This window comes from Gymnoscopelus braueri, assembly GCF_963280865.1.
Source record: "Gymnoscopelus braueri genome assembly, chromosome: 8".
NCBI lineage: Eukaryota > Metazoa > Chordata > Actinopteri > Myctophiformes > Myctophidae > Gymnoscopelus > Gymnoscopelus braueri.
The window spans coordinates 2,662,533-2,734,621 of record NC_137609.1 but is presented as its reverse complement, the minus strand read 5'-3'; the positions used below and the strand labels follow the sequence as shown (position 1 = coordinate 2,734,621).

General features: G+C 40.1%; 4 protein-coding genes across 7 annotated transcripts in view; 2 read left to right on the top strand and 2 right to left on the bottom strand.

Moving 5' to 3' along the window:
• LOC308089961 (trafficking protein particle complex subunit 14-like) overlaps window positions 1–883 on the bottom strand; it is a 36,588-nt gene extending 35,705 nt beyond the window's left edge. The window contains exon 1 of the mRNA XM_080434953.1: window positions 601–883. Within this exon, the coding sequence (XP_080291079.1) occupies window positions 601–853 (253 nt within the window). The 5' untranslated portion in view covers window positions 854–883. The remainder of the gene's footprint in view (window positions 1–600) is intronic.
• A 6,079-nt stretch (window positions 884–6,962) lies between these two features.
• Window positions 6,963–15,392, bottom strand: LOC308090417 (uncharacterized protein). Of its 2 annotated transcripts, none has more exons than XM_080435588.1 (12): window positions 15,273–15,392; window positions 12,078–12,207; window positions 11,915–11,983; window positions 11,234–11,388; window positions 10,619–11,101; window positions 10,449–10,525; window positions 10,172–10,358; window positions 9,789–10,037; window positions 9,477–9,659; window positions 8,919–9,067; window positions 8,648–8,827; window positions 6,963–7,498 (listed from the first exon to the last, which is right to left on the bottom strand). In XM_080435588.1, exons 5-10 carry the CDS (start codon window positions 10,791–10,793, stop codon window positions 8,937–8,939), a joined length of 1,002 nt encoding a protein of 333 aa, XP_080291714.1. In that variant the 5' UTR covers window positions 10,794–11,101; window positions 11,234–11,388; window positions 11,915–11,983; window positions 12,078–12,207; window positions 15,273–15,392; the 3' UTR covers window positions 6,963–7,498; window positions 8,648–8,827; window positions 8,919–8,936. The 2 variants fall into 2 exon arrangements, with proteins under 2 accessions (XP_080291714.1, XP_080291715.1); XM_080435589.1 differs by having other exon boundaries at window positions 10,619–10,796.
• Window positions 15,393–16,656: 1,264 nt separating this feature from the next.
• LOC308090027 (chromosome-associated kinesin KIF4-like) lies at window positions 16,657–43,276 on the top strand (the record flags this gene model as incomplete). The annotated part of the gene is given in 31 exon segments (XM_080435053.1): window positions 16,657–16,734; window positions 19,597–19,673; window positions 19,676–19,734; window positions 20,311–20,425; window positions 21,736–21,920; window positions 22,749–22,838; window positions 23,407–23,573; window positions 24,066–24,160; window positions 24,597–24,716; window positions 25,573–25,748; window positions 26,312–26,373; window positions 26,995–27,127; window positions 27,489–27,547; window positions 27,796–27,901; window positions 28,240–28,374; window positions 28,824–28,973; window positions 29,457–29,551; window positions 29,778–29,925; window positions 31,543–31,653; window positions 31,802–31,885; window positions 33,384–33,497; window positions 34,300–34,455; window positions 34,762–34,856; window positions 36,020–36,149; window positions 37,052–37,222; window positions 37,763–37,804; window positions 38,216–38,293; window positions 39,000–39,098; window positions 39,267–39,419; window positions 41,384–41,487; window positions 43,177–43,276. Coding segments are annotated over 30 exon segments (3,387 nt in total). The 5' UTR covers window positions 16,657–16,734; window positions 19,597–19,618.
• Window positions 43,277–54,271: 10,995 nt separating this feature from the next.
• Window positions 54,272–72,089, top strand: part of LOC308090414 (V-set domain-containing T-cell activation inhibitor 1-like) — a 183,593-nt gene continuing 165,775 nt past the window's right edge. For all 3 annotated transcript variants that reach the window (XR_013933619.1, XM_080435583.1, XM_080435584.1), the window contains exons 1-5: window positions 54,272–54,404; window positions 66,121–66,241; window positions 66,767–67,002; window positions 67,680–67,979; window positions 69,500–69,631. Coding sequence is in view for 2 of the 3 variants with exons in the window: in XM_080435583.1 (XP_080291709.1) it covers window positions 54,314–54,404; window positions 66,121–66,241; window positions 66,767–67,002; window positions 67,680–67,979; window positions 69,500–69,631 (880 nt within the window). In the remaining variant the exon portion in view is untranslated. The remainder of the gene's footprint in view (window positions 54,405–66,120; window positions 66,242–66,766; window positions 67,003–67,679; window positions 67,980–69,499; window positions 69,632–72,089) is intronic.

The window sequence follows — 72,089 nt, the reverse complement described above, 5'->3', positions numbered from 1 at the left end:
TACAAATACCCTACAGTAGGCTAGATGTGTGTGAATGTTATTAGACATGTTTATTCTCCACTTAAAATAAGCAATAATAATTTCACATAAGTCCCTCTATAGCATAATAATAATAATTATCATCATCATCATTTTGACGATAACTTTAGATTAAAACTTTAGTTTCTAGTTTGATTATTATTACAAAACATACATTACCCACTTCAGCAGTATAGGCTACATTTTGCCCATTTGTAAAATAGCCGATCTATAAGCTTACAATGCATCACATTGTGAGCTTGTAGATCTGCTATTTTCAAAACATTCTCATACATTTTTTTCATTTGAAAACTTGTGAAATGGGACATTCTGCATAATGAGTACTTTTACTTTTGCACTTTAAGTATATTTTGATACCAATACTTTTGTACCTTTACTCAAGTACATTTTGATTACCAGACTTTTAACTTGTAACAGAGCATTTCTACGTTGCAATATTGATCACTGATATGTAAAATAAAATGTATTACTTTTTCCACCATGGGTGGTCTGTCATACCTCGGTTCGGGTCAGTACCGGTAGCGGACGACGGTGATGGGGTCCCACCGGTGCTGCTAGTACTTGCCCCCCCTCCAGCCCCCCCTCCAGCCCCAGCTCCAGCTCCAGCTCCAGCCCCAGACCCCCCTCCAGCCCCAGCTCCGGGCGGCTCTCTGCAGCGGAGCACCAGCAGGAACCGGACGGTCTCGCCCAGGTAGAGGTGGCTCCGGCGGGGCAGACTGCGGTAGCGGGCCGGGTCCGACAGGTCCTGGATGGGCACCGCCGGGAAGTACATCAGGTACTCGCACTGGGCCTCCATCATGTGTCCCACCACCATCCTAGCTGGTAACTCTTCCTTAAAAAAAAAAAAAAAAAGTACAATCAAATGGTGTTTAAATGGGTTGATCGTTCATGTTGTGCTGGTTTCTCTCTCCCATCTGGTCTGTCTATTGTAGGTTATTTATTATTATAATACATGTCGTTTCTTTAGCCTGTTATTGATCATCACCGCATCTCTCTATCGCTCTCCTCCTGGGCGCCTCTGATTGGCCGCCGCAGAGAGAGAGAGAGAGAGAGAGAGAGAGAGAGAGAGAGAGAGATCTCTGACAGAGAACAGTGTTGCCAGATTTTGTGAGAGAAATAAGCAACCAGGTCTATGAAGACAAGCCCAGAAGAAGCAACTTGGCCACATACTTTAAAATGTACAAATGGTGCATTTATATAGCGCTTTTATCCAAAGCGCTTTACATTGATTGTGCCATTCACCCATTCATACACCGAATGGCGGCCGAAGGCAGAGGAAACCATGCAAGGCTACTCATCGGGAGCAATTAGGGGTTCAGCGTCTTGCTCAAGGACACTTCGACAGTCGACACTAACTCTGGGGGAGCACCCCAGCTCGGGATCGAACTGGGAACCTTTCGTTTTCCAATTCACTCTACCCGGCCACTCTACCCCTGAGCCAATGCCGCCCGACAAGCTCTACAAGCTCTACAAGTAGATCTGCTATTTTCAAAAGAATCTCCCTGGCACAAAATATTCTCAGTCCACAGACAAATACATATACATTTGGGGGTCCTTCACATGAACATGGTTGTTTTAGGAAGAAGCCCCAAAAAGTGCAACCCGCAACCGCAACTACCAATATTTACAAGCAACTTTACAGATAAATAAGCCCAAAGTCGCTTACGCTTATAGTAAAGCAGACTTGGCAACACTGAGATAGCGAGAGAGAGAGAGAGAGAGAGAGAGAGAGAGAGAGAGAGAGAGAGAGAGAGAGAGAGAGAGAGAGAGAGAGAGAGAGCACCAGGCAGGCAGGTCACGTGATTAGCTACGCAGCAGAATCCAAACGTGTTAAATGCTGGTTTATTTATCTATGAGATGCGGGATTTGATGAATGTTATGGAAGCCCATTCATTGTTCCAGAAATGTAACAACAGCCTAAATACCACAGTTAAATATAAATGAATACATAAAAGACAGACAGACAGACAGACAGACAGACAGACAGACAGACAGACAGACAGCATTATTTTCAGATGGGGGTCTTATGTAAATACATATGAATTTATATAAACATATGATTTTATATAAGAACATAGGAATTTATATAAATACATATGATGTTATATAAAAACATATGCATTTATATAAATACATTATGATTTTATATAAAAACATAAATGTTGAGGGCCCTTGTTTGTCAAGCACTGGTCTAAACTGTGTAATAGGCTACCTCTGCTATCACTAGATGAAGCTCTTCCCTCACATTCAACGTGTGTTGAGTTCAGCGAAAGCGAAACCATCTGAAGTGTGTGTGTTTGTTTGTTTGTTTGTTTCACTCCAAGATGGCGAGAGGAACCAGAGGAGTGTCTCATCTGGCATTTTCTAATTACTTTTTTGTCGTTCAACACAGAGCATAAGCTACCTGGCATTAGTAAATACATGATTTAGTTTGCACAGCACTGACGTTTTATTATTTTGTTTTGAGTGTTAGAAACGGAGTCTTTCTATTCACTCCAAGATGGCGTAGCCTCGATCTCCAGGCTTTTATTGTTTAGTTCAGCTAAAAAATAAAAAAATATAGGTCTAACTTTAGCTTTGGCTGACATGTCTGTGTGGGGTCATGCAAGGCATTGGTATTGGCTGTTCTTTTTTTAACTTATACTATTCCCCTAAAATTGTACATATATTTTGACAATTACATGACAAAGCAATATGGGATTTGTTGTTTTTTCATCTCTATAATGAAGCGTGTGTGTGTGTGTGTGTGTGTGTGTGTGTGTGTGTGTGTGTGTGTGTGTGTGTGTGTGTGTGTGTGTGTGTGTGTGTGTGTGTGTGTGTGTGTGTGGGTGGGGTGGGGGGGGGAATGTCCTCAGGGGGATTATAACATAAATATCAGTGGTAAGAAGATTATTCTAGGAGCAGCAGATGCTGAAAGTAGGTGACTGTCTTCTACACATTTCAAATTTAGTGTTGCTGTATATTGGTGGCAGGCACCCTATGGAGTTAATAATAACTCCATAGGGTATAGGGTAACAAGCATGTTGTAACTGTGACATCTGAATTATGTCTATGTCTATTATGTCTATTACAATGTTTTTGTTAATAAAGTTTTTCACAAAATGAAACTTGTTTTGCAGACCACTGGACCACCATATACAGATGATCATAAATTGTGTTATCAAAACCTCAATTGTTATTGTTAGATTTAGATTATCCAAATGTAATAATTTGCATCTGGTTTTGCAGGCCTGAAAACCAGGAAAACAGAAGTTTGATTTTCCCTTTGGGGTAACTCCAAATATAGATGTGTGCTCTGCCGTTCACTCTCAATGTTGAAGTGAGCAGTTAATTGCAGAGATTAGAGCATTTGTTACAAAACCAGTGTGCCATACCTCTGTTTCATTCTCCCTTTCCAAGAAAAAAACATGGCATTCACAACATTTTAATTGGATTTTAATTGGATATTTCTGGATAAAATTGTCATTTTCACACTCCAGGGGAATGGCAGCAATCTGTCATGTTGTTATTAAACCCTGCAGTGGTGAAATTTGCCTAGTCACAGCAGCACTGAAATGCAACATGCCTCTCCTTAGAATACTCCAAACTGAATATAAGATTTGAAAGACAGTGCCCTATACTGATGACATCAAACTGACATAACATGTTAAATATACCAGAATGCAAAAAAAAATAAGTTCTTAAGAACTATTTGGAAAAGTGACAAACAAAATAAATAAATATACATTTTACGGGACATTAAAGTCATTTAGAAACCACATTCTGTCAGATGTTTGTAGACAAGATCAACAGCATTTGCTTGTTTCCTGTAGATCCTGCGTTATTGCATATTAGTTTATTGAATTAGCAGAGTGATTATGAAAGAGTATAGAGCATAGGCCTAGCAAAGGGGAGAATAGAACAGAGAATGTTGTACATTTAAATACTATCCTATGTAGTGAAAAACCTTGAGAAGCATTAAAACAAGCATCAAGAGTCAAATTGGCATATAGCAGTTTCGGCCGGGTACAGAAAAAAAAGGTTCTTTCCTTGCTTTCATTGCTATGATTAAAAACATGATGTCCGTGTATTTAGTCTATGACTCTTGTTGCTTGAATAGAATTTAACATAAGGTGGGGAAAAGGTATAGGAAACAAAATAGTGTTTTTCCAAAATATTTGATTCAAGTCTGTCCACTATCCTGTAGATGGTAGCAAAGAGCCTCATACACATCTAAACTGACATCCTTCTCTTACTAGAAAATCCTATCCCACTATACAAATACAAATAAATATGGGTTGAGGTTGACATATCTGAAATTGCACAAGGCCATTGACCAAGGAAGCCTTTTCACTTTGTTCACTGGCTTCAAGGTAGGTATATACATGTGAACTGTGGGCACTGAAACAAAGTTTTAGGTATGTTTGTTGTCTCGATTTGACTGCAGTTGTGTGTGTGTGTATATATATATACATACTAGTTTGCTTTTTCTTTTCCCCCTCTATAATATCATTAGGAATATTGTTATCATGTTAGCCTACATGCCGCTGCAATGTCCGATGAGCCAAACAAAAGCAAATTTGCACTCTTTATGTACTTGGTGTGTACTCAAGATGTTAAACAATAAAGAACCGTGAACCCTGTGGAGTGGAGTGAGTGCCATTATTCAGTGTGGTGTGAAAGATTGAGGTTGATTTTGCTTGAGATTGGGAAATAATTTAGTGTTAATACAATTCTGAATAAGAAGAAAATAAATATGAAAGAGTAGAATAAAAATGTATACGAAATATCTAATATGATCAAGAGGTTTCCCACATAGTTTTAAAAACACAAACATTAGAATGTAGCCTACACCAGGGGTCTTCCACAGGGAGTCCGGGACCCCGGGTCCTCAGAGTTACTACAGGGGGGCCGCCAAATCTTTGTGTGATAGGAACATTCTTTTTTACATTAACCATTTGAGCCCTAGCATGAGCATCCCTATTCTGAGGAGATTTAGCCAAAAATAGCAGATCTACAAGCTCACAACGCTAGATCGGCTATTTTTGGAAAAGAGGTTTGGTGTAGAAGAGGGAAAAAAGAGCAGACAGAGTGAAAGGTCAGGTTTACTATTGTTTTGACGGTTTAAGTGGTTAAATGTCTGAAAATACACATTAACATGAATCCAACACTGATGATAGTGCTGTCAAACAAGTCTATGAAGCTATCTATGAACTGAACTCCATGAAAACGTTTAATCTACAACACAATTTGATACAATATGTAGTGGGGGTCCCTGCTTCACCTCTCTCTCAGCTAAGGGGTCCTTGGCCTGAAAAATGTTGAAGACTCATACTTTAGTTTTTCTTATTTTTCAATTTGTACTGTTTATATGATGTTCTGCATAGTAGTGTATCTGTCTGTCATTTAATGTCACTATGAATTGAGTCCTTGGGGACCCCATTTGAAACAAGCCGATTCTCCGTTGTTGGGTGGGAGGGGCGGAGTGGAGCTACGTGCATATCATTATATTCTGAATCGAGCCTCAGAAAAGCTGACCGCACCGAAAATGCGACTGGTCGAGGTTTGACTTTGCGATGAAAATATAAGAAAGAGGAAAACATTTGAAAATAGCTAATCTACAAGCTCACAATGCCTTGCGAGGTGTTGTGAGCTTGTAGATCTGCTAATTTCATTATCTGTTGAGACATCTAAATCGAATGCCTCAACCCCTACAATTCCAAGTGCTTGTCAGGGTGGGGGGTGCCATATTCAGATATGAAAGGAAAAAAAATGGGGGGGTGGGGGGGTCACAGGCTGAAAAGGTTGAGAACCGCTGCCCTAAAGCATCACATAATTATGCCCAGCCAGCTATACCCCCATGACCTGAATACTGTACTGTCAACATAATCCATATATGTTTGGAGTATAATAGGCCAACTCATTTTGTATCATAATAAGTAATTGAAATGTAGAATATTATCAATGACCAAAAACATGTCTTTCCAAATACAGGTCATGTACAGATGCGATCAGGTTGGGGGGGTACAGTGTATGACAGTCCACCCAGGGTTTGAGGCTGTAACCCTGAACCCATTCGTGCTGCAGGCTGTATATGGCACCTACCTGCATCATCATGGAGAGATGGAGGACCCCGTTTTAAACAAGTTAGTACATATTGTGTGCCTGTCAAAGAGCAATACATATATTCAGTGTAATATCGTAGGCAAATAGCCACTAAACCACTTTCTCGCTTTTCTGCAGCTGTTACAGGCACCTGGGATACAGGAACTTTGTCCGTTGGTGTTGGGGTTACCTGGGCGACAAAGTCAGAGTTGTCCTCCCCTCCTGTGTGGTGACCCGTATCAGACAAGAATTCCCTAAATCACCCGATTCACAGTATCGAGGTTTTCTGCCCCCTCTTGGATTTCAATAAATGATTGGTAAATTACTCTTCAGCATTGTTTACTGTTAATTCATTACCAAAAAAATATTGGTATAACACGTTCCCACACTAGTGATGTCTGTAAAGAAACCATAGCTAGTATATTTCATATTTCATTTAAAACCTTTATGCTCGAGACGCACTGAGGTTACCATCATTTACAGTGACTTCCGAGCAAGAGACAGCTACATTACTAAAAGGTATGAAAGTGAAATAATAAGTAATTTAAAACATGCTATGAAAGAGTGATAACCCACATTTTTTTAATATTACTATAAGAAATGTAGTAAGTGTTTCAATAAATCGTGGTCATATAACATTTCAGTTAGTCAAGTTTTGATGTCCTTATGTTCAAAATAAAACCACATAATGGCAGAAATGTGCTGCTTTCTATTCAGTAACACATTAGTCTTCAACAGGGGGTCCTCTTTGTCTGATAGCAACTTCTTTTTTATTACCACTTGAACCCTAGCATTCCTATTCTGGAGGGAACATTAGCAGAAAATATCAGATGTACAAGCTCACAATAAGTCACGCTGCAATGTAAGCTATTTTTGGTGAAGAGATTTGGTGTAGAGAGGAAAAAGAACAGACCAAGTACAGAGCCAAAGTTCAAGTTTACTCAGTAATGAGGTAATGTCTGCAAATGCACATCCAAGATACAGACGAAAAACATTAATTTACACAGCACGGATGATAGTGCTGTCAAAAAAGGCTGAATGAGTATGAATCTATGAAAAGTTCAATCTGTAACACAATTGTATGCAATATGTAGTAGGGGGTCCCCTGCTTCATCTCTTTCTCAGCTAAGGGGTCGAAAAACATTGAAAACCCCTGCAGTAACAGACTAACACAAAACTATAGTAAGGGTCCCTGTCAATTCCATGATGACCTCAGACATGTAGACCTCTGTGGGGGCCTCTGGTGGGTCTCAGACAGCTTCAGAGAGAGAGATGAGGCTGACCGTGCCCTATGTCAGGCACCTGGAACTGATGGCGAGTTCACCAATATGGGTGGCGTGACAGCGGAGCCAGCAACACCGTAGAGCTCTGGACCCTAATGCAGGACAGTAAAATAAGTAAATAGTAAATAGCTCTATATTGTGAGTAGTCATTGCTATAGAGCAGTGGTTTTCAAAGTGAGGTCCGGTTCCAGGGGGTCCCCAGCCAAATTAATAGTTAGGAACCAAAATGACCCTTATGTGTCTGTAAGTGAGAGTGTAACGGGTCCATTTGGTTCCATTTGTACACTCAGAGTTAAATTAACACTGATGATGATACTGCAATGTAGATTGGGGGTCCCTGAGATCAAAATGGTATCAAATGGGGGTCCATGGCCTAATGCATATCAAACTTCAAGGGGTCCTTGAAAGTAAAATGGTTGAGTCCCCGGCATATCTTTTCAACTGGGGGTCCGTGGGCTATTTGTCAATTTGAGGGTACTTGACGCAAAAAAGTTTGAGAACCACTGCTATAGTGTGTTCAGAATCAGAGCAGGGTCTCCTTATCACCTTATCTCCAGGTCTAATTTGTTTTAGGTCTAATTTTTCTAAGGTTAATTTTCAGGTCGGGATAACTATTTCATCCAATCTGAAAGAACTACACTACAAAATTGAATCTGATAAATGGGGTTTCTCCTGATGAAATTTGTATCTCACCTGTTGTATCTCACCTGTTGAACAAACACTATAACAATGATTTCTTTTTTTTTTTCTTAAATTTTTATCCCACGATTTTGTAACCCTATTTTTTACACCCAGTGCCAATTGTCTATGTAATCCTGGGCACTACCTTCCCTCTGCCAACCTAGGGAGGCCAGGGCCGAGCTCATGCCTCCTTCAATGCATGAGAGCCAACTGACCTTCTTGTCACCTGACAGGGGAGAGTTTCCCTGGTTGGACGTAGCGCGTGGAAGGAACATGTTATTCCAACCTTACTGCATGTTTTTGTGAGGGTACCTACCCTAGGAGACATGCAAACTCCACACAGAAAGGCCCTTTCGCCAACCCCACCTAGGGTATGGGCACTGATGACGCGGAGGAGAGAACACACCCCCAGCGCCCACAGCGTCCCCTGCGGGAATCGAACCCAGGACCTTCTAGCTGTGAGGCGACAGCACTACCGACTGTGCCACCGTGCCCCTAATATATAACAATGATTTCTATCACAATATAGAGCTTTAAACTAAAACATTTATCATTTGCACCTTAGCCATTTGAAAGAAAGAAGCGTGATGAGTGTCGAGCCACAGCCTCTTGTTTGTCTGGTTGGTAGAACTGGGTACAAAGGTAATCAGGAACCGGTATCTGCCTGAGGAGGTCCTGGTAGGTCTCAGGCTGGTCCAGCAGATCATTGAAAACCAGATCCTGCAGCTTGTCAATGTATTCTGCAGTAGGAGAAAGATAATGTGAAAATGTGCAATATCTAATATAATGAGGGGTTGCTAGTTTTGCCAATATGAAAACACAAAAACTTACTAAATGTGGGATTTGTCTTCATGGGTCGTACTGTGTAGTCCCCCTGCTTGTACTTTGGGTACAGGATGTGCCATCTGAGCTCACCATCACTGGTTGTTGCTTGAAGCCGCTTGCCGTTCTCGTTGTAGTGAATGGCTGCCAACTGAGTTCTAAAATAGGACAAGACACATGTACACATGTGAAGACACATGTGCGATGTAAGAAACATTTTCACCCGTCTTGCATATCAAAAATGTTATTAACCAAATCTCTTCGCCGAAAATAGCTGAGCTACACAACAAGTGTTGCGATGTGTTGTGAGCTAGTAGCTTACAATGCTGTTGTAATCTATAACTCATTAGAAAACAATGTTGTCTTGTGTTGTACAATATGTACAAATGGGGATGCTATGTAATGTAACGGGATAGGGACGCTAGGGTTCATGTGGTTTAAAAGTTATTGAGAGGGGCCATATGGAGGCTATTCACAAAAAACAAGAATTAATAAAACCTGTAAAATCATCACTAAAGTAGTGCATACAATTCCAAATTTAAAAACAAACAAATACATAGACCATACCTGCCATACAACCATACAACATCCCGATGAAGGAAAAAGCAACACTTTTTGGGGCAAACTTCAGGATCATGCTGTGAAAGGACTCTATGGAAGAGGTCTGAAAGTCACAGCTCATCTTCTCCATGTCCTTCAACAGCCTGGGCGCCTTGATGATATCAGCCAACTTTTCACATGCAGCAGTACCTGTCACACATAAGGATAACTTGGTTCAGTAATAGTTGTAACACAGAAAAACGAAGTAAATTTTAATTTATGTTACCATCATTTTGTGCAAATAAAGTAAAATAAATTGCCAATGAATTTTGTACATACTTGGTTTGAGCCACTGTCTGGCCTGGTCACCCACAAGAGGCAAATGGAGGCATTCAGGAAAGTCTTCATCATCGTGCGAGTGAACGTCCTGCACATGATTTGCCACCGACTTCCATTTGGCTACAATTTCCCTCCCAGATGACGATGAGAAGCCACACCAATAGAAATGGTTGACCACACTTTTCTTCCAGTGGCCAAGTTCTTTGCAATCCCTCGTTTTTGCAAGAGCATCAATTTTCTTGCCAACTCCTACACATAAAATACAGAGTCATCCTAAATCTTTGGAACAAAGACTCACTGTTGTGGAAGCACAGGTTGAGCATGGTAAATTAGACTAATATGTTTACTGCACATTGCACACTATTCAAGCAAATTATGGATACCTTTTCCCATGTGCCATGGATCGAAGCGGTGGTCAATCTCGGGCTTCGATTTCAGGAACTTCATCACCCCTGAATGCCTGTCAGTAACTATTGATTTAATAGTACTGAGCCCATTCGCTTTCAGGTGGTCAAGACTCTTTATAAGCCCCTCCTTCTCCATCCGCGCGCTATTTCCCACCTCGTTGCTCTGAAATTACAAATCAGAATAGTTTCCATAACTGTAATGACAGATGATGGTATGCATGTACATTTTAACACTGTGACACTAAACTTGTACCTGAATGAGTTGAATATCAATCATCTTGTTGGCACGAAGATCCATCACACTGTAGGTCCCATATTTGGCACAGTATCCTGGGGGAGGGAGGGGGATATCAGTTGATCTTTAAAAAAGTATATTAAAAAAATCCATCAAAGGAAGGTCACTATACTGTATACAGTACATACCGGGAGAGTCACAGCGCATGTCCCCTCCAAGAACAACATCCCCTCTAGCAACGGCCTCTCTGATGGTGTGCCTCTGCTCTTCTGTCCAGTGCCAGTTGATGGCTGGGAAGAGAAACCTTCTCTGGTGCTTGAGGTATGTCGTGTGGCAAATCCCCACGATATGAAATGCCTTCATGAACTACAGTAAAAACATACAAATACAAATATACACACATATATACATGTATGTATGTATGTATGTATGTATATATATATATATATATATATATATATATATATATATATATATATGGCTGACTGTCCCACTGGAAGTAATAATCACAGTGACCACACTTTTGGTCCACATGCAGCAATGTTCCCACCGTCCTGGTTCTCAGGGAACATGATCTTGAGCAGACAGGGCATTTCCTGAACAACTCCATCAAGTTCTCTTCATAGACAATGAATTTTCTCATTGTCTGAGGTGGTGTCTCTATTATTGTGCTATAGAAAACAGGTTTTAAAGATACATTGTTAATTATGTATGTTGTCAGGGTTGTCAAGGAAAACATAATAAAAAACATAAAAACATAATTTCTCCATGAAAAGTAAAATGATAAATACTTTGAGACCTACCTGTCATTGTAGGCTGAGGAACCCGTCTCCTCTAACCGATAGTCAGGGTCGACCTCTGTTCTTGGCCTTTTGGCAGGAGAGGTGAGTGTAGAGGTCAGAAGTGGAGGCTTGAGAGGAAACTGGAGTGGAGGCTGCCAGCGGACTTTGCTGTAGATCTAATATAAGAGTAAAGTCCAACATTAGAAAAAGTGAAACGTTGCCTTTATTCATATTTACATGAAAACTGTACACCACCAGGGTACAAAGATTATCTTCAGTTCATTTTGAACCCAGCAGTTAAAATCACAGTCAGACACAGGGTCAGTTACATACTATACAAAGGACAGACAGACAGACAGACAGACAGACTGACAGACAACTATGTGCGCTACTGATTGATCTCAAGACAAAACTAAAACTTTCTTGTGCAGGTATAGCATGACCCTTCCGTGACCCCAAACATGAATCTGGTTCAAACCATTTCAAGCACAAAATAACAACATCTTGAAAGCAGTGTTCACTAATAACTCTGCAGTCAGAGACAACAAGGTGTCCACTTAGTAAATGCAGTCCTCAGGTGACATAAAACAATACAATATCACATTATAATTTAAATTGGAACACTATACCATCAAATATTGTTATACTGATGAAAGTCATAAAGATATTGTGACATATTTTGGCCATATCGCACAGCCCTACCTTGCACAAGTGTTATTGCAGGATCAGTGCTGCACGCTTTGTGTTTGACCCGTCGGATGACTTGAGTACCTATGACAGCAGACATTACAAAAGGGATTACTCACAAATCAAGACATTAGTTATAGCACGAATATGGGGGTTATATGAACAGAGACAAACTCACTCTTGCTTCTTCTTTCAGGCTTCTTGCAGTATTGCACACCAATATCCCTCCTGTCAGGAGAGGTTTGACAGCCAACGTCCCTGGAAGCAGGCGTTTCTGTCTGGCATCCCATCTCCTGGCAAACCTTAGGCTGTTGTAATTGTAAATACAATTATTGTAAATCACCTGATCAGTTGACACCAAATTATTAATTTGTGAATGACAATGATAGAAGACATGGGTAAATAATACATAAATCAGTTCACAAAAACTAATATTTTGCATCAGATATAGTGCAAAGGGAAAAAATGAATTATAATAATAATTTATAATATATATATATATATATATATATATATATATATATATATATATATATATATATATATATATATATATATAAATAAATAATAATATTATAATAACATATTATATTGTATGTGTATATATTATAATTAAATATATATATATATATATATATATATATATATATATATATATATATATATATATATATATATATATATATATAACAATAATTAAAAAATAAATATATATAAATATATATATTATATATATATATATATATATATATATATATTATAATAGCAATAATTAAAAATAAATATATATATATATATATATATATATATATATATAAATAATAATATTATAATAACATTATATTGTATGTGTATATATTATAATTATATATAGTATAAAAACAATAATTAAAAAATTATATATATATATTACAATAACAATAATTAAAAATAAATAATAAATATATATATTTTTTATTATTATTATTATTATAATATATATATATATATATATATATATATAATTTATATATATATATACACACACACACATACAATATAATATGTTATTATTTATATATATATATATATATATATATATATATTTTTTAATAGCAATAATTGAAATATATATATATATATAAATATATATTATAATAGCAATACAATTATAATAACAATAATTAAAAGATATATATATATATATATATATATATATATATATATATATATATATTATAATAACAATAATTAAAAGATAAATATATATATATTATAATAACAATAATTTAAAAATAATATATATATATATATATATATATATATATATATATATATATATATATATATATATATATATATAATAAGTTATATTTTGCATAGTTATATTATTGCATCACTCATATTTTGCATCAGTTCAGGACAAAAAAAGTTAGAACAGGGGTCTTCAACAGGGGGTCCGGACCCCTAGGGGCCGGGGGTCCCCAGAGTTACAGGGGGACCACTAAATCTTTGTGTTTGGAACTTTTTTCACTTGAACCCTAGCTATTCTGGTAGGAGCATTTTCCAAAAATTGCTGATCTACAAGCTTGTAGATCGGCTATTTTCTGTAAAGAGGTTTGGTTTGGGGGGAGGGGGGTAGCAGACCAAGTACAGAATAAGCATGAATTTACACAGCATTGATGATAGTGTCGTCAAACAACTCTATGAAGCTATGAAATCTATGAAAATGTTAATCTGCAACACAATTCTATACAATATGTAGTGGGGGTCCCTGCTTCATCTTTCTCTCATCTATATAATATGTAGTGGGGGTCCCTGCTTCATCTCTCTCTCAGCTATACAATATGTAGTGGGGGTCCCTGCTTCATCTCTCTCTCATCTATACAATATGTAGTGGGGGTCCCTGCTTCATCTCTCTCTCATCTATATAATATGTAGTGGGGGTCCCTGCTTCATCTATCTCTCAGCTATACAATATGTAGTGGGGGTCCCTGCTTCATCTCTCTCAGCTATACAATATGTAGTGGGGGTCCCTGCTTCATCTCTCTCAGCTATACAATATGTAGTGGGGGTCCCTGCTTCATTTCTCTCTCATCTATATAATATGTAGTGGGGGTCCCTGCTTCATCTCTCTCTCAGCTATACAATATGTAGTGGGGGTCCCTGCTTCATCTCTCTCAGCTATACAATATGTAGTGGGGGTCCCTGCTTCATTTCTCTCTCATCTATATAATATGTAGTGGGGGTCCCTGCTTCATCTCTCTCTCAGCTATACAATATATAGTGGGGGTCCCTGCTTCATCTCTCTCAGCTATACAATATGTAGTGGGGGTCCGTGCTTCATCTCTCTCTCATCTATATAATATGTAGTGGGGGTCCCTGCTTCAGCTCTCTCTCAGCTATACAATATGTAGTGGGGGACCCTGCTTCATCTCTCTCAGCTATACAATATGTAGTGGGGGTCCCTGCTTCATCTCTCTCTCATCTATATAATATGTAGTGGGGGTCCCTGCTTCATCTCTCTCTCATCTATACAATATGTAGTGGGGGTCCCTGCTTCATCTCTCTGTCAGCTATACAATATGTAATGGGGGTCCCTGCTTCATCTCTCTCTCATCTATACAATATGTAGTGGGGGTCCCTGCTTCATCTCTCTGTCAGCTATACAATATGTAGTGGGGGTCCCTGCTTCATCTCTCTGTCAGCTATACAATATGTAATGGGGGGGTCCCTGCTTCATCTCTCTGTCAGCTATACAATATGTAATGGGGGTCCCTGCTTCATCTCTCTGTCAGCTATACAATATGTAATGGGGGTCCCTGCTTCATCTCTCTGTCAGCTATACAATATGTAATGGGGGTCCCTGCTTCATCTCTCTGTCAGCTTTCCAATATGTAATGGGGGTCCCTGCTTCATCTCTCTGTCAGCTATACAATATGTAATGGGGGTCCCTGCTTCATCTCTCTGTCAGCTATACAATATGTAATGGGGGTCCCTGCTTCATCTCTCTCTCTCTCAGCTAAGGGGTCCTTGGCCTGAATTATGTTGAAGACCCTTGAGTAAGAATATCCAAATGAATAAAAAGTCTGCACAGTTTAGCTTGCTTCTCTAAACTCTTAGCGGTACAGAGGGTCGCACACCGAAAATATCAGATCTACAAGCTCACAACGCGTCGCGGACGCAAGAGCTTGTAGATCTGCTATTTTGGGCGCACGGCCACGTTGTACGACGAAGTATACATTCACAATGCAAAAGTAAACATGATCTGTGTGGAGCATTTCTTTTGATGTGAAATTTACTCCTCATTGAACTGTAGTCTTGGCGTTACTGATAACACATAAGAGATAACGTTGACTTCTCCAATTCAAATAATGAAGGCTAATACACTTACTGAATTTACTGAATTTGATGGTAGGAGAAAGGCTGCAGGATTCGGTGCAGCATCGGCCTTCAGTCGCAGCTGACTTGTTGCAGAATAACCCAACTGGACCATGCCTAGCCCCTACGGAACCTCTCCCTCCGCTAAGTACTTAGCGGAGGGAGAGGTTCCGTAGGGGCTAGACCATGCCGTAGTTCTCGTAGCTTTCGGCGGAGAAATGTTTGTTACAGACAAACATTCCCTGGGTGTTGGTTGAGACATTCCAACCCATAGCTCTCAACCACAGTACGGCTTTCTCACGGTGCTTTGGGAAGGCATGGAGCCCTGAAGTAGCCTTACATTCAAAGAATGCACAGGAACGTCCCATCGTCGCGACAAATTAAAAAATGTATCCCACTAGAATAATAACTAATATTATAAAACACTACATTTGAAGAAACTACTTGTGAAGAACTGTCCAACTTGTTGAAGAGCGAGAGAAGTTTGTTGTGGTCAGGAGGAAACCAGGAAACACCGAGGCGGTCGGGCGGAGTTATAAAAACAGTGAAAACACGCCCCCCTGATACAAACCTATATAAATCAAACGTGAATATTAATTAGATATGCCTGCGTCACGTCGCAGAAATCAAACGTCGTGACAAATATGTAATGAGTGGCGCCAAATATTTTATTTTCAGAAATAGAGCAGAAACAGCAGAAAGCTCTGAATCCACGAGCCTATGAGCAAATTGTTTTATACCATTGGTCCCTTTCACAAGTGACACATTTATATATGTTAAAATCTAAACAAAGGTGATTTAGGGTGTCCTGACCATAGATATATATAAAGGCTAGATGGCTCAAGGGGACGGAGCAAGCGTAGCTCAACCGTGGCCATCTTGAAACAGTCATTCATAACATTATGTCTATGGTGCATATACTTTGAAATAACCATAGCGTGCTCAATTTTCATCCGATTTTCAAACGGTTTGGTGTGTTGTAAACACCAAAGATGTAGTTATGATACTGCATACTTATAATTATAATCATGTTTTTTTTAATTTTTTATCTTATTTTATAATTTTATAATTTTATTACATCTTTGGTGTTTACAAAACACCAAACCGTTTGAAAATCGGATGAAAATTGAGCACGCTATGGTTATTTTAAAGTATATGCACCATAGACATAATGTTATGAATGACTGTTTCAAGATGGCCGCCATGTGGCAACGTCGTACTCCATTGGCCAGCAGCGCGGGTGAGTCATCTAGCCTTTATATATATCTATGGTCCTGACCCTTTAAAGCGGACAAGGAAAGCGAGCGCACTGAGCGGAAATGGGAGGAGCTTAGAGTTTAAATCTGGTGGGCGGATAAAAAACATTTCTTAGTTTCTCGTCGTGTCTTCATCAGAAATTTGTTCGCCAATGGTGCTGCTGTCGACCGCTAAACACTGCAGGATTCCGTAGAAAACGTTAAGAAGCATCGGACTCTGTAAGTTGCCAATGTTAGGTAAATGTTAACTGACTTGTCACGATCTGCAAGTGTAAGCTAACTGTGAGCTTGATGACAGTTGACGTACACACCACGTTAGCATTACTGTAGCAGGGACGCCGGCTTTTGTGCGTGGCCATGGGGGCTGAACTTGACCACCACTCGCCCCCCCCCCCCCCCCCTTCCCCCCCTTCCCCCCCCCCTTCCCCCCCTTCCCCCCCACCCACTGCGTCGCGGGCATGTACGCGCGTGAAGCGCGCACGATTTTTTTTTGCTTAATTAATTCATTAAATGACCATAAAACAACATTAACAGCACTCTACCCATCCTTCAATGTGTCCCATCCTCAAATGTTTTACTTAAATAAAAGTACTTATTTTAGTAGTAGCCTATAGTTACTTCTGACTCCACTACATATAGACAAATATTGTACTTTTACTCCACTACAATTATTTGATAACTTTATTTACTATAGTTACTTTGTAGATTTTGATTATTATTACAAAACCACTTATACATTATATATACTTTGGCATTTTGAAAATAGCAGATATGCGTTGTGAGCTTGTAGATCTGCTATTTTCAAAGAATTTGTATACATTTTACACGTTTGAAAACTTGTGAAATGGGACCTTCTGCATAATGAGTACTTTTACTTTTGAATACCTTACTTTTACTTGTAATAGAGTATTTTTACACGCAGAATTGATACTTTTGTTTAAGTAAAACATTTTTTTGTACTTTTTCCACCACTGGTATTCAGTGCATATATAGCGACCCTTCATTTCAATAAGGGCAGACGGCAGAGCCAAAACCTGCAGAACATGTTTAGCACAGCCATGGCCATGGTTCACGCGTCATGGTGCCGAGTCCCCCTGGTCTAAAGTTGTGTTCGAATTTTTTCGAGCCGCAATAGCCCCGCCGCGAGCCGTTTCTATGTCTGGGCTATTGTTCTAGGTGTCAACGGCGCGTTAACACCTATCTGCGCCCCGCTATAGTAATGGTAATGGTAGTGGTACTGTAAGTTTGAGCCTGACATCTGAGATTCATTCATTCATGACCAATTGAGCGTGGGGGCGCTAGCCCCGAAGCCCCCGCGTCATCGGCGCCCCTGACTGTAGCTCCATAAAGAACCTCTCACTCCGCTATACAGAGCTGTGAGAGGTTCTTTATGGAGCTAGCATTACTGATGGTCAGTGGTGCTGGTAAAAGTACTTCGCATGTTTTACTTTAAAGTATCAATGCTGCAATGTAGAAATACTGTTACAAGTAAAAGTCCGGAATGTAAAAGTACAAAAGCTTTGATATCAAAATGTACACAAAGTACTATTATGCAGAATGTCCCATTTCAAGTTTTCAAATGTATAAACATCTTTTGAAAATGGCAGCTCTACAAGCTCAAGCTTGTAGAGTGAAATGTATGGGGCTGAAGTGGTTAATGTATGTTTCGTAATCAAAATCTACAAAGTAAATAGTAACTAAAGTTTTGTATAATGTACAATATTTGCCTCTGAGGTGTAGCGGAGTAAAAGTATTGGAAATACTCAACTCAGTCAAGTACAAATACCTCAAAATTGTACTTAAGTACATGTACTTAGTTACTTTCTACCACTGCTGATGAAGCACATTTTGTTCTTCGTATTTGAGAGAAGTTGTTTAGTAGCCTATTGATATGGTTAAACATATTTAACAGTTTGCAAATAGTACAGTGGTACGATTATACAATGGTGCTAAAAGGATCACACAAAAAGCCCTGAGGGCTTATTTCCATTGTGGTCCTGTGTATTCAATTCATAGAGACATTTAAAGGCATACAATAATATACCAGACATCATCAACACTAGTAGCAATAAAACTTATATGTACAGTAAACATTTGGGGGTGGGGGGGTCATTTCTGGTGGTAAGCTTAGACGTTAATAGGACCATGCAGTTGCTATTTGGGCTACCTTGTTGGTAAAGTTATTGTTTGGGGACAGACGGCAATGACACCGTTGTGTTGGGGAGGGTACAGGTCTGTATTGTTATACTTTTTTCCATGATGATAAAAGTATTAAATCATTTAAGTTAACCAAATGGGTACAGATCATCGCAGTGTTTAGTAAACGCGACTCGGGAAGCAAACCAAACTCCATGTGGAAAAAAATATCAGTGATTTTCAAGCATTTCTATTTATTTAAAAAAAAAGAAACTGTTTACCTCAATCTACTGTTAATTTAACTCCACATTTGTTCTTATGTTGGGGTTCACTAAAATCATTACGTTAATCTTAGTTTAGGGCTGATCAAGTATTTGTTAGATTTAATTTTAAGTTGATTAAAATGTTGTTGGTCTGCCATGGTGGATTGGCCAGTGTAAATAAACAGATGACTTGAGTGATGACACGCCTATTGAACATTTAGCTAATGGATGCACCAGGTTAAATCAGCCACCCACACGCATACACACACTCAACAGAGTGTGTTGTAATTGTATCTCCCGATTGGCTTTCATTGACATTTATATATCCTCCACAAAAAGAGATGGTATGCTGACCATCCTCAATATCTGTTATTTGTTTCTACCTGGCATTATTGAGTCTTAATGGTGAAAATATAAGAAAGTTGGTGCTGCAGAGTAAAAAAATTAAACTGGGTCCTTTTGGTGCAGCGAGAGAGGGACACATTTTTAGCCCTTTGATTCCGTAAATGTAGACATGTCATGAATGATGTGGCTCCTGTTTATAGTGTAAGGTGTCCCTCATTCAAAGCCATGTTCTGCACCATTCACTCTTAATTCAACAGCATTACACAGTTGTTGGCTGATAATAATCACGCAGTATATAACTTAATTATCAACATCTTTTGGTTGTTTCTGCTCCAAGCTGATCCACAGCCGTTTGCAACATGACAAACGAAGATAAGCTGATTCCGGTGAGGGTGGCTCTGCGATGCCGTCCACTGGTAAGGAGACCAGCGAGGGTTGCCAGAGCTGTCTCACATTCGTGCCTGGAGAGCCACAGGTCTGTCATGTGTTAGGAAACGATCCTCTTTTTCCTACTGACCAGTGACCACTATGTCTGACTGTGCATTTATATTATATAAATGCATATTCAATATATTGTATGATTCGGTAATTGTTTGATGTGCTTTACATTCTGCAACTAATAGTAATAATAGTTGGATAATGTAGAAATTATTTTGTATAACTTAAGATGATGGTTCAAATATATTTGCTCCTAAAGTAAAGTATAATAATCATTCTATGTCCTCGTTTAGGGCCCTGACAACTTGAACTGTAAGGGGAAAACGCTCAATAAGATAATTAGACTATTTGCACAGCATAAAGTAACCTTAGGCTATAGGCTGAGCTTTCTGTTCAATGCAGACATACACAAGCAGACTGACATCTGGCATCCCTATTGCCATATTTTAATTGCATTTGACTGTTGGACACTAGTGATTCTTCCCGGTTTAACAGCAACAATAAGGTTGCCTCCCCCGTCACTCACTTGTCAATGTCATCCAATGCGTACATAGAATTTATATGAAATGACTACCAAATACAATTCACTTTAACATGTGTCATTTGTTTTAAGGTGGTTGTTGGCACAGAGAAGACCTTCACGTATGACTACGTATTTGATCCAATAGCAGAGCAAGAAGAAGTCTTCATTAATGCCGTTTCACCCTTGTTGACTGGGCTTTTCAAAGGTACAGTAGCTCTAACCTGCAGTAATGCTTTCCCTAGATTGTTGTTGCTCTTCCTGGGTATTGTCGGCTGTGTCTAACTTGCACTGTTGCAAAAGCCACTGATTATACACTATCTCAATCATGCATCATTGTTTTGTGTCCTTGTCTTGGAAGAAATTGTGTCTTCCATATATGCAATCCTACTTCTCCTCTATCCCCTACAGCAGTGCTTCTCAAACTTTTTCATGCCAGGGACCCCCAAATTGATATATATTTGGCCGCGGACCCCCATCTGAAAATATGTTGCGCCAGGGACGCCCAGAAGCAAAGATTTGTGTTAAAATAAATCTATTCAAAGATTTGTACGAATCTTCAAGATTTTTCAAAAATAGCAGATCTACAAGCTCATAGCGCCGCGCTCGGTGCCGCGCTATGAGCTTGTATATCTGCTATTTTTCAATAGCCAAAGTATAAAAGGTAAAAATTATTGTGATGCTATATTCACACATTTAGCTGGGGACCCCCTGGAACCCCCTCAAGGACCCCTGGGGGTCCCCGGACCCCACTTTGAGAACCAATGCCCTACAGTACTTGTCCAAGCAATTTACCCTGACATAGTCGTTCTAGGATCATGTTACTAATGGTATTGTGTGGGTTCTTACCCTTGTAGTCCTCATTACTGGTTGCTTGGTACCAGTTGCGTGTTATCAGTGAGTGAAATTGAGTATTATTCACCATTGTGGTTATTACCCACATTTGGAATTAAAAAGTGCAAATCATATAGCATGTGGAAGTTATTCTTGAAACGGCTCATTGAGCATGTCGCTCACCAGTGATCTATGAATTGATTATTCTACTGCTGCAGCTTAAGCTGCTCTGGATAAGAGAGCTACTGGCCTATAATGTGATTGTTATGCCTACTAGACCATCACTGCTCGGATAATAAATGTATGTCAGCATTTATTATTTGCTCAATGGCATACATTGACACAAACTAATAAAGATCTACAGTATAGCAAGAAATAAATGCTACATTTAATAATAGAAATCTGCACAATAATTTGTGCAGATGAGAAAGAAAGGGGTTTATAACGAGTCAAGCAAACGCAACTGAATTGAAAATGAAATGCACAGAATGTCATGGTGGAAAAGGTCATAGAAATAAGTAATGGGCCACAATACATCTACTGATGCACAACCTTGGACACGGCATCACTCTTGCAACAGACACCCTCCTCCAGGTGACCCGAACCGATGCAAGTGATAAAGTGAATTAATGGATCGCTGCGTACAGTGATGAATGTTTCTTTATGTACTATGAACACATACAGGATACCATGCAACTGTTATAGCCTATGGGCAGACTGGCTCAGGCAAGACCTTCTCCATGGGTGGCACCTACACGTCTGCTCAAGAGAATGATCCATCTGTTGGAGTCATTCCCAGAGTCATCAGACAGATCTTCGAGGAGCAAGAGAAGAATGGAGAGCTTGAATTCTCTGTGACCTACCTGGAGGTTTGTGGGGAAAAAGGCATTTAATCGGGGCACTCTTGGGTGGCGTAGTGCTTAAGTACCTGTCTGGGGGTTTGAATCCACCTCAGAGCATCTAATACGAACACAACTGGCCCATGTTCAGGCGAGGGAAGTCGGCAGGGGAGGATGATATTTGCCGCTACGCGTGAATCTAATCGGGGCTGCACAATTACTTATGCGATATATCCTGATTGAATATTCCACAATTGATAGTTTGCACAGTATAGGCATTGTAGTAACAATACTGAAACATAATTGTATTACATGTAGGTTATAAACTAAGTCAAAGCCACTAATGATGGCTAATCATTAAAGATGCCGTATTTGGGGCTTGGCATTTAGCTATAATGGTCTACTAGACTACAATTGCTTTCCGATCGATTATGTAATACTTAATTTTAGGGTGACTGCTGAGATTAAACACGTTGCCGATAGCATAACTGAATGACCAATAATTCAGTTATGCTTTAAAGGTGGTGTAAGTGATAATAATTGTATATATGTATCCCTGTTCTGTAACACAGGTTTCCCAGCTCTGTAAAAATGGAAGTCATGAAGCCAAAAAAATGGCAGATAAAATTGAAGCAGATAAATGGGTTCTCTCCTCTGATTGGATGAAATTGGTGTCCAACCTGAAAATATATTTTACGTTTAGTAAAGATCTGGAAGATGGGGCAAACTGAACAAACTATAGCAATGATAACTATTAGAATATAGAGCTTTAACTTTTTAACAACTTTTTGTTTTGGCCAAAAAATATTTGACCTTTTAGCTCATTACACGTATGTGTGCTTTTCATATTAACCACAGATCTACAATGAAGAGATACTGGATTTACTGTGTCCTTCCAAAGATAAATCCCCCATCAGTATCCGTGAGGACCCCAAAGAAGGCATCAAGGTGGGAGATTATTTTGGGTGTGGGGCTTTCATCGTTTAACAGTATATAATGATGTGCAGAAGAGGTTGGCGACACTCTCAGCCAGGTTCATTGGTCGAGCTATGTTTTTGTGATCACATGTCCTTGAATGTAGATATTTGAGCCCTAGTGAATAATCCTAAGGAATTACATCCATCCCTAACCCAGTAGCTCAGTCCTCGGGTGGGGTGTCGTTTTAACTATGTCTTAGTCAGGTTTCGTACAGGTGCAAACAAATATTTTTGAAGATCCTTGATTTTCTTTTAAATGTTTTAAGGAAAGTACTATATTTTGAATGAATAACTGGAAATACTGGTATTTATAATAGTTTTAGGTTGTTATTTTTGTGAGATGGCTGGTGCATATTGTCTATCCTGATGTTCTAGCATAGTAATGTTGATTTAAGGGTGCTGAAATAGCCAGGATACGTGGAAAAACTGTTACCACTAAAATGGCTAGGATGTGACTTTTTTTTCAAACCGGTAGAAACTATGCTTACCATTTTGCTAGCTTTTTATTTGGCTTTAAGAAAAGTATCCACTCCTCACAGATTGTAGGCCTGACGGAGAGGCAGGTGTCCTCTGCCTTTGAGATGGTTGGCTGCTTGGAGATTGGAAACGCTGCTCGCACTGTGGGCTCCACAGCCATGAACGCTGCCTCATCACGTTCACATGCCATCTTTACAATTACCCTGGAGCAGCGCCACGGGAAAGACAAGTCAGTCACCTCATCCATGTTATCTTCTCTTCTTTGAACATAATCCAGAAATCACTTACACCCAACAAAATGCATGTCTTAAACTAAATCTAAGTTTTATGTCTGTCTGTTCTGATGGAGGGGTAATTGCAACGATATCCAAGCTATAGTAAAGATGGCCGCATCTAGTGTCCAGTCTGCTTCAAATGACTTTATTGACATTTGAAGCAGCACTAGACATCCTACCCAACACCAGGGTTGAAAATTATCAATGGGAGAGTTAGGGAGACTGCCTCCAGCCACTAGTTGTATTGTAATATCAAAACCCTAACATACAGATTGGTTAATATGTCTTATTCATTCAAATACGTCCTGGATTGTAGCTTAAGCACTGCTCTCCTATCTCACTGTCCTGTTACTAGGTTCATTTATGGTGGTATTTGGTTGATGACTTTACTGCATGTTAAATTCTTAGAACTATCAACATGTTTTTAATTTAATCTCATTTTGTAGAACTGAATCGGTGGTTTCGAAACTCCACCTCGTGGATCTGGCTGGTTCGGAGAGGCAGAAGAAGACAAAAGCAGAGGGTGATCGGTTGAAGGAAGGCAAGCCAAATCCTAAGTCTGATTTATACTTTGTTGCACTTTGTAAAATATGAATTCCACCTCGCCCACTTCAAGCACACGTTTCGGAAAGGCTGCAGTCATTATTCAGTGCCTTACCCAGTACACATTGGTACTGTTGGTGGGCACCCAAGATATATTAAACTCAACCTGCCACACGTATTGTAGTAGACAATTTCTGTCATGGCTAATCGGGAGACTAGAGAAACATCAAGACAAGACAACACAACATTAGCATACAATATGCAATACAGTTCAAGTTCCAACAACAAATCATGTATATTATATAACCAAAGTAAAAAACAAATAAAGGTGGTGTGCTTTGAAGTGTAGATAGTAAGTAAGTAGATATACAGTTTACATTAAACTGTTTTGACTCTAAATAAAAATCCTTCATGAACACTTTTGTGTCCGCCAGGCATCAGCATCAACCGAGGACTTTTGTCTCTGGGTAATGTGATCAGTGCCTTGGGGGATGAAAGTAAGAAAACCACCTTTGTTCCATACCGGGACTCCAAGCTGACACGCCTGTTGCAGGGTATGTATACATGACAAAACATAGGGTAAAAGGGTAATTATTTATTTTATTATATAATATGGCTCTTCTGTTGGGTGCAAATGACAAAATTGTATTGGTGTTCATATTCCATAAGAAAAAAGTAGTATCTTTACTGAACATTTGCCTTCAAATTTCAAGCCTTTCTTTGGGACATTTTCAAGCCTTTATTTGACAGACAGTAATAGTGGAGAGAAAAGGGAAATGGCTGGAGGAGAGGGGTGATCAGAGGCGTCGCTAGGTCTCTACTGCGTGCGCGTGCATGTTCCCCCCCCTGCACGTGCGAATTCGGGTACTTTTTCCCCGTTTTTTTTGTTACTTTATTTCGGTTTTAGGGTTAGGTTAGGGTTATAGATATATAATTAAAAAAATATATATTGGTGGCTTTGGATAAAACATTGGTGGCTATAGCCACCAAAGCCCCCACGTAACGACGCCACTGGGGGTGATAGTGGAGAGAAAAGGGTGATGGTGGAGAGAAAAGGGTAATGGCTGGAGGAGAGGGGTGATGGTGGAGAGAAACGGGACATGGCAGGAGAGAGAGATGGGCAAGGGCATGCAGCAAAGGGCCTCAGGTCCCCGGGCCGAGTAAATAAATAAAGCCAGCGATTTTATTTATTTTCCCCTCGATTTTCAGGAGCCGAGATACAGAATATTTCCCAAATACTTTAACCAGGAAGTGAATGGAGCAGTAAATCTTCGGATCATGTTATCTCCTGGTTCTGTTAATTAAAATATTTCCCCCAAAAAGTGCTCCTTGGCAGTGAATGAGTTAATAGATGCGCTCTACCAGGTGAGCCTGAAATTTCAATCTTTGCCAAATTTGCATTTTCATCAGATTCTTTAGGAGGCAACAGCCACACGCTGATGATCGCATGTGTAAGCCCTGCCGACTCTAACATGGAGGAGACCATCAACACGCTGCGCTATGCCGATAGAGCTCGAAGGATAAAGAACAAGCCTGTGGTCAACGTTGACCCCAAGGCTGCAGAGCTCAAACGGATGAAACAGCAGGTAGGGTCATTAAATCACACTGTCGTGTCGTGGACTAGGCCGGGGTTTTAACCACATGATCCCCTGGCATCCCTCCCTACTCTGTGCATGTCATAGGCAAACGTTGCCTATGACATGCCTAAGTAGACCTATCAGGGACACTGGTCAACAAAGTGTATATAGGGTGTTTATGCTGTGACAGGGCCCCAAATTGAGATGTTCTGGACTAAGTACAACTGTAACAGCAATATGAATAGTACATTGCATCAAATAATGGGTCGTGATTCCATAGTCGGGCCTATATACAGTAGCTCCACTGAACTAGTTCACATGTAAAGAGAAATTACCATTCTTCCTCAGACCTCTGTTCATTGTTTGGACTCTATGTTTAAACATTTTATTCCAAAGTTTGATCCTAATATTGTGTGGTGAGTTTGAACACTGGTGTAAGATGATTTCTGTGCTGATATCTAATTTGGACTGATAAATAAGTCTCTGAAACTGTCACCAAGACTGTACGGCAGCTATTGTAATTTGCTTTTATTAAATAAAGTGGTGGTGTTTCTGTTCCTATTGGCCCATAGATTCAGGAGCTGCAGGTGATGCTGCTGAATGCTCGTGGAGGTGTGGCTCCGGTACTCTCTGGGTAAGGCACTAAAACATTTCCTTCTACAGTTGCGTGTTTTGTGGTTAAAATAAATTGGATATTGTTATCCCAATTACAGTATCTGACTATCTGTATTTCATGTCTATTAGTCTTAATAATTTGGCTGACAGAATTATTTTGATGCAGTTTTTTAATCTTATTTTAGATTTCTGGCTTTTTGGATGAAAGTGCAGTAATACCACAGTATCTTGTGCCTCAGTCTTTGCCCAGTGCTCTCAAACAACGAGGCCCGGACCGCTGGCGTAACGGTCCGGGCACTTAGGTTCCAATGTAGCCTGACAGTGTATTACGGGTTCGAGCCTGACAATCTCCCCATCTCTCTCCCTGTTTCCTGTCCATCTCCACTATACCTATAAATAATGGCAGAAAAGCCCAGAAAAATCTTTAAAAAAACATTTATACATACCGGTAGATCACGTCCCAAAAAAGGAAATCTGAGCACAGTTTTTATTAGACTTGACAACAGATGTTTAGACTTCATCAGAGTGAAAACACTTTGGTGTTTATAATGTTTTTTTGTTAATAACTTAGTTTTTTCCACGTGTAACCAAACTCACTCAAAAAATCCCATAAACCCCAAACATGGTCCGTTCACCACAGGTCGGAGCCAGCCGAGAACGTGACAAAGCTTCTGGAGAAAAACCGTGCTCTGCAGGACAAGAACGGCAAGCTGAGCAAGGAGCTGAGCCAGGCCGCTGCCCAGACGGCCATCATGTTTGAGAAGATTATTGAGGTAAATATCGATGCTCGGTTGTTTGGAGTCCTGGTGTGTGTGTGTGTGTGTGTGGGGACCAAGTGTCTAACAACACTTAAGTTGAAAATAAGTAACTTTTGTTGAGCCACACTTGTTTTAACGGTCAGATGACAAAGTTAACTTGCCACTATTTTCTACATTTTTGCACAACAGTGCAAGCTCGCAACATGTGCCGCAATACATTTCGTTCAAAGTGTTAGCCAGATACAGTGTTTAAAGTTTAATCACTTTCAACCTCCAAATGCAAATTCATGATATTTCTTATGTCTGCAAACTGCAAAGTACCCATTTTCCATCAGTTACTTTCATCACAGATTGTGTTTCTCTTGTTTCCTTGTAGACGGAGCAAGTAAATGAGAAGCTTCAAAGCAAGTTTGAGGAACTGCGGCAACATGAGGCGTAAGTTTACTAGTAATCGGATCACAGACGGTGAAAAGTAGGCTGTGATAAACCATATATGGGAGCCAGCATTTTCAAACACTTCCATGTGTTCAGTATTTTGATGCCTGTATCAGTTTTGCATTTCATTTTGGGCATCAATTTTGAAATAAAAAACGTCGCTTAGAATAGTTAGCAATAGAATGTTATGATTTCTACATGTGCCTTTTGAAATGCATGCCATGGTTCTTTTTTATTTATTTATTTAGGTGTAGAGTGGACCTTGAGAACGTGCTAGAGACCCTGGAGGACCATGAGTTGAAGGGCAAGGTGGAGCTGATGGCTAACTTGCGGGACATCATCATGGAGCTCCAGGTAGGGAAACTTTGAAAGGTCCTCTATGTTGATAAAAGTACGTGGAGAGCCTTCCATTTTTAGTCAGACTATAAGAGATCACATGTTCCGATAAGTCTCTCTACGTCGTCCTCTGCTGAGCCCTCCAGTCATCTTATGATAAGTCTGGTGACTTGTAAATTCAAAGAATGTGCTAAAAGAGACTTGGACTGTCGGATTTTGATTTTGTTGCATTGGAATAGAAGTTGAAGACGACCCCTAAATTGAATGAAAACAAATCCTGTATCGCAAAGCTTTCCACTAAACCGTGTTACTCGAAGACATTATGTTAATCTATTTTCTCCGATTTTGCTTCTCAGAACGAGAGTGCATGCATTGCTGCCTCTATTGATGCTCTGACCGCAGGAGAAGCCGGGTCTTTCAATGCCAGTGGAGAAGCAGCACCTCCAGGATTGGGGAATGACAGTGACGGCTCTTGCAAGGACCAATCATCCGTATGTACTGTATTAACCACTTAAACCCTCTAATCTTAGCAAAACAGACCTTAGTTGCAATTGTACTTGGACCGCTTTTTCGTCTACTCTACACCAAATGTCTTTGCCAAAAATAGCCGATCTACAAGCTCACAACGTGCCTCAGCTTGTAGGGCTGCTATCTTTGGCAAATACCCCCCCCCCAGAATAGGGATGCTGTGGTTGAAGTGGTTGAATCAATGGTTCTCAAAGTGGGGTGGGGTCCAGTAAGGGGGTTCCAAATGGACCCTTACCTGTCTGTAACTCTGAGAGTGTACAAATGTATTCAATACATTTGTACACTGAGTTATGGGGTCCTTGAAATTAAAAAGTTTGAGAACCATGTTTGCCATGTTTGCATTGAATGTGGTGGATTTAGTTAGATTCTGCATAACAACTGATGTATTCTTCCCCTTCACCTCACTATGCAGGAAGCCTTGGCTGACACTACCCATCACGCTCTGCGCCAGGCCCAGCTGTCTAAGGAACTATTTGACCTAGACAAAATGTTGTCTTTGAAGGAGGCCTACATTAAGAAAATGTGTGAAAACCAGCTGGAACCTATGCAGACTGATTCTCAGGTAGAGCAGTGTTTTTTTATTTGCTGTAATCTTTGCTTTTACCAGTATAGAGACTGTGTAGCGAGACAGGAAGTCAGAGAATGGGTTGAAGTACTGCAATATTCCAGGTGGAAGCGTTTCATAAGAATTAACAAGAATTTATGTATTTAGGTGTGCATGACTGAAATAAATAAATATGAACTATATTCACTCCAGTATAATCAAACTATTCCTTAGAGGCTTTTGGCTCAGACAGTGACTTGGTGTTGGCACTTGGCATTAGTGATGGAAGAATTCACTTTGCATTTACTACGTTTGCAATTTTACTGAATTACTTTTTTAATAAGTGCATTTCAAGCACATGTTTTGAGCAATTTGCTGGGTGAGATCAACATGAAGCTCCATTGATCAACTATCCAACAGTCCTGTTGGATGTTTCAGACAGTCATACTGTATGTGCCAAAGTCACACAGTTGGGTTTCTAAGCAGCATGTCGTTCCACAGAAAAGCCTGCAGTCTGCAGTGGATTTGCTGCAGAAGGAGAAGGAGGAGCTCACGTTGGCACTGCACTCTGCTAAGAAAGACACCAACCAGGCCAAGTAATGCCAGTTAGCTTTACCTTGTATAATGACTACCTCATAATGACTTGAATTAGGGCTAAAATGTGGGTTAAATTATATATTTTGGCCTCACTTAATTTGTTGATTTAAGAAATACATTTGGTCTGAAATGCATTGTAAACTTTTCTTTTTAAACCTTACACAAACAGGGCGTTTATATTTAATTCGTTTTTTTGTATTAATATACAAAACTATTATTCTCCAGGCTTAGTGAGCAGCAGCGGTGGAAGAGGCTACAGGAACTGGAGGCTAACATGTCAGACATGAAGAAGAAGCTGCATGATCAATCTAAACTCCTCAAACTTAAGGAGTCGTCTGTCCGCAACGTCTCTAAACTCAAGCAGGAGATACAGGTGACTTTAAGGGCTTCACTCTACTCCCACCACCATTTTCTTCTTATGTTACTGATATGTATATGTCACAGTACGTTTGGAGAACCAGTACGATTGAAGACAGAGCGCTCGTTTTTAGGCACGGGGCTTCGGGGCGATGCGGGGCTTTTCGAGACAGGGTTTATTAGCGAGGCTCGCGAGGAGGAGTCCTTCTCCTCCTCCGTGTGTGTGTGTGTGTGTGTGTGTGTGTGTGTGTGTGTGTGTGTGTGTGTGTGTGTGTGTCAGGGAGAAACTAAAACAAAAGCCAGCAGAACACAATAAAAGTATCTTAACAGTCCACCTGATTCGAATGCTATCTGCATTGAATGGGGAAATAGGCGAGTTTATTAGACCTTTGAATGGGCGAAATAGGCGACCTACTTACCTACCCACGATTTATCAGACCATTCATTGGGTGTTATCAAGACATACTAACCTACCAACTGACATGACTTAATAGTTCAGTTTAGGTTTCGCTTTTGGTTTTGGACCCTGACGGAGGCGCGCAGTCACAGGCGAACTGTCACCCCGTGAAGGACCACAGAGGGAGCTAAGGCGACCGAGTTGCCGTCCTGAACGGTGTGACGTTCGCCTGTGCCTACTCAGCGCCGTTTGAGTTATGTACCGATAGGCACAGAATCGTAAATATTGTTGTGCGGACTGCTCCGCCTCCAAGTAGGTCAGTAGCTCCTGAATGAATGGTCTGATAAATCGCGGGTAGGTAGTAGCCTATTTCGCCCATTGAAAGGTCTAATAAACTCGCCTATTTCCCCATTCAATGCATTGATAGCACTCGAAGCCGGTCACACACGCGCGCACGTGTGTGTGTGTGGTCGCGGCAATATATGCTTGTGCACAAGCCTGGCTTGTGGCTCCCTCTAGTGTTGCTTCTACAGAATTGCTGGGTGGGTGGTAAAAACGAGCGAGCCTTCTTCAATCGTACTGGTTCTCCAATCATACTGTAACATATATACTAGTTGCTGGTTTTTTAAACATATTTTTGGGCCTTTATTAGTATACAGGAAATGGGGAGGGAGAGATGGGTAGTGACATGCAGCAAAGGCCGTCGGGATTCAAACTCGCGACACGCTGTCAGCAGCCTAGGTGGCCGGACCGCTACCCTAGCCGTCCGGGCCTATAGTTGTATTTTTATGGACAGATGTGGTCAGTTTCTAACAACCCTGTGTATCTTTCAAGACCAGTCACATGACCATTCTCCCATCTATTTTTGATGCATCACTAACACATCTGTCAGTACATGACATTATTACCAGATCTGGTGGTTTGCAGTTTCAGATACCGTGTACCTAATTAAGACAGGCTTGTCCTTTTTGTATCGATTGAAGGCCACCGATAGATACCAGGTACCTCATTAACCACTTAAACCCCAGCATCCTTATTCTGGGGGAAGCTGAAAATGGCACATCTACAAGCTCACATATTATGTGCGCAGAGCAATAACAGAAAAGTCGCTAGTATAGAGCCCTGAGGGACTCCGGTCAACCAATTAAAGGGTTTCATGTGGTAAGACAGGCTTGTCATTGTAGGATTTGAAGGCCACATATCTGGTAACTCATTAAGACAGACTTGTCCTCGCAGGGTATGAAGTCACAGCGCGTGCGTCTGATGAGGCAGATGAAGGACGACTCTGAGAAATTCCGACAGTTGAAGACCGAGAAGGACAAGGAGGTTCTTCAGCTGAAGGAGAAGGTCTGTGTTCTATTGACAGTCTTGGATTTCAACTGAATTAGCAGGACTTGAGTTGAATGAGCATACATTCCAAACCGATGCTGGACATCAGTGTTGAGTTCCAGTTTATAATGTTTCTTGTGCCATTAATATTTGTCTCTTTTTACAGGATCGTAAGCTACAGTTTGAGTTGCTGAAACTGGAAAGGGACTTCCAGAAGCAGACGAATAGCCTTCATCGCAAAACAGAGGAGGTCAGGCCTTTTCTAATATAAGTGATAAAAGTTAAAACCGCTTATACCACAGTTCTCTGATTTGCTTGATCTTTCACTCCCTCTCTTGCTCTGACACATGTACTACACCAGAGGTGTCAAACTCATTTTGATGTCCGGGCAAGATTGGTCAAGGTGACTTGAGGTGGGCAGGAACCAGTTGCGGACGCACATGCGCGCTCACACGCATTCAGTTATACAGCATTGTTTTTCAATCTGTTGTCTTGTCTTGTCTTATTATTATTATTATTATTATTACCCTTATTATAAACCATTTTAAGTAGAATAATTCAATTTGAAATTAAACAATACCTGGTAATGTGTGTGGGTGGTTAAATAATTACATTTATAGAACAGTGGTGTAAAGTAACTAATTACATTTACTCAAGTACTGTACCTAAAGATTTGAGTTTTACTTTACTAGAGTATTTCCAATTTCCAGAACTTTTACTTCTACTCCACTACATCTCAGTCACTGCTATAACTACAGTATATCACTTAAAAAAATGTTTTATGAAGATTAGCTACTTTAATTATTTACATTAAAATCAAACAATGCAATTTGTAATGAGCCCATCCATTTGAAAATAATTAAATTCATTACCTGGTAATGTGTGAGGTAATGTGTGTGGTTATGATAATGTTCTCATGAGAACGGCCAATAACATTTACATTTTTTGTTTCTGTTAGCTAATGTGTGCCCATTGTTCTCAGGTTTCAGCTATAGATCACTGTACACAACATTCTTTTTATGCAGGCATACCTTCAACAATGAAACTCAGACAATGAACGTTCTCACACACACACATATATATATATATATATATATATATATATATATATATATATATATATATATATATATATATATATATATATATATATATATATATATATATATATATATATATAAATATAGACATATACATATAATATAGACATATACATATAATATAGACATATACATATAATATAGACATATACATATAATATAGACATATAATATAGACATATAATATAGACATATAATATAGACATAAAAAAGTTAGAGAACCACATATTATAGCAACATAAGTGTTTCAGAAAACTGTTAGGATTTAGGAGACATTTGTAAAAATGTCCATGATTTTTCAAAAATAGATCTACAAGCTCATAGTGCGAGCTCCTCCTTTCTCAGGGCAAGCTCCTGAGAAATAAAAGAAGCAGCTTTGATACATTTATACGTTTTTAACACATATATGATTAATGCTTCTAACTACCTATTACCATTATTATATTTTCAAAAATGGCAAATTTACATGGTGTAGCCAGCATGAAATTTCATCTAAGTCACTTGCTGCTCCCAGACAGTGTGTGTGTCAGACAGACAGACAGACAGACCCGCAAAATGCCCGCGAGTTTGACACCCCTGTACTACACACTTGAGATGACGGTCGTCTCCATTTAAATTTTCTATGACAAATGTTGTCTCTCCCCTCAGGCTGCCGCAGCAAACAAGCGGCTGAAAGATGCCCTGCAGAAGAGAAAAGAGGTGGCTGATAAACGCAAAGATGTCCACGGTAGAAAAATGGAGGGCGACGCTGGTAGATTTAAGGTAATAAAGCTTCTATTTGGGAGGAATTTACAATTCTTCATCCATTATATTCAGTTCCTCCTTTGGATACCATGTTTTACAAGACTAGGAAGAACTCCCACACATTTTTCAGATGGCCCTCCTGGTGGCGCTATAACCGGCCGCTTCCAAGTTTTGGCCTACAACTGCTGAACCGTGCATTTCATAAACCTCCGTAGGGGTGTCACAAGTGCTACAAATGCCATGGTTTGTTTGCGGACACACTATTTCTAACCAAATTGGGCACAATGGTCTCCTGAGTCATGTGACAATGACAGCCAAACAGGGTTCTGATATTGCCTGTAATGGCCTTCACAAATGTGTGGGTGTGGCCTATTTCTTACACAGAAATTATCATGAACGCAACATCCAATCGTAACCAAATTGGAATCGTTGAGGGGCCTTAGAGTGCATCTCCAAAACCGGTTTCACTTCTACCGATAGATGGCACCACAAACCGGAACAGTTGCACTGTCTATCGTACAAACTGTATTCCCCCTGTAGCTGACGGCTGCACCACACCTGACACAGCCTTGGTAGGCAAACCGGCCTGGTAGAGGTCTGTGCTCCAAGGAGCACGCCTTTCTAGTTGTAAATGTGAAGAGGAATGGGTACTGCGTGCCCTTGTTTCTTGTGAGGTTTTATTTTGAATATATTGCATTTGGGCTGTTTTTAATTCTCCCACAGTCAAAGTTCTAAATGTGGGTACCATAATGGTATATCATTTGCGCTTTATGTGCATTCTATATTTATCTGTACCTCGCATTGCATTTTGTGTGGCCAGGCATGGTTCCTCAATGAGGTGGAGGTGCTGGTGAGCACAGAAGAGGCACGACGGCACCTTAAAGACCTGATGGAGGACCGGAAGATCCTGGCACAGGACATCAAGCAGCTCAAACAGCAGATCGAGGCAGGGGAAAGACCTGCTACCAAAAGGAGGGTGAGGTGAAAGTATACCACTGTTCAGCAAAGCTAACAGTTTATCAACAATGTTTAAAAAAATAATAATCTGGTATCATGGTCTGTTTAGTTTCATCCATCATGGATGAAACGGAACAGAAGTTCACGTGGATTAGCACATGGATATTGTCACATAGTTACTTTGTTTTTTTCTGCTGGTTATAGACTTAATCCTATACTGTCACATAGTTGTTTTTAACCGTCTATAACCAGGAGAATTGACTGTCTAACCAGGAGAAATAACACTGTGCAATAATCCTGTACTGTGGCATTGTCTCCCATGCAGCGCAGGACACTGCTCCAGTCTGAGATGGAGAATCGAGCGATGGAAGTGCCTCTGACTAAACAGGTGGATAACCTTGAGACAGAAATGGCATTACGGTGAGTCTCACATTCAACCTCACTCCAGAACAAGCTCAGTTGTTAGCGCCATCTCAGTTACAGGCTTGCTATAATGCCTAGGACACGTAAAGTGGATAGAAGCAGGCGATGCCCCGGCAAGTAAGCTACTCGCTCATTCTATCCACCGTTTCAAATGAGGTTCTCTAGAGCTCCATTTGGAATGGAGTGAGATCTGGCAACGCAAGACTGTTACTCTAACTTCAGATTTGTGTAAAAGTGTTTAGTCTTGCTGAAGTGTGAGATTATTTGCTGTGCTCTTGGAAAGGAAACCAAGCTCTGATGGAGTGACGATGCAAATGAGTTTACCAAATGGTGTATGTATGGCATTTAGACATGTTGTCTGTCTGGTGTTTATGTGCTTTTGTATCGACTGTTTGACATCCAAGACAACATGGTTAAATATCAACCAGAGTAGAACTTTTACTCAAGTGACTATCATAAATCGTTTTAAAATGTGTATATAGTCAGAGTCTGGCAATCGTTTTAAAATGTGTATAGAGTCTGGCAATAGTTTTAAAACGTGTATGTAGTCAGTCTGGCCAAGTCATCTGCTACAGTACTTTATTATTTGGCTACGCGACCTCTCAAGTCCTACATCCTTGATATATGCAATCTTTTATCAGGTGTGGGGCATGTGCGTTTTCTTTTTACTTTGTTCCTGATGTCCTTGTTTCTATTGTTCCTGATGTCCTTGTTTCAATTGTTCGTGATGTCCTTGTTTCGTTTGTAATGCTGAGGCATACTGTTTGTCCGCTGAATAGGACTAAGATGTTAAAGTATTGAATCAATCTTAATTTTGTAATGCGTGAGAGGGGCAGTTACCTTATTATATTTTCTATAAATGAAAACTTAATTGGAACACCCCCTCATGTCATGCATTAGAAGGACAATATCCGTCACCAGAACCAAGGACTGGTGTTTTCAATATATCTAATGGGTTTAAAATAGATTTGAAGTTGCAAACGGGTTTATATAGGAAGGGCGTGTCTGATCAAATTAATATTGAATCAAGCAACTTCAATAAATACTGGGTCCACACAAAGACCTGAGTAGATAAGAAGAGTAAAAAATTGTTTATTTGTATTCCTGTTTTTAGAGTGCAATGTACATAATATGTTGATTTTAAATGGTCCTTTTAACAGGAGCGCCCAGATTGCTGATCTTCAACAGAAGGTTCTGGATGCAGACAACGAAGGGCGCCTGAAGCAGCGCTGGGACAGCATTACATCTATTGTCGATGCAAAGCATGCCCTCAAGGTCCTGATGTCTGAGGTGAGCCCACCAGCTAAAGCTATAGGGTTTACTGTCTGAGGTGAGCCCACCAGCTAAAGCTAGGATTTATGAGATGATAGGATGTATTAACTGTATTTCACCATCGCCAGCACAGGTTATGTTTTGTCGGTTAGCAGGGGGTGGCAGCGGCTCAGGAGGTAGAGGGCCTGTCTGGGAACCCCGCAAGGTACCCGGTTCAACCTGCCACTCCACCTGGCTTTGTGTTGAAGTATCCTTGAGCAAGAAACTGAACCCAACTGCTCAATGAACAAATTGTTGCCTCTGCTCTCGGTGTGTGAAACGCACATTTTAAGGCAATAGGCTTACTCGATATGACTATGTCATAAGCAACAAGTTGTTTTTGCGTATGTGTTCATTACGTTTATCTTAATACATCCATGGTACACTACTAGGGGCGGAAATTGAGCGATTCTGAGGGCTACGATTCAATTAAATTGCGATTCACGATTAATTTACTTCCATTATCTTTTATTGATAATAAAACTAATGGGAGAGATGTGTCAGCTGGAAGGTTATATTTGCCAACATCAACAATTGCAGAAAACCAACAAGAAAATAAACTCCTTTTTTGTAAAATAATACTGACTTATAACAAAGTCGGTATTAATTGCTGAATCGATTGTTTTCCACCCCTAACACTACAGCAGACATTGTAGGGTGTCATTTTTGTTTTGATAAAGACGGTAACGCAATATGTACACATGCTGCCACCTCGACGCATCCCATTGAGCTTGTAGATCTGCATATCAACATTTCTCCATGGAAATGATTATGCAAAATATTATTGCGATTTCTCAAATAATTGCAATTATGTAACAATTGTGACAGGCCTACACACAGTATGAAAAAACACATGGAATTTGTTCTTTTTCCTGATCTAGTTGGTGACTACTAAAACGAGTAACGCTAAGCTCGAGAGTGAATTCCAGCTGGAGAAGGCGAACTTGCTGGACTTGGGGAAACGGTTGGGTGATGAGAGAAACGTTGTATCGACCATGGAGATGGAGCACCAGCAGCAGTTGATTGAGATGGAGCAGACGCATCAAGAGACGGTATTTATTTCTGTGTACTATTATTTACTGCTTTTGAAGAGTGCAATGAAAAGAGTTTTGTGTTAAAGGTTCATTCGGCCATTGTCGGAATTATGAACAGTTGGGGTTCTAACGTATGGAAAATAACAATAGCCCAAATGTCTCGGAAAAAGAGTACGGTAGGTTCCTGAAAAATATTTGTGTAGAACTGAAGTGATGACTACAGATCAGGTTTTTGGGAGAATAATTTTCAGGAATCGGTCAGGGTTTTCAGCTGCACGATAAAAAATATTCCAGGTTTTTTTGTCTTTTCATCCAATGGATGAAGGCCAAATCCAATTATCTGTCAGCAGCTGCGTGTTTTAAAATGACGCAACTGGTTTGCCGTCTTGAACGCTTCCACCTGTTGGAACTGTTGTGTGACTACGTGATCTAATTTGTTCAGCAACAATCTGATTTGTTCAGCAAGATGACTGAACTGTGTGTGAATGGATGTCTCCTTAATGTTGTTCGATGTTATGCTTTAAGCATCTTTGTATTGTCTTCTGTCCCTTCTTCCAGGTCCTATACATCCTTACCCAGCACCCACCACGACAGACTTCGGTACTCGTTGAACCAATGTGTGACAAATGTATTGGCATATTCTTTCAAGTTAAAACTTTGAGCTCTTCAGACGATGCAGACTTAGCATATGGCCCAGAACACAAATCTGTCTTTTAAACAACTGTCCCTCGTTGGGCTATTTTGTAATGTCTTTAAGAGGCAATTGGAAATGCATTAAATCAGCTAATCTGCAAAGAAATTACAGATTTTCGTTTCCCAGACTTAACTGTTGTGTCGTACACACACAAGGGGGAATGGTATATTGCACTCATTTTAACTTACAAGTCTAATATGCAGTTATAAGATGCATTATATGAATATAGTCCAAACCAATCTACACATTCTTGACTTAGCCTTAACAGTTGTTTTGGAGTAGAATTATTAAACTAGTTGTGTGTTCAACCATTTTAGGAAGAGGAACTCTTGAAGATGCAGGAATTGAGTGATAAAAACAAGGCGTTGATGGAGGAAGTTGAAGAATATAAACAGGTAAGACTGGTAATCTTTAGTTTAAAAACAACCTCAACATTTACAAATTAATATTTTGTACATAATGATTCAGAGGTAATGTAATACAAAATTCTCAATCACAGGTGTAAAAAAATCAAAAGTGGGTGAAATTCTTTGTCATACTGTACAAGCTCCATTACAGTTTAACCCATTTAGACCTGAGGCCAATTCTAAACTTCTAAATCCTGACGTGTGTGTCAGACATGCAAAAGTGTCACTTTTCAGCTACAGTCACCTTTTTGAACCCAAATAGGGCAATTGTGTGACACCTGACCCGAAAGAAAACAACATGTTGTCACCTTTTTCACCTCGGGGCTGTTTGCATGCCTGGTGTGTGTATAGATATAGATATACATATAGATAGATAGAGCAACAGTTAATGTTAAACAAAGGTGTTTCCGTATAAAAACGTATAGGTGTTCCAGATCTAAATGGGTTAAAAAAAAGGTGGAAACTGATTAGAGTAGACAATAGAAAAACAGATTAGGCAATATGAGTAGTGTGAAATGTATTAAGGTGCGTGGTTAAAAATTGAAGTGGAATGACGTAGCCAGATAAATGGCAGATAATATGTTCATAAGGTGCATGGTTTAAGGAAAACCTATCATGTTTACATGTCTGTAGATATTTATCGTAGACTAGGTTATACTGGTTATGTTGGCAATGCAATTTTGGTTTGTTACAGAAACTAACGTTGCTGGCCAGCGTGCGAAAACCCCCAGCACCAGCCAAGGCGGAACAGAGCCTGGATGACTCTTTTGAGTTCATCCCACCACCAGTAAAGGTGAGCCATTTCTTTCACCTGGCACTCAGTACTTTATTTGGAAAACCCAGATCAAATTGTATTGTACATGTGCAAAAGTAATGGTCTCTATTACTCTCTAATATTGGGACACTACTGAATGAGGTGTACTTGGTGTCACATCCATACTGTTTTCTCTGCCCACTGCAGTCCAAAAAGGCAAAGCACAGCACAGCCGCCCATACAATCTGTGTGGAGGATCTCAAGTCTGCTTCTGAGGAGGAGGAAGATGAAGAAGAGGAAGACTTGTGGCGTCCTAACCCTAACAAGAGGAAGACTTACAAAAAAAACAAGTTCACTGGAGTAAGATTTTGTTCCAAGTCAAAATGTGTTTTGGAGGCACATATCAGCATTTTTGCGTTGAAGCTGCCAACAGCCATAAATGATGCTGAATATCTTTGTTTACTTTATCATTGTCATGTGACACAAATACTGTCCATTGAAGTTACCACTGGGCGATGGTGACAAAATCAAATATCACAAAATTATTAACCAAATTAGACTGTTGATAATGTAATATTTTGGCTATGACTCTGCTTTCACAAGGAAAGTTTGACTAAGTTAAATAAAATAAATGAAAAACATCATTGTAAAAAATATGGCGCACTCACGCATTAGAAGGACTAGCAGCCATCAGAACCAGGGACGTGCGTTTTCAATATGTTTAATGTGGTTAAAATGGACTTTACGATGAAGAGAATAAAAAGTAGGTTTTTTTTTTTACTCTAACAATACTCTTACTCTGCTTACTCACTTAGAGTAAGCAAAGTATCTGTACTTTAACTACTTTTTATTCTTCCCATCGTGAAGCAAAGTATCTGTACTTTAACTACTTTTTATTCTTCCCATCGTGAATCATCATTTTCTGTAACAGACATGGAGACCCAGAGACTTATGTTCTCCACTACAACCCCTTTAAGGACTTGACGTACTTGCTCTGACCTGTCCCTACAATGTATCTCCCAGCACTAAGTGCAGGGCATATACAATAAGATTCTTATGTGTGCTGCCAGTCCCTGGGTCGCTAGTACACAAAAATGTTTTCTAAATCCTAATTTTTTTGAAGAAAATAAAAAGAAAAAAGTTCAAGATTTTTCTAAAATAGCAGATCTACAAGCTCATAGTGCGGCACTTGGTGCCGCGCTATGAGCTTGTATATCTGCTATTTTTGAATAGCCAAAGAAATCTAAATCTAAATCTACCAATTAAAAAACGAGTCTCTATTAATGACCGGGGGCATTGTTGAAACAAGCGATTAAAAGCCTCTCTTCTAATACAAGCCTCTTTTTGTACAATACAATAATATAGTACAAGCCTTTTTTCGAAAAATAGAAATATAGGCCTCTCTCTTATATATGCCTCCTTTCAATCAAAACCTGGTACCTACTACAGTTGAAACAAATAAAAGCCCGGGTCACTATTAGAGGATTTACGGTATAGGTAGAACAGCAGGTATGACAAACCTATTCACAGCAGTTTCAGAAGGTACAGTACGCATATATCTTTGGTCCAGACAGTTTGGTTCCATTTTGTACTGAGTTTCAGACCTCTTAAGGGTTCACTATCAGTAATTTAGCTGGGGACAACTTGGAACCCCCTCAAGGACCCCCGGGGGTCCCCGGACCTGACTTTGAGAAGCACTGCATTAATGCACTCCTCTACTTGTGTAATGGTGCTTTTTTTTTTTGCCTGAGATGTTGCGTTACCCAAAGTCACTGTGTCAAACTTCAAAACTGACTGGGCCAGATGAAAATCATAAAAACAATCCATGTATTTATTTTGTAGTATTAAAGGGATACTTCACTTTAGGAACGGGGAAACATTTAAAAAATAAATGAAAAAAGTAATGGAAAATTCATGGCCCCCTCACGCATTAGAGTGTCCTACTAATGTGTGAGGGGGCCTTTATTTTGCCATGACTTCAATTTTTTTATATATATTTTTAATGTTTATTTTATGTGAAAGTGAAGTATCCCTTTAAACGCCTTTCCATGTCACTCAGGGAGTTAAAAACATAAAATCGATCACAAAAAGGAAATAAGATAAAGTCCCAACAATATAATGGTTGGGGAAACGCAAAGAATAAATCAAGTAGAGAGAGGTGATGTAAGTAGTGAGAGCCTAGGTGATGAAATGACAACCAGACAGATATAAGGCTTTGACAGAGCAATAAATGTATTGGCATCTCGTGAGTGTCACCAGACAAATTACTAAACCAAATGACCAATAAGCTACCTGGACATTTTTTTTCTCTTTCTCCATTTCAGGATCTAAACCGTCCAATGGAACTCAGTCGGACACCCGACAGTCTTCTACTTGACCCCACCACCCCAGGCGGTGGATTCTTCCACCAGTCACTCAGCCAAAGACGGTGAGCCATTCACTCATTCATGAGTTTGAACTGTACAAAGTACAGCAGCACAAGATTGTATCCCCTAAATAATGTCTGCCTACACCTCCAGGAAGCGTCATTCCAAAGTCTATACCAGTTGTTTTATAACCACGCCCCCTTCTGTGGCCAATGCGGAAGTGCCTCTGCCTACAACAACTGCGGGCTATTTTTTTAGCCCGTATAGTTTTTGACCGTGACGGAGGCGCGCCGTCTCAAGCGAACTTGAGCCACGTGAGGCACCGCTATAATAATTATTGTAATTACAATATAATTATTGATGCCTCATTTCTATCGGTACTGGACTACGGAGATATAATCTACCGTCATGCAGCCGCCGCCACACTCAAGCCTCTGGACTCAGTTTACCACTCAGCCCTGAGATTTATTACTGGTGATAGCTACAACACCCATTACTGTGCCTTGTATGATAAGGTGGGCTGGTCTTCTCTGACTGAAAGACGCAATGGTCATTGGCATCTTTTTATTTATAAAGCCCTGGTTGGAAAATCACCTCCTTATATCTCATCCATGCTACGTCCGAAACCTAATCACATTCTAACTCGCTCCAGCGATTGGCTAATCCTTCTGGTTCCTTTTGCCAATTTGGAACAGGGAAAGGCTGCTTTCAGCTTTGGTGCACCTGAGTCTTGGAACCTCTTGCAACAAGAGCTTAAATTGAATACCCTAGTATCTATTGGCCATTTTAGGAATCTATTTAATAACCGTGTATTACCTGTATGCAACTGTTTTAACTGATGTTAACATGCAATTGTTTTAACTGTTTGTGTCAACTTTATTGTTTTTTCTTGTTGCTCATGTATTTATATGTGTGTAATCTCGGCATCATTGTAAATGAGGGTCTCCCTCAATGATCTCTCCGAGAATCTTAAATAAAGGTTGAATGAATACTCCTTGCCAAAGCAATTTCTGAGATACTTGACCTTCAAGTCATTTTAAAATGCTTTGTATAGTTTTATAAATCATTAGGAGCATTTGATTGCTTATAACTACTTGTATAGCTAAAAGCAGAATATAATGCATTATATGTATTTCATAAGGCGCAGTGGTGTAAAGTAACTAAGTACATTTACTTAAGTACTGTACTTAAGTAACATATTTAGGTATTTGTACTTTACTTGAGTATTTCCAATACCTTTACTTCTAGTCCACTACATCTCAGAGGCAAATATTATACTTTTACTCCACTACAATTATTTGAAAACTTTAGTTACTAGTTACTTTGTAGATATAAATGATGGTATTATGAAACATACATTAACCACTTAAGCCCTATTTTATACCTAGGCTATTTGAAAATAGCCGATCTGCATCGCGTTGTGAGCTTGTAGATCTGCTATTTTCAAACATTTTAGTACTTTTACTTTTTATACTTTAAGTACATTTTGATACCAATACTTTTGTACTTTTACGTAAATTTTGAATTCTGGACTTTTACTTGTAACAGAGTACTTCTACATTGCAGTATTGACACTTTTACTTAAGTAAAACATTTGAGTACTTTTTACGATAAAGTACTCAAATGATAAGGCGGCATAGAAATGGGCTTCATGGGATTTTTATCTTTCTTTCTAAAGTTCATGTTCAGAAACGGGGTTGCACTGAGATGAAAAATAGTGCAATCCTAAATGATGTGTTATATCATTTCAGGATGAAGAAGAGGAAAATCTTTCTGAAGAAGAAGAAGAAGAAAAGACTAGGAAGTCACCAGGATAGCTTCTTCTCTGGTTGTACGCCAATCAAGGAGTAGTTAGCCCAGTGGCGCCTTCTAGCGTACTCCTTCTTTCTTGTCCCTTTAAATGTTTTTGGAGGATGGGTAAACGATCCCAAGATGTCTGTTTATGTTCAGTGATGATCATTCATGGACCAATGTTCTGCTTTGTTGGCAAATGTTGTTCTCTGTGTGGCTCTCCTTTGGTGACACTGGACTCTGTACACTAGCACACCAATTCCTTGAACTTCAGAGATAAGATGATTCTAGTAAGAACGAAAGAGGAGGCGGAAGTAAAAAATAAATAAATATATATATATATATACACACACACACACGCACACAAACACTGTATATTAAATTAGTGTATCAGCAGAAATCAGTATATCAATTGCAGTCGGCCAATACACTCAAATACTGAGTCCCTTACACTCAAATTGAAGGATGCCAGTTTTTTGTTTTAAAAAAAGGCTTCTACATGCAAAAGTGATTTATGTTTGCATACCATATAAATATCTATTACAAAAAAAGGAAACAAATATTATTTGCACATTTGCCATGTTTTGTCCATGCAATCTGTATGATTTCATATGACCGTACACATAAAAAAGTAGATGTGAACTTCTCTTCACAAAACAGTACCACTTTTCTTCATAAGACTTTTTATTGTATGTTTGTCCTGTTTGGTGACTAGAGTCCAGAGTCTTGTCCTTCCTTCTGGGCTATTGCTTAATAGCACTTCATATTTGCTTATTCCAGTAATTAGATCTGGATGTGGGTGTGTGCCTGTGTGTGCAAGCGAAAGAGTGAGTTAATGTGTGTGTAATAAAGTGGGCCTATCAGCATGTGTGGGGTAGCTATATACTACAATGGTGTCGCTCGACAAAAATCTCTTGTTTTCAGCGACAAAGCATAAATTACATTTAATCACTTTAGAACTAAGAACATTTACTCAAGTACTGTACAAAAATGTTGAGGTATTTTTACTTTAGTGGAGTATTTCCAATTTCCAGTACTTTTACTACATCTCGGAGGCAAATATTTATTTTACTCCACTACAATTATTTGACAACTTTAGTTACTAGTGACTTTGTAGATTTTGATTATTATTACAAAACATACATTAACCATTTCAGCCTTATACACATTTTCGCCAGTGAGCTTGTAGATCGGCTATTTTCAAAAGATGTTTACATTGTGTACATTTATACATTTTATACACTTTCTACTTCTGGTACTTTAAGTACATTTTGATACCAATACTTTTGTACTTTTACTCAAGTACATTTTTAATTCCGGACTTTTACTATTTCTACACTGCAGTATTGATACTTTTACTTAAGTAAAACAGAGTACTTTTTCCACCACTGGTTACCTGTGCTCAATTGCAGCGCATAGATAACCAAAAATAATAAAAGCCCACAATATATTATGCCAAACCACTATAATAAGTAAAACCTTATGTTTACAATCAGAGTCTCAACATGAATCCTAATTGATTTGAAATTCCAAAATGTAGGTAATTTTGTATCATTATTGTCTTAAGGGTGTCTTAATTTCCAGTCATTTGCAATGAAAACAAGATCTCAGACTTTCTGTTTCCAGTCTATGAGGTTAGTCATCTATGATGGCAGTACTATGATGTCAGTCATCTCCATATTTGGGAAAAGTTTCAGAAATTTGCCGCTGGACAGTCCAGTTGGTTTCCGAGATTAGCCGCTGAAACACATTTCAGTCAGACAACTCTTAGATTGGATTAGAATATATATTTATTAGCAATATATATTTGCAAGCTTGAGCATGGTATAGAAACAAGAGGAAGCATAGTTTGGCGTCAGGCCTCTGAATCCATTCATTCCCTGTAAGGATAACATTTTAATGAATGTTACATGCCAATTAGCATTTACAGGGAATGAATTAAACCCCCATGGGGATCTAGAAACAGAGCCTACAGGTGGATGCCGGGGAGGCGGGTGGGATGACTTTCATGGGCAGCAGCAGGTAAGCAGCGAGCAGCGGTAGCAGATCTCAGCAATAGCAGCAGCAGCAGCAGCAGCAGTGACACACGTCAGCTTAGCAAGACAGGGAAGCCAGAGTGAGCAGGTAACAGAGCAGTACCTATAACCACCCGATCAGGAGGAAAAGTGCATGTGACCTAGTCACCTGATCGGTTGCCCCAATCCCTTGAGTTGCCTGGCCTGAACTAGCTCCATAAACTGCGCCTCATTTCAGTCAGACAACTCTTAGATTGGATTAGAATATATATTTATTAGCAATATATATTTGCAAGCTTGAGCATGGTATAGAAACAAGAGGAAGCATAGTTTGGCGTCAGGCCTCTGAATCCATTCATTCCCTGTAAGGATAACATTTTAATGAATGTTACATGCCAATTAGCATTTACAGGGAATGAATTAAACCCCCAAAACAGCAAGAACCCCCAAAACTGCTTGGGAGCACAGAGCCTGACGCCGGACCAACCATCTGTGAGAATGGTGGAGCTCCATAACTTGATTCTTACTAACATGGTAGTGTTCCTCAACATTAAATGTTTTAAGTTTACTTAAACAAATGCTGCATGCATCCATGTGTTCAACAAGCCTGATGAATCCAGGTACCTGCTGATCCCTGAATTCAGGAGTCCTAGACGATATCCTAATATGGAGTCCACAGCTGTGCCGCACCAAATCGGATTCGAAGAGGACATTCTATATTTATTTCTTTTTCAAAGAAATCTGCTATATATATATACACATATATATAAATGAGTCATCCTATGATGAATGATAACTATTGTTTATCATCCATAATAAATAAAGTGTACTGACTATGTGTGTAAAGACGTGCTATCTTTACTTAACATCTGAATCAGTACTATATATATCTATAATATATTAGCCTGACTGTATAGTCATAAATAGCCCAACATTTTTAAAACCCAACATATTAAATAGCCCAACATTTTAACGCCATGAAGTCACCAATAACTAAATCCCCAGCAATCCACCCGAGTTGTAATTAAAGCGAGCAGCATTTATTGAATTAGCGATAGACCAGCGAGAGCGCTCATACTCATGAGCTTTTAGCCTGCAGAATGTCATCCTTATTAACCAATATCTACGTAAGCTCCTGAGGACCATTGCCCTATAGATTTAAGAGAAGCGGAAGGACAAGCAGCGCTGCAGGTGTTGCTACACCAATACGGAGGATGGAGAAAGCCCACAGCTTGAGCAGATCTCGCAGCTTTGCAGTGAACCAGTTCAGTTTAGGCCTACAGATGGAGAGACAAACACAATGTTATTGCAATTCTGGATTAGCCCGGCCATCCTATGACCAATTTAACCCATTTTGGGTTCATGTTGCCATTTACCGTATAGCAACATGCATTTTATATATATTTTTTTTTAACTATTTGAAGTTTCCAGAACTTAGTCAGATTTAGAAGGAGATTTTAGAATCGGCCTCGGTCTAAATTGGTTAAACGCCATGTGGCGCATATTAGCAACATAGCAGTTGATGCAGAAAAATACGGTATACAAGCTTAAATTATAGCTTGCAGAGCTTGACGCAGATTATTAGACATGTGAATAATATTAACTAACGCCGATATCCCTCTCCATCCATAGCCTAATATATTTAGCACGAAATGCCATCTGTTGCAAGTCTGGATCGGCCCAACAGAGCCAGACGGTTGGCAGAATTGATTTAGCAGAGTTTTAACAGCAAGCTAGGCAGCTCAGTAGATGATGCAGCATAGGTGCCGAGAAGACATTGAGAAGCCCACATCTCAAGCGCTCTCTCACGCTGCCTTGAGAGCCTTGTGCTAGCCCGCACAGTAGATGATGCAGCATAGTGTTGAGAACATTGAGAAGCCCACATCTCAAGCAGCTCTCTCACGCTGCCTTGAGAGCTCACAGTGCCGCCAAGAGCGTAGGTAGCTCAACCTGGAATCTAGAACCAGAAGCAGAATTATCCTTGCAATTACCATGGTAAGCCACCCTGGACGAGATGACGCCGTTATAAACCGCTGGGACAGGAATTTACTTCCTGAAGCCACTCACACATCCCCGGTGAAGCGTGCGTGCTTCACTTGTGGATGTGTGGGGACGCATGCTGCACGTCAATGTGCGAGAGTGGCCTCAAATCCTGACACAGTCAGTCGCACACCGCAAACTGCTGGTTGCGCTGCAACACTCGACACCAGTGATGAACACACCGTGATGTGGTGCTAAATATGCCGTGAGCATCCCACTCGGCGGATACAGCAGCGCCTTTTATACGGGGACAAATACTTCCAGTCACCCAGCTTTTGATAAGCATGAGACAAGCAAAGAGCCCATCAACATAGTGTAACTATTGATAACAGGAGCAGCCAGCATCGGAGTCCCTCTTTTATCCGTCCAGCGAGATATGTCGCGGCAAAATATTATTATATTTTTAATTTTATTTAATTGGTGCACACCAGCCAACATGGACAAATGACTGATATCTTGACTCTACTGAAGCCCCACTATCTATCCTGTTGCAAACTTTACTTCTGAACTCTTGATGCTCCTAACATGACAACATCACTTGGCAACCAACTTTTCTATATACCATGAACCTCCCATATGGAAGCAAGCATGCCGTGTTTAGCTTGTGCTACGACAATCCAGAGCTATCTACATAAGCATGCAGAGTTAGCTTGTGCTACAACCAATTTGATAGCTTTACGCATGGGAAGCAAAACATGCTGTGTTTAGCTTGTGCTACCAACAATCCAAGCTTCCACATGAGAAGCAAACATGCTGAATTAGCTTGTGCTACGAACAATCCAAGCTTCCACGTGGGAAGCAAACCATGCTATGCTAGCCTGTGCTACAAACGATCCAGAGCTATCCACGTAGCAAGGCATGCTGAGATAGCTTGTGCTAAGACAATTCAAGCTTCCACGTAGGAAGCAAACCATGCTATGCTAGCCTGTGCTACAAACAATCCAGAGCTATCCACGTAGCAAGGCATGCTGAGATAGCTTTTGCTAACAATTCGGCCTCCACGTAGGCAAACATGCTGTGCTAGCCTGTGCTATAACAATCTAAAGCTTCCACATAAGAAGCAAACATGCTGACTAGCCTGTGCTACAACAATCTAAAGCTTCCGTACAAGAAGCAACATGCTGTGCTAGCCTGTGCTACGACAATCTAAAGCTTCCACAAGAAGCAAACGTACTGTGTTAGCCTGTGCTACAACAACTCTACCATGCCATTTTTCCTACTCTGCAATTAGATACCAGTTATAGCTATACAAGAGGTAAATAACTATAGCCACCATCGGCACATGGAGATAAATCATCCCTACCCCTATTATCTGTCCATAAATAAATAACACGATATAATGCCAGTCTGCACAACTACAGACTGCTTTAAGCATAGAATGAGCTATGCACATCCTTACAACATACTCGCAGCCTTCTGATTAAAATACTGCTAAATGATGATTGAATCCGAACGGACCCGTAACCTATAATATTTAACACCAACTAGACTTGCACATTTATTAATCCTACACTGATACTTGCATGCATTATTGCTGCTTTACTCACATTTGCAAATCGCAAGTAAGTTCATAACATTAATACTTTTATAAATATAATACTTTAATTGCTGTGGCTTACTATAATTACTTACCATCTTATGCCATTCAGCCTGATTGAAATGTATTTTACCACGCAGACTACATAAAATGATAAATATAGAGACTACAATTCCCAGTTTACACCAGAAAATCAACCAATCATAGAGTAGACAGCTGAATACGGAACAAAGCTTACCCTTTTATCCCATAACGTAATAGTTCATTCATTCCAGCCCAGCGCCGAAACAGAACATCCTATAGATTCATGGTAAATCATTATCAATGAGTTCTAGCAGCTGAACATTAACATTTAAGCTGCAGTGCGAACCTACTCTTGAACACTATCTCACAAGTTAGTTTCTCATCTCTCATCCGCCTGGGTAGAGATGTGTTCGGTCATCAACTATAAGCCTCAAATACAACATCTGGTGGACAAGCTCTTCAGAATAAGAGTACCGTCTAAAGAAGCCACTGAACTATCCATAAATATATTAAACTATAAATTAAGCAAGATGCAGCCAACTGAGCACATCCGTGTTTTAACCAGTACATAAGATATTAATCTGAACATTAGAGCCAGAACAAGCAAAGCAACTCACAAAGTGACGCCATGCCTTTTCTATCTCACTCCCTCTCTCCCTGCACCGCGAACGCCATCCATTCCTCTGTGATCGACAGATTGGTGTTGCCATCTCTTGAGAGAGAAGCAAGCAGCCAGGTCTAGAAACCCAAATCTTGAGATAAAGTGAACTCCATTGAACAAATACACGCTAAACTGGGGACCATAACAGAACCCCGAGCCCATCGTTACTTACGATAAGAAACATAGCAATTTAAGCAACACTGTTGGTGAACTACCGTTAAACCAGTGCCATAAAGAGAGTTCTGACACTAGCGTCGACTCCCATTGTAAGAATGGAATGCGGAAGTGCTCCGTCTAACTCAATGAGGCAGTCCCATTGTTTGGAACTATAACCGGAATGCGGAAGTGCTCCGTCTAACTCAATGTTTGGAACTATAGCCCAAGAGCCCGCTTTGCGGTGGAATCAAGCATGTCGTTACTCTATTTCTACACTCTAGTTGACCATACTGATATCGATCAATGACGAACGCTACTGCTTTTGAGCTGAGCGTTTAGCAAGAAATTTAGCCATAATTTAATTTAGTTTTTTACTTAAGTAAAGAAAGTAATACCACGATTAGAACCAGTAGCACGCAGCTGAGTAGCTATGATTACAACCATCAACCAAGGAACAACGACGCCGTATGACCACCTACATGAACAATATGAGACTATTCATGGACTACCAGCCGGGAACTAGGCGCCGCTGATCGGACGCAGAGTCGATCTCTTTGGCCGGGGGACCCGGGATGCCCCCAGGGGGAAGGGTCGCGATCCCGGTGTCCGGAATTTCCTCCGCACCCCGTTCGCTCCCCGTGTCCGTGGAGGAGGAGGACATGGCGAGGAGTACGAACGACCAGGAGATGATGAGTATATGACTTTCATGGGCAGCAGCAGGTAAGCAGCGAGCAGCGGTAGCAGATCTCAGCAATAGCAGCAGCAGCAGCAGTGACACACGTCAGCTTAGCAAGACAGGGAAGCCAGAGTGAGCAGGTAACAGAGCAGTACCTATAACCACCCGATCAGGAGGAAAAGTGCATGTGACCTAGTCACCTGATCGGTTGCCCCAATCCCTTGAGTTGCCTGGCCTGAACTAGCTCCATAAACTGCGCCTCATTCAAGACAGACAGACCCTCAGATGGCTCGGCCTCTAGGAATCACGCTGTAAATAAATACATAAATCACTGTATACTATAGGATATACCGTTGTTGGGATTTTTTAGCCACTCTGAATAAGAGCACAAACTAAACTGAGGTCCATGTAAGGAATTTGGTTTGGCACTTGTGGTGCAATAGCCTCGATCTCCAGGCTTTTAAAGATGGCGTAGTTATGGTGTTTGTTGTCATTTCATGAGAGGAGTGTCGCATCCAGTGTTGCCAGATTGTATGAGAGAAATAAGCGATCTGGTCTATGAAAACGAGTCCAAAAGAAGCGATATAATATAACTATCGGCCATTTAAAAATAGTAGACCTAGAAGCTCACAACGCGTCGCGCAACATTTTAACAATACAAATATTGTACAAAATCTTTTTGGATGGGGGGTTCTTGGATAATTACATATTAATCTGGGGGTCCTTGACATGAAAATATTTTAGAACCACTGGTTTCCAAACAACATTAGAAACAATTAAGCCCCAAAAACTGCAACCCGGCCGCAACTATCAAGATATTTACAAGCCCGAAGTTGCTTATAATAAGCAGACCTGGCAACACTGGTCACATTATGGGTGCGTTCGGATATTGCACACCGGAGCGCACTCGCCTATTAGTTTGTATTGGCCAGTGCGCTCAGTGCTGTATTTCCGAACGCACCCCTTGTCTTCCAAACTCTTTGATAGAAACTTGAACGCTAAACAGTGTTGCCATGTCGGCCTATTATAAGCGACTTTGGGCTTCCAAAATGTTTGATTATTATTTAAACCAGTGGTTCTCCAATTTCTTCATGAGAATGTTTTGTGCCAGGGAGCATTTGTGTTGTTAGAATGTTTCAAAAACATTCCAAATATTTCACAATTTATTGCAAGAGGTTACATTTACTCAAGTACTGTACTTAAGTACAATTGTGAGGTACTTTTACTTTGCTGGAGTATTTCCAATTGTCTATACTTTTCCTTCTACTCCACTACATCTCAGAGGCAAATATTGTACTTTTACTCCACTACAATTATTTGAAAACTTTAGTTAGCCTACTCTGCAGATAATTATTACATTTAATAAGACATACGTTAACCACTTTAGCCTTATTTTATACCTAGGCTATTTGAAAATTGCAGATCTACAAGCTCACAATGCGTCGCAGCGTGTTGTGAGCTTGTACTTTACTTTACTTTACAAGTTGTGAGCTTGTACTTTACTTTACTTTTGGTACTAAGTACATTTTGATACCAATACTTTGGTACTTTTACTCAAGTAAATTTTGAATTCTGGACTTTTACTTGTAAGGGCGCGCTCTCACCGCACTTTTATTTTACCTCTGGGGCAGAATCTGCCAATGTATTGTCAATGTAAATGCGTGGATTCACGCAAGAGCAGATTTGTCCGCTTGTCGCGCAGACCTTGCGTTTATCCAAAAATGTCAACCAAACTACACGCTATTTGTGAAGGATTGATCGTCTAGTCAGTAAGAATACTCTGAAGATTCTTGCAGGGGCCCTCATTCAAGGTCATTATGATTATGCATGCACTTCATGGTATCACAACACCTCCAAGGCCTTAAAAACAAGGCTCCAAACATCCCAAAACAAACTTGTAAGGCTACTTCTTGGCCTCAATCACAAAACCCATCTAACCCCTGCTCATTATGCTAGGATTGGATGGCTTAGGGTTGAGGACAGAGTACAGCAACTTGCTATGGGCCTGGTCTTCAAGATACACCACAACAGAGTCGCATTCTCCGGCTTACTTCCCGTTTCTCCTTGTTTCTGCGTGACGTAGGTGGACACCTTTTTAGGAGACAGGAAGCAAGTTGGAGTCTATTGATTCCAATGGAAGAGTGAACGTGAACACAGCTTCTGAACCATTCTTTAGCTCCATGGTTACTGAACTAAATATTGGAGCCAATCGTCACAAGACAAAAAATATGCACGAGTTTCATACTAAAATAGTTTTTTTTGTGACACAAATTAGGAGAAAATCAACTTTGTTATCGACTTTTCTCTATCCCAGCAACACACTCTCGCGAGATTTGGGAAGATATCTGAAGAGTCCATCTGCAGTCTGACGGACGAGACATAGAGGGCTCTGTCTGTCCCTTATGTTATATTGTATTATTATATTAGATTTGAACTCTATGCTCTGTCCCCATAGATGTTCTAAAAACTGATAAACTGAGATTGTATAAGTGAATGTAGTAGGCCTACGTGAAATCATTATGGACATTTCAAAAATGTAATAAAATGTGTGTTCCAATGCTCAATAATATAATTTTCCATTATTAACTGTCTTGGTTGATGGGGTATGATTTGGTAATCATGACATTTTGCTAAAAATTCATGCTAAACACATTATATTCTATAGTGGTAAAATATATACCTCATATAAATAAAATGACCTGTTACAATGTTGAGCAGAAACAGGAGCACATCTAGCATAAGACTGAATAATACGTGTGAGTTTGTGGTGGTAATTTTATGGGTTTCTTTAAAAGCATCTTTGCCAATAACAGCGCACTTTCAAACATGTAAAGCATTTATTTTCTTTAATGAAGAAAATACACAAATGCACATCCATATGACGTTGTCAGCCAGGGAGAGGGTAGGGGGGAGGGTGATGGGATGGTAGGGGGAGAAGCAAACCACGCCTACTTAGGAGACCATTTGTAGGATTTGTGTACTACTTTGCCTCTAGTGGCTCCAATGGAGAATGTGTATCTTCCTATATTAAAGGCATACTAGGTAACGTTTTCAACAAAACTAAAGTTAAATTGTATATCTTTTGTGAGTGGCAAAAGTTTCACAACACCCACTCCATGAATTTCACCCCCGGAAGCCTTTTATTTATATATTTACTATTGAACGGTGAAGGGGGGGACTTTCCCGGGGAAATGACGTCATCTGGCCGGAAAACGGAGGCGGAAATGCACTGGTTTCCTGTTTGGCCAGGAACTAACGCAACGGTTTCCTGTTTGGCCAGGAACTACGCGCTAATAACAAAAAGGAACCTCACGCTGATTTTAAGAGAATGTAGGATTGGAAGATCGAAAAAGAACAGAAAAAGAAAGCACAGCTCATGGTAACTAATGCTCCACTGGCTAAGAGAAACGATCCGTAGATAGTATAAAACAATTAAAAGATCGCTTTTTGAAACGCTTCCGGCTTCCGGTGAAAACGAATGGAATTCTGGGTAATCGAGGATTACGGAAATTGTATGCAGTGACGGTAGTGACCAGCAGAGGTTGCTAAAAATCGTTATCTGTGATTCTGCATTGTACAACTTTAACAATCTTTGCTCAAGTCAAGGCAGCAGGCGGTGCGGGCTATGGGGAGGGTCCTGAAAGTGAGTGACAGGCGCGTCACTCCCGTTTTTTAGAATCCGCTGGCTGCAAAAAACTGTGGCCGCGCACAACCTGCGTTTAACAGCGGCCAGCCATCTTTTGGTGAGAGCGTGCCCTAACAGAGTACTTCTACATTGCAGTATTGATACTTTTACCTAAGTAAAACATTTCAGTACTTTTTCCACCACTGGGTTTAACTTTAAAGTGCTCATGTGTCCTTAATAGTTGCTTCTTTGGGGCTTGTTTTCCTAGGCCTGGTTGCTTATTTCTCTCACAATACATGGCAACACTGACGCTAAGCTGCACGCCTCCAAGCAGCGTCACAACGCTGGAATGTTTTGTATTGAATGTATGTTATAAACATGTGTGTAAAACGCATCATGAAGTGGATTAATTATTCCTACATTTTCCTGCTAATGATAAGGAGCAGCTGCTCAGGTACGTTACTTATAAAAGTTATTCTGCAAGTGTTTTTTCTTTGTTTTGTTTTTTTACATTAAAAGTTATTTGGTTAACATTAACAACTGTAACCGACAGGGAAGGCAAAGGTAGCTCTGGTCCAGAGCGTTAGTGAGTTCTCTAAACGCTCTGCCAGGCGCTCGGCTCTGCTCATAGACAAGGAATTCCACTGGCCTGCGAGGGCTCCAACTGAAGTAAAAATAAACAAAACCACTTCGCTACTCACCGAAACAAAGGCTAGTTTGTGTTGTTAAAAGTTTGTTCTCGGAGGTGGGAAGCCTCTCAGTCCCCCACCTTCTCTCTAAAATACACTTTTTGGCCAGAAAATAAAATATTTCACTGGAAGGAAAAATCTGGTCGATAGAAAAGTCCCATTGACCAGATATGTAGAGGGCGCAGTGGAGCAACCAAAACAAGTTTTTCCTTCCGGTAAAATATTTTCTTTTCTGCCCAAACGTGTATTTTACAGAGAAGGTGGGGTGCTGAGAGGCTTCCCACCTCCGAGAACAGACTTTCAACAACACAAACATAGTCTTTGTTTTGGTGAGTAGCGAAGTGGTTTTGTATATTTGTTTACAGTTGGAGCCCTCGCAGGGCAGTGGCATTCCTTGTCTATGAGCAGAGCCGAGCGCCTGGCAGAGCGTTAGAGAGAACTCGCTGTGCTATAGCGACGCCCGCCCTAAGGGCACGCTCCCACCTAGCTCCATAAAGAACCTCTCACTCCGCTATACAGCTCCGAGATGAGGTTCTATGTCGTTACCTTCCAGAATCGGGTATACGTCCGCCAAGGCTCCGCTGTTTACCCTTTTGTATACGTCGTATCCCAAAACTAATGGTAGATTCCAAGCCGCACGGATGTTTAAAGTTTGGAACGGAATGGAAAATTTTAGGAACGGAGCGAAACTACCCATTTAAATCGCTTATTTAGTCAGTCTGTGGCCATGTTTCCCATTCAACCCGGAAAACCCCCCTACGTCCGCTGCCAGTACTGCTCCCGGTTTGGCTACAATGGGAAACATGGCCACAGGCTGACTAAATAAGCGATTTAAATGGGTAGTTTCGCTCCGTTCCTAAAATTTTCCATTCCGTTCCAAACTTTAAACATCCGTGCATATTTTGAACAGATCTACAAGCTCACAATGCATGGCATTGTGAGCTTGTAGATCGGCTATTTTCAAATGGCTGAAATGTATCTAGGGCTGAAGTGGTTAATGTATCTTTATACATTTCCGTCTAATAAAATATTCAATCAATCAATCCACCTGGCCAGCTAAAAAAAAAGAGAAGGAATGGGCCTTAAGCACTCCGACATACAGTATATAAATATCAAGAGTGTTTATTATTATATTCACATAGTAATACCCATTACTAATATTATTAGCTATTAATTATTAGTTATTATTATACCGTTATTATTATTATTAGTATTATTATTAGTTATAGGCCAACCCATAGTCATTGTTTATTATACCCACATTTATAACCTTCTATTTACATTTATATTTATGTTTTCTACTTAATTTATGTTTGCATGATTTTTATTTATTTATATTGTATGTTTGAATATTTAAGTTTTTTATCTTTAAATAAATGATGTTTTATTTCAATAAATGATCCCTTGTTAGTATTCATTATCTAATTAATTACAAATGGAAAATATGGCAAAGAGAAATAAGCTCTTAATTTCTTATTAATTTAGACCTTTATGGACCCCTGCAGGGCGTTTCCCGTCATAGCAACGTCAATGATGTTTGGTGTTTTACTTTTCACAATGAGTTGTAAATTATTGTATGTCTACAGCATATGCTCATGCCTCCCTGGATAATATAGAGATTATGTATGGGCCATGGCTTTGGTATGGGCTAGCCACTTCGGATCATATACCAATTACTATGATGATTAATGTTGAGAATGTACCCCAGCTGACTGTTACTGGTAGTGCTGTTAACACAGGGAAGCTGACTAAAACTGACCAAAAGAGGACATTGATAGATATTCTTGACAGACAATTTATAAAAAAGATATAAATATAGAACTGCCTAGGCCTAATAAAACCTGCCTAATAAAACAGAAATTATTATCTTTGGCCCGAAACAGTCCATCACTGGCCTAAAAAGCGCTCTTGGCCCCCTCTCTGCAAATTTGCACACCACTGTAAAAAACTTGGGTGTTTATTTGGACTCCTCCTTGAACTTGAATAAACAAATTTCAAGTGTAGTGAGCAGTAGTTTTGTATTTTGTAATTGAAGCCCATTTTAACTCATAGGGACCTGGAAACAGTCATCCACGCTTTTATTACCTCTCGGTTGGACTACTGTCTGTAACTCGTTATACCATGGGCTGGCTCAGTCTACTCTCTCCCGTCTGCAGATGGTCCAAAACTCTGCTGCTAGACTCCTGACTGGAACTAGGATGCGAGAGCACATTACCCCGGTTCTGGCCCAACTGCACTGGTTACCAGTGAAACATCGCATTGATTTTAACATTTTACTTTTTGTTTTTAAAGCCTTAAATGGCCTCACGCCACAGTACATCTCTGACCTACTTTCTGCACCTCCTACCCTCAGAGTTCTCTTCCCAAATGCCCCTCGACATTCCCCCAACAAACCTTAGAACTAAAGGTGACCGGGCTTTCTCTGTTATTGCGCCCACACTCTGGAACAATTTACCACTGCACATTAAGTCCAGCTCCACCATTGAAAGGTTTAAATCCACTCTAAAAACCCACCTCTTCTCCATTGCCTTCAGCTCAGTCTGAGGGCAATTTTAACCTATGGCCATTGAATGTATTTTTCCTCTTTTTGTCTCCGCCAGGCCGAAAGGCATGGCGAGAGAGTATGTTTTGCCCCCCGTCCGTCCGTCCGTCCGTCCGTGTGTGTGTCCGTGTGTGTGTGTGTCCGTCCTTGTCTGCGACCAGCTAATCTCCGCCACCGTTGGCCCGGTCGCTGTGAAACTGCACACACACACTCCCTGGATGTCCCAGCAGAACCTCTGCCCCACATTTTTCAGATCAGGCTGTCATAGCGCCACCATGAGGCCGACTTTTGCAAAACACATTTTTGGATATGACTCCTACAGATTTTCTCCAAAAAACACGCAAATCAGTACACAGTATCTCTATAGTCATGTGATCATCACGGATCTGTCCGATTTACCAGATTCCATCCTGATTGGCTAAGATTGGCTCCCAAAGTTTGCAGGATTGGATCATTTTGAACACAATGCCTCAAATCATGAACGAAGCATGCGATTTCCGTGACATTTTCCACGTAGATTCCCACTTGGCCCAGGAAGAAATGCCACTTGAAAACTTTCCTAACAGCCTCATGGTGGCGCTATAATAGGCCGATTCACGTTTTTCCCTATAACTGCACCGATCTGCGTGAAACTTTGCACGCACACTCCCCAGAGGCCAAGGAAAAACATCTGCCCTGCATTTTTCACATCTGCTTTTTATAGCGCCACCATGAGGCCGACTTTTGCAAAACACATTTTTGGATATTACTCCTACAGATTTTCTCCAAAAAACACGCAAATCGGTAGACAGTATCTCTATAGTCATGTGATCATCACGGATCTGTCCGATTTACCATATTCCATCCTGATTGGTTAAGATTGGCTTCCAAAGTTTGCAGGATTGGTTCATTTTGAACAAAATGCCTCAAATCATGAACGCAGCATCCGATTTCCGTGAAATTTTCCACAGAGATTCCCACTTGGCCCAGGAAGAAATGCCACCCTTTTCACATTGGCCTGTTATAGCGCCACCAGCAGGTCTAATTTAGCAAACCACATTTTTGGAACAAAATTTCTCAAATCATGAATGCAGTGTCCGATTGTCGTGCAAGGCCTAATAAGAAATGGCACCCTTTTCACATTGGCCTATTATAGCGCCACCAGGAGGCCACAATAATCTACCTGACCTGGCGGAGACCTGTGCTCCGAGGAGCACTTTTTCTAGTTTGTATTACTTTTATGTTCTCCTATCTTTGGTGTTTTTGTTTAGGTATTGCCTTATGTTTCTTTTACTATGCTGTATTTTTATTAGGTTATGCTATTGTGATTGTAAAGCACTTTGGGTCAACTTCTGTTGTTTTTAAATGTGCTATATAAATAAAGGTGACTTGACTTGACTTGACTAGGCATTCCCTAATGTTTTTAAATGTGAACTGTACAGACCCACATCATGCTACTGAACTGTGTACCATGTATGATAATATTGTGTCAGCTTTAATTATCTCTAGTGAGCCGGAGCCCTTCTGTAAATTTAAGAACAAGGTTTTTAACATCAAACCTGGGTGGAATGAGTATGTGGCTGAGAAACACTCTGAAGCCAGAGAGGCCTTTAAACTCTGATCTGGTCTGAGGCAGGTAGGCCTGGACAGTGGGTTTTGCTTGAGCGTAAAAAACAAACAAATGCTAAATTTAAACATGCTCTTTGTTTTATTAAGACAAAGGGGAAGTTGGGGAACACAATGAGGGCTGATTCGCTTGCTAGGAAACTGCAAAAGAGCAACTATGATGACTTCTGGAAAGAGGTCAAGGTCATGAATAACTGTAAAACCTCTTTACCATCTAATATTGAGGGTGTCTGTGGCCAAGACAAGATTGCCATCAAGTTGCTTGACAATAACAAGGCTTGTGGCTTGGACTATATTACTGCAGAACACCTAAAGTATGCCAGCTATAGGCTCTGTCCACTGCTTGCTATGTGTTTCACAGGCCTCATGGTTCATGGTGTTCTTCCTGAATCCATTATGTCTGTACTGTTGGTGCCTGTCCTGAAAGACAAGGCTGGGAAGCTAAATAGTATGGACAATTATAGACCTAATTGACTTGCCAGTGTCTGGCAAGTCAATGGAAAGAATCCTCCTAACTAGGCTGGAGATGTGTGTTCTCACTACTGATAATAGTGTGTATGTTTGTGCTGTATTGATGGTTCCAGAGCATTTGATAGAGTAATCATGCAAAGTTATTTATGGAATTGATTGATAGAGGTGTTCCAAAATACTTAGTAAGAACACTAGTCTTTTGGTATGCCCGTCAGATGTTTCAGGCAAAATGGGGCAATTACATTTCTGAACCATTCCATATCAGTAATGGGGTCTGCCAGGGAGGGATTTTAAGTTGTTTAATGTTAAATGGGTGCACCACTGGCTGTGTGGGTGACACTGTTGTCAATCATCTCATGTATGCTGATGATTTAGTTATATGTAGTCCATAGTGCTGGGCTTCAACAATTATTGAAGATTTGCACACAGTATTGCAAAGATTTTGACCTAAAATATAATGCCAAAAAAAGTAACATCATGATCGTGAGAAGCAGAGAGAACAGGAAATTATCTTTCCCTGCTTTTCGATTGTGTGATAGTCCTCTCATAATCTGCAAGGAAATAACATACTGGTCATGTCCTCACTGTGATGATTGGATGGACACAGAGATGTCTACAGACAATGTATGCACAGGCCAATATGCTGCTCCTGAAATGTTTTATGTGTTCTGTTGATGTTAAGTGTTCACTGTTCAGAGCCTATGTCACACCTCTGTATACGGCTCATTTCTGGCATTCGTACATAGTGGAAGTATGCAGAGGCTCAGAGTGGCTTATAATGATGGTATGAGGTTGTTGCTCCACATTCCCAGATGGCATAATGCCAGTCAATTGTTTGTGTCCGCTGGTGTGCCTACATGTGATGCACTTTTAAGACAGTAGATGTACAATTGTATGTGTTGGCTTGATGTGTCCGAGAACAGCCTCATAGAGGCTCTAACAAGCCCTATGAGAAGCAGTTATCGATACACATCCAGGCTCAGAGAACACTGGCATAATAGCCTCTATATTTTCTAATTAATTTGCCTGAATATTTTGACTTAGAGCTAGACAGCCGCCTCATGTATTGGTGTATGTGTGAGTGAGGTGGGGTGGGGGGGTGGGTGCTTGAGTGATCTTTTTGTTTTGTTATATACTGCTGTCTCTTTTTATATTATGTGCTGTCTTTTATATGGATCCACAGGTCTGAAACAAATATTATATATATTATAACTCTATGGTTATACATAATCAATTTCATTGTCATTTTAGCGATAATTCATATTCATGAATCCAAAGCTAACCAAGGCTACTATGAGTATAAGTAATAATAATAACAACAACAACTGTATAATAATAATAAATAAGAATTAATTACTAATAATAATAATGGGTATTACTGTGGATATAATAAACAATCACTCTTGATATTGATATACGGTATGTCAGAATGCCATTATTTTTAGCTGGCCAATCAGATTGATTCATTAGACAGAAATGTATAAACATACATTAACCACTTCAGCCCTAGATACATTTCGGCCATTTGAAAATAGCCGATCTACAAGCTCACAATGCCATGCATTGTGAGCTTAGATCTGCGACTTTCAAAAGATTTTTATAATTTAAAAACTTGTGAAATGGGAAAGTTTTTGCATAATGAGTACTTTCTACTTTTGTTACTTTAAGTAGGCCTACATTTTGATACAAATACTGTTTTTACTTTTACTCAAGTATATTTTGAATTCCGGACTTTTACTTGTACAGAGTATTTCTACATGTATTGATACTTTTACTTAAGTAAAACAAATTGAGTACCTTTTCCACCACTGTTTAATAGTTATTTTAGCGATTTTTGATATTCATAAATCCAACGTTAGCCATTCTAAGGCTCTCTTCTAAGACAACTCCCAGCGTTTGTGCGTGTTTTTTGTTTGTTTATATTGATTTATTGTCGATAAATAAAAGTCTGCTCATCAGTTCCGGGTGCGTCAAAGAAGGGGGCGTGGCTATAGCACAGACGCGCCTGGTATATGGAGACACAGAATTCAGTACGGCTTTGCGCACTGTTGTTTTAAATTCCTAATTCTGTTTAGAACCACACCAACGAAAATCGGGAATCGGGTCATATAATACCTATTTCTGTTTTTTGTTTAACCAGTTTTAAATAGTATTTAGAATACTAACCGTTTTCCGAATTTCATTTATCAAATACTGTTTTTTGTTTAACCATTTCTAAATAGTATTTAGAGAACGCACCGTTTTCCGAAGTTCGTTTACCAAATATAAAATTAGAATTCAAATGGCCGAAAAATACACGGACCGTCTTGAAAGTGAGTGACAGGTGCTCACTCCCGTTTTTTAGAATCCGCTGGCTGCACAACCTGCGTTTAACGCTAGCCGACCATGTTTTGGTGGGAGCGCGCCCTTAGGGCACACCGCACTTTAATTTTACCTCTGGGGCGGAATCTGCCAATGCTTTGTCAATGCAAATGCGTGGATTCATGGTCTTGCGCATTTTTTCCAAGAATCCACGCATTTGCATTGACAAAGCATTGGCAGATTCCGCCCTAGCCATGGTTCACATGACGCTTGTATACAAGCGTCATGGTGCCGAGTCCCCCTGGTCTAAAGTTGTGTTCGATTTTTTCACATTGCCATCTCTCACATAAAGATAATCGTTCAGATTTCAAATATAAAGTGCTTACCACCGAGCCACGGATGTTACAAGGCGATGCGGACCGCGACGAGCACCCGTATCTCCCGTATTGTTCAATAAAAAGCATTTTAATCCCATCGCCGGCCATTTTCTCCAAATTGTCTCCGATACTTTCAACCATGCGACACTAATGGTTGGGAGGTGTATTGCACTCTGATACATTACAAAACAAAAAAGAAAATGGCCGGCGATGGGATTAAAATGCTTTTTATTGAACAATACGGGAGATACGGGTACTCATCGCGGTCCGCATCGCCTTGTAACATTCGTGGCTCGGTGGTAAGCACTTTATATTTGAAATCTGAACGTTTATGTTTATGTGAGAGATGGCAATGTGAAAAAATCGAACACAACTTTAGACCAGGGGGACTCGGCACCATGACTGTCATGGTATGACAGTCATGTTTCAGGGCTAATTCCGCCCCAGAGGTAAAATAAAAGTGCGGTGTGGCTGTGCCCTAACAAGTACAAGTCTGGTAATCAAAATGTACTTGAGTAAAAGTACAAAAGTATTGGTATCAAAATATACTTAAAGTACAAAAGTAAAAGTATTCAGAATGCAGAAGTTATCAAATGTATAGAAATCATTTTGAAAATAGCAGATCTACAAGAGTGCGTCGCGTAAGCTTGTAGATCTGCTATTTTCAAATGGCTGAAATGTAGGGCTGACGTGTGTTTTGTAATAATAATCAAACTCTTCAAAGTAACTAAAGTTTTCAAATAATTGTGGTGGAGTAAAAGTGTAATGTTTGCCTCTGAGATGTAGTGGAGTAAAAGTAAAAGTACTGAAAATTGGAAATGCTCCAGTAAAGTAAAAAAAATACCTCAAAATTGTACTTAAGTACAGTACTTTTTGGATTGAATTGAATGGAGTTCCAGTCACCCCCTCAGGGAAGGGAGGGGCTGTTTAACATTTAAAGGAGCGTGGGAAGAAGAGGCCACTTATGGGACTTGCTTGTGTCGCCAGAGTTTGCGAGTGAAATAAGCAACAGTGATGTTATTTAGATCATTTTGGTTCTCAAAGTGGGGTCCGGGGACCCCCAGGGGTCCGTGGGGGGGGGGGGGGGGGGTACCAGGGGGTCCCAAGCAAAATGTGTTAATATAGCGTCACAATAATTTTAACAACTTAATCCATCATTTATACTTTGGCTATTAAAAAAGAGCAGATATACAAGTTCATAGCACAGAGTGCTTGTATATCTGCTATTTTTGAGAAATCTTGAAAATGTGTGCAAAGTGTTTTTTGAAAAACATTTTTAACACAAATCTTTGCTTCTGGGGGTCCCTGGCACAACACATTTTCAGGTGGGGGTCCGTGGCCACATACATATAAATTTGGGGGTCCTTGGCACGAAAAAGTCTGAGAACCACTGATTTAGATCAGTGGTTCTCAACCTGTGGGTCAGGACCCATCTGTGGGTTGCGGGCTGGTTTTGGTGGGTCGCGATTATTGTCATTTCAAAAGATTTTCAAATTTTTTTAATAATGTAATAAAATATGTTCAGTTTTTCATACATTCAAAAAAAGAATTTCATGAAATAAAATAAACCAGATTTAAAGAAATTCCACAAATGTAACTTTTCAGAAGAAGTGAAAATAGCCGATCTACAAGCTCACAAATAGCCGATCTACAAGATCTGATCTTCTATTTTTACACTATAGTTTGGGTGACAGGATACATCATATTTCTCCTTTGGCTCTCCTACTAAAAAAGTTTGGAAACCACTGATTTAGATAACATGTTATGTAGACAGCTTTGCTTGATTGATTGAATACTTTATTAGAAGTTTGCAGAAAAAGAGCACATGAAGTACAGTTCAATACAAGGTCAGCTAATAGGAATTAAAAAACCCAAGAAAGCCATTGGCTAGTTTGTTTCCATTGGGGTCCTTTGTACTCAATTCATAGTGAAAGGTTCCAGGTTCAAAGATGCCATGGCTCATTTGTTGACCTGGCCTCCTATAGTGTGTAGGCTATAGTTTCAATAGATTATAGTTTTATTGTTTTGTTGATATTATACCGTTTAGACTTCATTTATAGGTTCTTGGTTTTTTACCTATGATCTTGAATTACAATTTCTATGCATCTGATTACTGCTTACTGTAAATCTCTTTGGTAAAAGCTAAATAAATACATTGTAAATTGATGGAAGAAGTACTTCACATGTTTTACTGTTACATGCTGTATCTGCAAAGTTTTTGTTTCATAAAAATCCACCCTATACATGTTATGAGCTACTATCTGTCCGTGCAGGTGATTATGTTTTGGTCCTGCGTACCACCTGTTTTGAAATTGCACATAATGCAGGAGGCAGCAGGACGTTGCGTTATTGTAAACGAGCGCTTCCAAACTCCGACACTTAGAAAAATGTAGTAGTAGCTCTGGGACACAGCTCTTACATAAAGCTCATATCCGGGCTGAGGGGGCGACTGACCACACCATCACATTCTGACCTATATTTATGAACCATTGTATCACAAAATGTAAAACATGTCGGGCAGAAATCTCGTATCTACCAGTGGTGGAAAAAGTACTCGCATGTTTTACTTAAGTAAAAGTATCAATACTGCAATGAAATACGCCGTTACAAGTAAAAGTCCGGAACTCAAAATTTACTTGAATAAAAAGTCTAAAGTGACACAGATGCGGTCCCAGTCTTAATGGGTTAACTGTTTGTGTTTGTTCCCCCGTAAAGTAAAGCCGTACTTGATCATACAGCGTCACACAAAAGCATCAAAAGTAGGCTATCAGATCCACAAGCTCGAAAAACACGGCGTGAAGCAACACGTTTTGAGCTTGTAGATGTGATACTTTTGACGCAAAGAAGTGAGCAGACACAATTGGAACTGGAGCAATATAAAATTGAAGCTGATGAAAGGGTTCTCTCTCCTGATTGGCTGAAATTGACAACCCACCTGGACATGTATTTCCTGTTTACCCCTGTTACTGATAAAACACTCTAGCAATGATCATTATCATATATAGTTATTTAACACTAATTTTAACAAAGGAATATCACTTACCCTACCTTTTAATACTAAACATGCCATAACTGGAATAATCTGTTAGGCCCTGTTTTGGACTTTGGCTATTCGAAAATAGCTGATCTACAAGCTGTGACACGTTGTGAGCTTGTAGACCGGCTATTTTCGGAAACGTTTGACTCAGTGAGTACTTTTACTTTAAGTATGTACTTTTACTTTAAGTATGTAGTTCCAGCAGAGAGGCGGAGGTCACAGCAGGGAACTTGTGAAATGGGACATTCTGCATAATGGGTACTTTTACTTTTGGTACTTTAAGTACGTTTTGATATCAATACTTTTGTACTTTTACTCAAGTACATTTTGATTACCAGACTTTTACTTGTAACAGAGTATTTCTACACTGCAGTATTGATACTTTTACTTAAGTAAAATATTTGAGTACTTTTCCCACCACTGTTTAAATCAGTGGTTCTCAAACAATTTCAGTGGCCAGTAGTCGCTTCTTTTGGGCTTGTTTTCGTAGACTTGGTTGCTTGTTTCTTTCGCAAACTCTGGCAACACTGGGAGTGCCTTAACTCCCCAGTGATTCTCAAACAGTGTTTTGCAGTGCTGGAAGAACTTCCATTTTGCACTTGAAAGAGTACTCCACCCATTATCATCCTTATCTTCGGTCCTCACTAATGCTCAATATATTAATATATATATATTTTTTAATGAGCTATCCGGTCACTAAATTCATGGCATTATTAAGCCATTAACCCATTCAACCCGGGAACGCATACAGTGTCATTTTATAATAATTTTTGCTATAACCATTATTTTTTTTAAAATTTTTTATTGAAAATATGTGCAAATCTTTGAATATATTATATTCTCAGTCGGTATAGAGCTCTCGCCTTTAGACTACAAGGTCATGGGTTCGATCCCGGGCACCGCCAACTCCGCGTATGAGTAGCACGGCTTAGGTGCGGTAAGTACTGGGAGCTGATGGTAGGTGTGGCGCTCCACCTCAGCAAGCCATCTCCCAGGGGTCTAGCACATCGTACCAGGGACAGACTCCCGCATGTTATCGGCTGATACCGACAATAAGCCACTCCCGACCTACTTATTAATAATAGCTACTTCTTCTCCCTCTGCTGTCCATCCACTGAAGTCGTTGTGTTGTTTTGTTTGGTTTCCAGGAGAGCATCAGGTGCTGTGTCCCTCCCAGACGGTGCTGGGCCTAGCTGGGGAAGGTGTGATCCTTCCATGTCAGGTGCATCCTCCTGTGGACATGCACGACAAGAAGATAGAGTGGTCCAGGTTCGTAGAGGTTTGAGACCAGTGGTGGAAAAAGTATACTATATTACTTAAGTAAAAGTGTCGATACTGCAATGTAGAGGTACTCTGTTACAAGTGAATGTCTGGAATAAAACATGTACTTGGGTAAAAGTACAAAAGTATTTGGTATCAAAATGTACTTAAAGTACCAAAAGTAGAAGTACTAAAACATTTGAAAATAGCAGGCTATTTTCAAATAGCCTAGGTATAAAATGGGGCTAAAGTGGTTAATGTATGTTTTATAATGTAATAATTTATATCTGTAAAGTATTCAAATAATTGTAGTGGAGTAAAATATTTGCCTCTGAGACGTAGTGGAGTAGAAGTAAAAGTACTGACAATTGGAAAAACTCCAGTAAAGTAAAAGTACCTCAAAGATTGTGCTTAAGTAAAGTACTTGAGTAAATGTACTTTACACCACTGCATTTATAGCTAAAATCTAAAATGAACACAGATGCTTTCCCCTGGGTTTTAATGGATTAAAAATCCTTGGTCCTCCTTCCACAGAGCCCAGCTGGAGCCCCGGTACGTCCACCTGTTCAACCTGGACCCCGGAGAAGACCCCGACAGCAGCGTGAACGAGCTGTTCCACTACAGGACCTCCGTGTTCGAGGACGAGCTGTCCAAAGGAAACATCTCCCTGGCCATCCCCCACGTGGGGGTGTCTGACGAGGGGACCTTCACGTGTTCCGCTCCGCAGTTCCGCTCCACGGGCGAGAGCTGTTCCATCAAACTCAGTGTCGGTGAGGTTTTAGTCTTGCGTCTGAAACTCTAAAGCTGTCAAATAATTGTAGTGGAGTAAAAGTACGATATGTGCCTCTGAGATGTAGTGGAGTAGAAGTAAAAGTACAGAAAGTTGGAAATACTCCAGTAAGGTAAAAATCCCTCAAAAGTGTACTTAACGCTGGGGACGTGTCTTCTCCCCCGCGTCATCAGTGCCCATACCCTGGGTGGGGTTGCCGAAAGGGCCTACTCTGTGTGGAGTTTGCATGTTCTCCCCGTGTCTCCTAGGGTAGTTAATACCCTCACAAAAACATGTAGTAATCCTGGTCGCTATACCGCCTCCCCCATGACAGCCAGGGCGCCTGATGGAAGGGAAGGGAACTGGTTGGAATAATGTGTTCCTTCCACGCGCTACGTCCTACCGGGGAAAGTTGGCTCTCATGCATTGAAGGAGGCATGAGCTCGGCCCTGGGCTCCCTAGGCTGTGGGGGGAGTGGATCACTTAGAAAAATTGGCACCGGGTGGAAAAAGGGTTACAAAATCATGGGATAAATTATAAGAGATTAAAAGTGTACTTAAGTACAGTACTTGAGTAAATGTACTTGGTTACTTTACACCACTAGGTAGGTAGGTAGGTAGGTAGGTAGGTAGATAGATCGATAGATAGATAATCATGTCTTATGTGTTTTTTTTACAGTGGAAATGAGTATGCCATCGATCTCAGTCATCGGACTAGCGGATGGTGGCTTAACGTTGTCGTGCGACTCCGGGTGCTGGTACCCAGAGCCCGAGGTGACCTGGCTGGACGCCGCGGGAAACGTCCATCCCGTTCAGCACTCGCTGACGATGGCACCCGACCCCAGCTGTCACCACATCCAGACCATCGTCACAGTGACGAGATCCGCCAACCTGACCTGCAGAGTCCGCCTGCCGCACATGAACTACAACTACAGCTACGAGACGCACAGCATCTACAACCCCGGCAGTGGTGGAAAAAGTACTCAAAATGTTACTTAAAGGGATTGTAGGCAACATTAAGCCTACATTTTAAGAATATTTATATATAGATATTTTGCATTTTTTCCCCTCTATCAGCCACTATATAATGATGCTGGGTGTTTCCCTGCATTGAAACACAGTCCTCTTTCTGAAATCCGTATTTTCCCTACTATTTATGTTTGTCCGGGACGTAAATGCATGGACGCGCATGTGCGCGTCCGTACCCGTGTGAACTGTTCGGGTGAAACCGAATGGGACCGAGTGCAGCCGACAAAAATGGAACGAGCCGCCATTGTTTTCTCTGTAGGCAGTTTCAACTTTTTACTTTCGTTTTTAAAACGCTCTCAAACTTCTTTTTTGAGGCACGGAATTTACTTTTAAGATATCGTTTGGATAGAATTTAGTTGTTTAACTTCATATATGTGGTTAATTTATCATGAAAGAGCCTATTTAAAAATAAAAATTCAGAGAACCGGCAGGGGCGGGCAGTGACACCATTGTATCCGAATAAAGCAACCTATTTTCGGCATGGCCCGTTTAGAAGTCCCCCCTGCGTCACCCCCTGGTGGTCGGGGAAACGAACTGCTGATGAGGAGGGGGGGGGGGGGAGTGGAGGTGCGGTGTTTGACAATAGTTTTTTAAAAAAAATTATCTCTGAACTCGCCTACAATCCCTTAAGTAAACGTATCAACACTGCGATGTCAAAATACTCTGTCGCGAGTAAATGTCTGGAATTTTAAATGTACTTGAGTGAAAGTACGAAAGTGTTGGCATCAAAATGTACTTAAAGTCCCGAAAGTAAAAGTACTCATTACACATTTTCAAATGTATAAAAATCGTTTGAAAATAGCCGATCTACAAGCTCACAATGCGTCGTGATGCGACGCATTGTGAGCTTGTAGATCTATTTTCAAATGCCCGAAATGTATATAGGGCTGGAGTGGTTAATGTATGTTTTGTAATAATAATCAAAATCCACAAAGTAACTAGTAACTACAGTTTTCAAATAATTGTAGAGGAGTAAAAGTACAATATTTGCCTGTGAGATGTACAGTAGTGGAGTAGAAGTAGAAGTATTGAAAATTGGAAATACTCCAGTAAAGTAAAAGTACCACAAAATTGTACAGTACTTGAGTTAATGTACTTAGTTACTTTCCACCACTGAACCCCGGTAATGAACAGCACGTTCATTTTGCGTGTCGTAAAATCAGTGGTTCTCAACCTATTTTCAAATTGCCTATATATAAAATAGGGCTAACGTGGTTAATGCATGTTTTGTAATGTAATCATTTATATCTGCAAAGTAACTAGTAACTAAAGTTTTCAAATAATTGTAGTGGAGTAAAAATACAATGTTTGCCTCTGAGATGTAGTGGAGTAGAAGTAAAACTATTGGAAATTGGAAATACTCAAGTAAAGTACAAATACCTCAACATTCTACTCAAGTACAGTACTTAAGTAAATGTACTTAGTTACTTTACACCACTGCATTTTAACCACAGTGTGTTCTATTTTCAGGTACTGTGCATATCTCAGAGGGTGTTGTTTCAGGGTGCGGTGTCGCCAGGGCGGCGATCATTTGTTTCGGAGTGGTGATGTCGTCAGCATTGCTGGCGGCGTTCTGTTTCTGTCGCCGTGGCAGCAAGTGGCGTAAGTTTTCAAATATTTCCTAAAGGAGCATTTCTCAACCTGGGCCCTGTCGCAATTATTACATAATCGCCTAATCGCAATTATCTTACTACTATATAATTGACAAAAGCTCCGAAGTTCGGCAAGCGATTCACAAGCACAGGATCACTCCACATGCCTCCAAGACCCGTCACAGACTGTTGATCAGAGCTATGGCTATGTTTTAGGCATCTTACCCCACCTCGATCAGTGATCGGACTTTCGCACGAGGAGGAAATTGACTATTTAGAAGAAGGGATGACAGAGGAAATGTTTGGAGAGTTTGAAGCGGCCCTGACATCTGATGAGTCTTGGACTCTAGTTTTAAATAATCAACAATAACCTCCTTCATAGTCGTTTAAATGTGACTGTTTTTGGCTGGGAGACTGGTGCCCATTCCTCAGGAAAGCAGAATTTATCTATTTTTAGCAAAAAATATATTTTTAATCCAAAATGAGTTAAAGGTGAATACCACTCATTTTCAACATTGAACTGTCTTTAATACACCTTTAGAGCTGTTGTGTGGAAATAAGAAAAAAGTCCCCCCTCCCTTCTATGTTGCCTAGAACTGGATAATTGATTGAGGTCATGTGATCAGTGACATATGCAAAGTGTACTTTTGGCTGAGGGGGCGGAGCCAACAGTTGGTATTAAAGACATAGTTCAATGTTGAAAATGAGTGGTATTTCCCTTTAATAGCCCAGTTAGACTCTTCACATACTAGAGTATGTCTGACATAAATGTCAGAGCTTAAATCGTCAAGTGGTGTTCTCTCTACTTAAGAGTTTTAACTTGACTCCAGTTCTATAAGCTCACTCAATCTTATTAACCAATATATCCCTCCTTTCATTTGACATGAAAAAAATTTAATGAAAAAATGCTAGATGACTCGACGCCAGCCAAATTTGGTCTCAAATGTTGGACATTTTTCACATTTTCAGACATTTTCAAAATAGGGCGTTTTGAGCTTGCAGATCTACTATTTCCACTATTCATGTTTTTTTGTTTGTATAAAGTTATTGAAATATGCAAGTTATCTGTCACGTCTGCCCTGTGCACCGTTTGTTTATAAAGCCTAAAAGCCAAACAATTCAATTGTTAACCCATTAAGACCGGGAACGTATCTGTGTCATTTTGAGATTTCTTTGGCTATTTTTTGAAAAATCGTGAAAATGGGTGCTAATATACTTTTTAAAGCGAACATTTGTAACTCAAATATTTGCTTCTGGGCATTCAAATGTCTTCTAAATCCTACAGTTAAAAAAAAAAACATGTTTCTATATCAGTGGTTCTCAAGGACCCCCAAAATGATATGTATTTCGCCGCGGACCCCCATCTCAATTTGTTTTTGTTCCAGGGACCCCCAGAAGCAAAGATTTGAGTTATAAATGTTCGCTTGAAAAAAAGAAATATATATTCAAAGATTTGACACATTTTAAATTTTCGCCTCTACGAACACAATTGGCCCGTGTTCGGTGGAGGGAAGCCGGGGGCGGGGAGGGTGGTATTTTTCACTGCAAGTATTCCTACGGGCTGGGGGGCGTAGGATGAAGGCTCTATGTCCTCCCATTAGGGGCTCCTCACTGGCAGGTGAGTCGGTAGGATACAACAGCAGTGACAACAACACAAACATGTGAGTGGGGAGGAATCAATAGGCTCTATGTACAGCAGCCATTTTGGAGAAAAATTGGGCCTCTTCTTACTTCCTTCACAGGTGTTACCAATGATACTAATGAAGGCTCTGTTCCATTCTGGTCAAACAGAGTCAGGGTGCTGATATTGTGCATGTTGGCTCTCTGGAAACACTCTGCTACACCAGTGGGTCTCAAAGTGTGGTCCAGGGACCCTCATGGTTCCTTGAGAGGGTGTAACTCTGAGAGTGTACAAATGGAACCAAATGGACCCTCCCGGGTCCATTTGGTTCCATTTGTACACTCTCAGAGTTATGGGGGTCCTTGAAATTAAAAAGTTTCAGAGCCTTCATTAGTGTCATTGGTAACACCTGTGAAGGAAGCAAGGAAGGGGCCCAATTTCTTTCCAATATGGCTGCTGTGCATAGAGCCTATTGGCAAAACGACTAAATTGGGGAGAAAAAAGGGTAAAAAAAAGAAAGAAGAAAGGGTGAAGTGGTCCTTTTAAAGTATGTTTTCAATCCATATTTGATAGATCCATCTATCTATGAATCTATTGTGGTGGACACCAAAGAGTGATAATAGGTGGACACTAGATGGAGGTATCTCACCTCAGAATGGATTGGTGGGGTGGTAATGGGAGGAGATTAGGAAGGGATATAGGGAAGTGATTTACCTGTGTGTCATGATGCAATTGTTTGGAAGTAAAGATCAGAGACTCCATACTCCGTCTGTTCATCTCATTCTCACTAACTTCCACAGTGGTGACCCTGACGTTTGATTGAACATTATAATGGTCGTTAACGCAG

Coding starts and splice junctions, on each gene's coding strand:
- LOC308090417 (XM_080435588.1), bottom strand. CDS start 10,793: ATGAAGGCATTTCATATCGTGGGGATTTGCCACACGACATACCTCAAG. Junction 10,038..10,171: donor TCCATGGCACATGGGAAAAG/GTATCCATAATT, acceptor TTTTATGTGTAG/GAGTTGGCAAGAAAATTGAT. Junction 9,068..9,476: donor GTTGTATGGTTGTATGGCAG/GTATGGTCTATG, acceptor GTCCTATTTTAG/AACTCAGTTGGCAGCCATTC.